Source organism: Ascaphus truei, chromosome 3 (genome assembly GCF_040206685.1).
Source record: "Ascaphus truei isolate aAscTru1 chromosome 3, aAscTru1.hap1, whole genome shotgun sequence".
NCBI classification, from domain to species: Eukaryota; Metazoa; Chordata; class Amphibia; order Anura; family Ascaphidae; genus Ascaphus; species Ascaphus truei.
In genome coordinates, this window is record NC_134485.1 from 252,523,766 (window position 1) to 252,595,854 (window position 72,089).

Sequence of the window (72,089 nt, forward strand, 5' to 3'; positions counted from 1 at the left end):
ATCCTTCCTGCCATTGAATTGTCTTAACTAAATTCAGAACGGCAGTGGTGTCTTTAATGTACGATGGCAGTATTTTCACATATTTTTGCAGAAAAAAATCCACATACTGCGACAAATTCGACGTTAATGATCCAATTCCGGAGATTATAGGTCTACCCGGTGGATCGATAGAGGTCTTGTGTATCTTGGGAGGGTGATAATACACCGGTATAGTAGGGAATAAAACATTCAAAAATTGATATTCAGATTTAGATAGTACTGTGGATGCAACAGCCTCATCAAGCCCTGTAGCTCAGAGACAAAACTTTTCATCGGATCCTGACTGAGTTTGCTATAGTTAACTGGATCGTTCAGAATGCGCATGGCCTCCTTTTCATAGCTCTCACGGTTTTGGATAACGACTCCTCCACCTTTATCCGCCTGCCTTATGATTAGATCTTTCCTGTCCTGAAGTTCTTTTAACGCTAGATGTTCTTGATAGCTAAGGTTATGTGGTATATCGGACGGTTTAAAATTCTTAACCAGTGATGTGAATTCATTATTCACTACATTAAAAAACGAATCAATAAAACTCCCTTTACTTTACTTTGGGCCGGATAAAACCTTGATGGTGGTTTAAAATCACTATGTTGGCATAAAGTCAAAGTTGGGTCTATATCAATGGGATCTGTATTAACAGTTGTATTACTTGGATCAATTCCTGTCTCTTTTTTCAGGAAATGCCTTTTGAGTGTCAGGTTTCTAGTAAACTTGTGCAGATCAGAAAACAACTGAAAACCATTGGGACCGCTCGATTGGGAAAATTTAAGCCCTTTACTAAGAACCAGCTTTTGACACAGAGTGAGATCAATATTAGATAAATTAAAAATACCCTTAAAAGATTCGTTGTCCTGCTGTCCCCGCCGAGTCGTAACATGTCCCTAACATGTCATGCTGTTAACCTTTTTTATTGATGTACGTGCAACACTCACCCCCACCCTATAAATAGTTTTTTAAATATACTACACTATGGTTTTTTTGCGCTGTCCTTTCTCTGTTTCCATATTCACATTTTTGCCTGAATTATTCAACACAATGAGAATGTTCCTAAGAACAATTTTATTTCATTAACGTAACTTATTAATAATGATCATGATCCTTTATAACAACTGTCAACATACGAACATAAATGAAGTATACATTTAGATACGCACACATTTCATCAACATAGTGTATGTGTGTGTGTGTTTCTTTTTTTGTGTGATGCATGTATTTCTACCTGAAATAATATTAAGCTACATAATAATGTATTTTTTCTCATCGGCGTCACTTAGCTATGTATGTGTTTAACGTTTAATAATAACACTAAACTATAGTTAATCGTGTGAATGAAATGTACACACAAATGTTCATGGTTTCATGATCTGTACATAACATTCATTAGCTCATGCATGTTAGGTTAGCACTACAACCTAGGTGATAATATAACATTGACACGACAAAAAAGTTTATATCACCTCCCTATTGTTATTGTGTACGTTCAGATACAATATCTACGAGTTGTTATGTAGCATTTACATTCTTTGACAAGTCACACGTGAGATTATAATATATAGTAGATTAATGTGTTTTCTGAGTGATAATGTTACTTGCATATATCACATGCCAATACATATAATGTTAGTAGAAATGCAAAAATGATCAATATAAGTTCTAACTTTAGTGCTTATCAACATCATTATGATAGTTAAGTGCATTGTAAATATTTGCACAATAGGATAAGATTATGTAGTGGTTCGTAATCTGCGCACAAATCATTGCAAGCATTGTTACATATTTATTATAATTGTTGTTCGCTAGGCGTCACAATCATCTAATATAACGATTGGCCCATCTGAAATCATACATTGGTCCCATGTATTCATCCTCGACATCTGTGAAATACAGCAAACACATAATGTTCAAAGATTGCACATTTATCTATGTTTCAGCATGACAACGCTTAACGCATCTCTATATGATTGTGGATCTTCACGCAGAAGTAACGTATATGTTTAAACTGCAAGGATCAAACTAAAGATACAGAACAATGTAATGTTTCAAATGCCGGTGTTCGCATTACTACTGATATGTTTGTTCTGGGGCCTGCATACATAATAATGTGCACGCACAACGTCTGTTGCGCGTGCACGTCACGAATGTGTGGACTAAGTCTTAGCGCATGCGCCAATCGATGTTTACGCTGTGCGTTCAATACATGTCCCTCCATGGCTGAACGTTACGCATATCATGGCTGAAAGTTATGATATGGAAGTGAAACAAATTCACTTCTACACACGTACATATGTAAACTTTCTAAACTGACGTGTGCCCACGGCCAAAGCGGACGATCAGCCAATGAGCGAAAAAAAGACGTGTGACGTCATGTTAAGGCACCATGAAATGCACGCAAACACCTCTCCCACTGAATGAACATTGGCCTCCAGCACTGTGCACGCACCACCCCACTGACGCGCGCGCATGACACACTGCACTGACCGTAACAATAAGCTACGGGCACAGCCAATACTGTTTCACGTCGGTTGGGGGGGGCTTGCATCGGTAACCTTTTTAAGGACGCCTTGGGACATGACCAGGTTCCCACGTCACATGTGGGCGACACATTGTTTTTATATGTTGAATGCTAAACAATGAGGTGTGTGTGTGTGTTACAGTTAGTGTAACATTTAGAAAAGATGGTTTAAAATTGATAATAATGAATGATTTAGGACTCCGTCACCAATGTGTACTCATGGTGACGTCATGTAGTCTATTGTTATAGGATATAATCTTTTTGAAAACGCTCCATGTAAGGCTGTCTGCAATGTTACGCTGTATCCACTCATTTGGCTAACAAATTGTGTATATTATGCAGATTATGTTATAATATTTGTGACATATATAATTTGAGTAAAGGCACAACAAAGTATCCGGACGTTCCTCCTTCTCCTTCCGTGCACCCCAAAACTGGAACAACCTACCAGAGACTCTCATATCCACCACCAGCTTAAGTTCTTTCAAATCTAAGGCTGTCTCACACTTTAATCTGGTCTGTAACTGTTTCATACGCTCATAATATATATTTTCTTTAACTGTGCATGCAATGTCTTGTATATAATGTATACCTTGTTCATTTATGTAACTGTATTTGTAACCATGTATTATTTTGTTTTACTCTGTGCCCAGGACATACTTGAAAACGAGAGGTAACTCTCAATGTATTACTTCCTGGTAAAATATTTTATAAATAAATAAATAAATAACAAAATTTGTATTTACCATTATTGTAGAAGTCAAAACTGATTTGCCTGCAACAAATCTCTCTAGGAAGGCACAACAGTATCATCCATGGTTGAAATGTCCCAGAGCTGCTCCAAGATATGACTGTCGCTGCCAAAATTGTGCACATGTATATAATCTACCGTAGATCCATGAAATAGTTCAATACATGCACTCCTGTTCAGTCTCCCAATGTTTGGTACACAGAATAAATGAAAACAGTAGTACTGTGTGTCAGTGACTCACCTCCGGAACGGGGCTAGAGTGTGGTAAGGGGGAAATGGAAACTCGGTGCAGCCGTGTCCCCTGCAAGGGAACTATAAGCGGTCTTAAGACACCCTGATCCTCCGCCACTGCCCTCACATAACCGGCGTCACACACAGCAACGAAACCCCACAGCGGGGGGGAGAGTACTCACAATCTTGACACGCCGGGTCCAGACTTCAGAGCTCCAAAGCTGACTCACCAGCTGACGTCAGGCTCCACTGATCCGGAAGTACTTTGATGCGTGCTCCAGCCAAGGTAAGATCAACAGAGAAAGGGTATTCAGGCGGTTCACTGCAGTCGCAGGGGCATAAAAATAGAAATCCTCACGCAATCAATAAAAAAGGTTGTTTATTGAGTGCATTGGCACAGAAAATACTCTGCTACATAGATACTCTGACGCGTTTCGTCCGCAGGCAGGGACTTTGTCAAAGAGTGTCTGGTAATGGCCCCAGTGATGCCTATATAGTGAGACACAAAATGCTATTGGGTAAGGTAAATTGCTTAATTCATTAACTCAGCAGGTGAATAATGAGCCAATTAGACCCTAGATACAAGACCTATATTAACCCCATAGCTGTACTCAATCATATAGGATCACTGAGGACCTCTAATGCAGTAGAACATCACATTTAAAAGACACAAAAAAAGTTAAAAACAAAATATCTATACTGCCGTCTCGATACATGAGTAAACAATATATAGAAGCAGTTACCAGTGATCATGTAGCAAACCTGCAACATACATATGATATAAACATAAAGACTAGAAAAATAACCAAACTAAAATACATACATGAATGTAAAAGTTAAATACATCACTATCAAGCCATATTGCAGAGCATATATTTGGATGTCTGATAATATATATATACCTATATAATAATAATAATTAAATAATATTTTTTGTGAAAATGTGCATCTATGTATAGACAAACAACAATGATCAAAATTCATAATAGATATAATAAAGTGCAACATTATATAACTAATATATTATAATATGTAGAAATGCTATAAAGCACATATAAATATATAGAAAAAATGAATAAAATTTAATTAAATAAGTATAAGTGTATAAACGAAACTATATACACCCCCGTAATAATAGTGCAATAACCATCTAGATCATTTTTCTACACCTCTCTCTTTCTCTCTCTCTTTCTCTCTCTCTCTGTCTCTCTCTCTCTCTCTCTTTCTCTTTCTCTCTCTCTTTCTCTCTCTCTTTCTCTCTCTCTTTCTCTCTCTCTTTCTCTCTCTCTTTCTCTCTCTCTTTCTCTCTCTCTTTCTCTCTCTCTTTCTCTCTCCTTTTCTCTCTCCTTTTCTCTCTCCTTTTCTCTCTCCTTTTCTCTCTCCTTTTCTCTCTCCTTTTCTCTCTCCCTTTCTCTCTCCTTTTCTCTCTCCTTTTCTCTCTCTTTTTCTCTCTCTTTTTCTCTCTCTTTTTCTCTCTCTTTCTCTCTCTCTTTTTCTCTCTCTTTTTCTCTCTCTTTCTCGCTCTCTTTCTCGCTCTCTTTCTCTCTCTCTTTCTCTCTTTCTCTCTCTCATTTTGCTCTCTACACACACACACACACACACACACACACAGTGTATGTAAGTGACTATATATATATATATATATATATATATATATATATATATATATATACACACACTGTATGTAACTGTGTGTATATATATATGTGTGTATATATATATGTGTATATATAATATATATATATATATATATATATATATATATATATATGTGTGTATACACTGCTAAATTGAAGGCCTTGATGTGTGCAAACAGGCCTTGTTGTAATTATATTCAAAGTTCATTAAAGTTTATAACATTACTGGGTCAGTATGCTTGAGGGCCTAATTGAGTCAGCTGTGTAGAAGTTGTATTTAACAGCAAACAATGCCTCTTTGCATCCATTAAGGCCTGTAACGTTGTTCTGAGTATATATATATATTATATATAGAGTGCAAAACTAAAGGCATTGATGGGTGTAAGCAGGCCTTGTTGTAATCATATACAAAGTTCAATACAGCTGACTGAATTAGGGGCTCACTCATACTGATACAATAATTGTAGCAAGTGTCCTAACATTTGTATATCATTAATACAAGGCCTGTTTGCAGACAACACTGGCAGAGATATATATATATATCTCTATATATCAGTAAATATATACACACACACACACAAAGATAGACAATGTGTGTGTGTGTGTGTGTGTGTATACATATATAGACGAGATACAGAGATAGACTACAGATATATTCATACACACTTACAGATCTGTTATTGTAACCACAAATCCTACATGATCACATGCCAACATGACGAAGTATGAATGAAGATTAAGGTAAGTAATGTCTTACAGAGTGAAGACACAAGAAAACATTACATTAAAATGTAGGCTGTTATATGGGTAATTACATTAATTTGTATATAAATAATATTAGCATGAAATGACAATCTAAATTACAATAATACACCTGAAACATCTAATACTGAACAACAGCTAAGTGAATGTCATCTTCCATTTACATGCAAAGTGTGTCATAATGGATTAACATTAATCAACTGATGATTAATAGATAATCATATGTTATCAAATATGCCTTCTTTCAGTCAGTGAGCATTTCTAAATATTCATGTGTACAAGGACATACTTGAATGTTATCAAGCATCTGTACATGATCATACATACACTATGCATGAAAGAGTCTGCAGTAAACAACACCACTACACAAAATAATTTACTGAATGTGCTTATTTATTTTTGTTTATCCTTTTGAGAGCGAGTCACAGGCCTGCTTGTTGGCTGTTGTGTTTGCCTTTTCCCTGTGCCAAGTACTCTCGCCTTTACTGTAGCATTTGTACTGGCCTGTGGCACTTCAGGGGCACTGGGTGTGGGCTGTGGCACTTCAGGGGCACTGAGTGTGGGCTGTGGCACTTCAGGGGCATTGAGTGTGGGCTGTGGCACTTCAGGGGCACTGAGTGTGGGCTGTGGCACTTCAGGGGCACTGAGTGTGGGCTGTGGCACTTCAGGGGCACTGGGAGTGGGCTGTGGCACTTCAGGGGCAGTGGGTGTGGGCTGTGGCAGTTGTGAAACACTTGAGACACATTGCAACAGTGGTGGTGGAGCACTTTCTTGTGTTTGTGTTTTAGTCTTCTTCCAAAAGCTGGTGATTAGTAATTGTTGACCAAACTTTCTTTTGCGTGTCTCATTTGTAGGTATCGGTTCAATATTTTGAACAGATGATGTAAGCGGTTGGATGTTGACAGGGACTGCACAGAACTTGCACCTACTGTACCGGTATCATCCTGAAGTGGGGAATGAAGAAGTGATGACTCTGGAGAAAAATTAGCAGCATGTAAAAATCCATCCCCTGATGGGTTAAAGTGGAATTGTTGTTCTCTTGCTGTACTCCTAAACTGATTGGCTTGGCTTACATTCAGAACTAGTGCTTGTAATGTCCTGTTTACATTTTGGATTTCTTTAGGAACTTGGATGATGACATTTTTTATGTGTGACATTTCTGATATTGACCTTTCATGCATCCTTTCATGCAGTGACATAATCCTTTCATGCATTGACATCATTTCTGAATGGCGACGATTTTCTTCACCCAAGATTCGTTCTTCAGAAGCTGCAATAGCTGAGAAGGTGTCACGAGCAGGAGGACTTGAATGCTGTGTTAATCCAGGTTTGTCAACATCTTTATGGTCACTTGAGTGAATTTGTCCTTGAGCGGCAACATTTGGTTCTACAAATAAATAAAGACTTTATGAACAGACATGGAAGTTTCACATTTTTTTTAGCCTATAATTATAGTTGTTCTCATAGTGGAACACATAACATGTTTCCATAATGTATTATTTGTGTCGAATTAAAAGATGATGCTTGAAGCAACAATGACGTTTCGACTCAGTGTGAAAGAAGAATGAATTAAAGTTTGTTGTAACATCACAACTCCTAGCTAATACTTGAAAACACACACAATACATGTTGTGTCATGAAACACTACATCTCCTGTGTCAATAACTGACCTGAAGTTCATTACATGTGAAAGGCATTTATTTTGCATGGCAAATGAAATGCTTCCAATGTACACATTATATGGCCTGCACCTCATACACTTCCCTTCCATTCTTGATGATGACATTGATGAGACAAGTGACGAGACGTCTTCTGTGTGACGTGCCACAGGTGACACAGGAGCTGCCGGACCAACTATATAGAAGAATAACATCAGAATTTCATTGTCATGTGTACATAATTAACATTAAGTATCTGTAGTGGGAGTACTTATGGCTAAATATCAGCATCCCGTTATGAAATCACAATTCTATGGTTAGGGCAATCTGTGTATTATCCATCTTAACACAAATGTACATGTGAAACTAATCGTCCAATTTCTTTTAAACACCAAACAACATACATACAATGTTAATACAGATATGTATAAAGGAATGTGTTATAAAATTAACTGGTCTGTTGTATATACACTGCATATGTTGGGTATTAATATAGCTATAATAATGTAGATCACTGCCATGAAAGCAAAATTGACTCTGCTTATAATTCAGCACCTAATTGTGGAAATGTTTATGAATGTTTTTAGAGATCTGTCAGAACATTTAAGAGAAGCAGGTGTAGCGCTCAATGTGGCTGACACACAGCAACACATGCAGTGTGTCGCTCACAGATGGTACTGGTGTGAGAAGGTTGTGTATCTATAACGTTACAATAATGTATAACTGAAAGAATGAGTAACGTACATTTTAATATATCGTGGAATGTGTTTGAAAGTAGTAAGATAATTACCATTTCAAATGAATGTGATGAACTTCTGTTCAACTTGTCAGCGTGTAACAACTGTAAGCCCTCCCCCAAAACTTGACACCACCATGACCCCTGAGCTGATTCTCCCACCTGTAAACCCTCCCACAAGACTTGACCCTACCATGACCCTGTGAGCTGGCTCTCTGCCTGACACCCCCCCTCTGTTCACCTCTATGCTGTGATTACATATTAATTGCAGCTGGTTTCACACACCGGTACATGAGCGAAATACAAATATGAAGTGAGCTACATATGAACACAATTAAATACCATATGGCACATGTTCCTATTTATGCTCACATTAGACTACATGAAGAGAAAAAAGAGCTTTCATATTACATAACGGAATGTGTTTGTGAAAATTATTCATGTTCACCTTTCAATTGACAATATTCCATGCAGGACTTTATTACGCAGTAAGGGCCTGTTTAGAGGTGTAACATAGATTATCACAAATGTATATATATTATATGTATATATGGATCGACACATACATGAAATAGTGAATTATGCTTTTGTGTGCACAGACACAGTATAACGAAGAACAAAGTGATGTTAAATATTACTGTGACAAAGGATGACTGCGGGTGTGCTTTGTGCTTATGCATGTTAAGCCATTGTTTGTAAAAATATTCGAACATACATTCAGCTTTCAACTATAGGGGAAAGATGTTGAATGCTTTGTAAAGTAGAAGGTTGCAGTGTGTGTTATTTGGAAGATCATTACACATAATCCCTTCATGCTTGTCAAGTGGTGTATGTTGACTCCTAATGATGTAAGCCACGATATCTGAGCCAATACATGTTTCCAAACACACATAGATATTATATATATATATATATATTTATATATATATATATTTTTTGACAACTATATATATATATATAGATATATATATATATATATATCGATATACATTGAGAGAGATATATATATATATATATATATATATATATATATATAGAGAGAGAGAGAGAGAGACATATATACAGATATATATGTAGGTATGCTTATATTTGGAACAAACAATAAGTTTCAGCGGAAAGATAGATAACAACTGTAACATACGACACACGTAGTACAGTACATTTGTCACCTGCTGGAAATTGAGATGAATAAATTCCGATATCTCTGTCCCCTGGCAAACCCTCCACGACGACAGGAAGAAATTTTTCACGAATCTGCTCCTCCAATGGAGTTAAGATTAGAGCTTGTGCTGGCGGCCCACCTCCAGTGGCAGAAGCATGCATCCATTGTGCTTGGATTTTTTTTTTTAAATTGGCCTTGATATTATCAAATCTCTTCCGACAATTCGTGCGGTCCCTGACATGATTCCCACACACAGACACAGACAATGTTATTTGCTCCCACATTTCTTTTCTTGAGGCTGAACTTGTCCGTCCTTGAAAGACATACAAAATATATGACCTTACTAATTAATAGAAAGACGAACATATTACAAAACTGCTACCTGTTCAAAGAGATACATAACATGCTGGTTTAGGTTGAATATGTGTACCACATGAGCATTTACGTGGAAACATACAAATTTAAGGAAGCTTGCATGAATATTCTATGAACATTGGCAAACTTTTTTAACTGATTGTTATGGTTGTTATAAAGCATGAAGGATTATGTTGTAACAATTAACTTTAATTGATAGATATTAGAGATTAATAGTTTGATATTAACACATGTCACATGAGATAGGATAAAATGTCTTTGAACAATCAATGCAAAGATTGACTTACCTACTAAATGCCCATACAGAGAGTCATAGTGCTCCAAAATCCCTGTGACAAGAACTCTGATTTCCTCATCATTGAAACGAGGATTACGTGGCCGCTCCACACGTTTCTTCCAACCACGTGCAGCCACAGAGCTTGGCTGCTGCTGACTGGACTCTCCTTCTTCCAATGGAAGAGACTCCAAAAGCGGCCCACCACCAACCACCCCACCACCAGACACCCCAGCACCACCAGCAACAGGCACCCCAGCAGCACCAGCAACAGACACCCCAGCAGCACCAGCAACAGAGCCACCACAAGCACTCGCACTCACAGCAACAACACTCGCACTCCCAGCAACACCACTTGCACTCACAGCAACATCACTCCCCTGAATCCTATGTTCACTCAGACACGTACTCACACGACTACCAGTACCACTCACACCAGCATCACTCCTCCCACGCCTTTCGGCCATACCTATAGCACTCACAAAGAACAGAAAAGAAATTTAAACACAATCGCACTGAACACTTACAAACAGAAAACAACACAATGATGTTAACAAAACAACACAGGAAAAACCTATCACAATACACAGCAACTCTCTCTGTCAATATGAAATATGCAAATCGCCCAGCTCTGTGTGTCTCTCTCTCTCTCCCAACAACACAGAGAATATATAAAAATACACGCTGCCTTTAAATGGGCCGCTCAATCAAAAACATGCTTGCTTCGGCAGATTCAGCAAGAAGTTACATTGGCGAATCTAACACCACCTCGCCATGCACGCCGATACACCTGTGTATGATTGGCAAATCATCGCCATAGTGGGAACAAATGTTTTCAGCTTGATTCGGAAGGGATTCGGCACTTATTGCATACTGCGAGGGAAAATCGGCAACATCATGTAGATAAGGAACAGTTGGTGAGAGCAATTTTTTGGCGCTTACTGCATGAGGCCCATAGTCTCCACTTGTGGATCAATACGCTGGCACTTTCTCTCTTTATTCACTTAGGTCACGACTTGGCTTGGCGGATGTCAATCTATGGCTCTCGATCCCTGCTTGGACACCGACCTTCCGGAATTCTCCAATCCCTGACCTTGGCTAACGACAACGACGACGGCACTTCTTTACCGGTACCGGCAAGTATTGCTAAAGCTAACACCACCTGGCCTGGCAACGCCTAAAAACACCACACTCCGGAGACGCTCCTTTTGCTGCGGGTGTGTGCTCATATACGTCCCACACTTCAGTATAAGGGACGGGTCTGGTCTGCGGGCAGCACCGGCGTAACATTATGTCGAGCCCACAAGATGCAGACCAGACTGACATGGCCTCTATGATGACGGCCATGTACAAGCCCTTAACGGATCAAGTGGCTCTCCTCTCCCAACAGGTACAGGACCTTTCTCTTCAGGCACCACCTGTGGCTGCACCGCCGGCGCAGTCACATCTGGTATCCACTTCGTCCCCAGGTCCGAAGATTCCGGCTCCGAAGCCCTACGCGGGGGATCCGCACGCCTGTCGTGGTTTTCTCTATCAATGCGAGATCCAGTTTGAGATGGCTCTGCAACAGTATTCCACTGGTCGTAAAAAGGTGGCTTACGTTTACAGCCTGCTCACAGGTAATGCACTGGCATGGGCCTCCCCGATCTGGGAACTGCGTCCCGATATTACACGTGATTACTCAGCCTTTAGACGAGATTTCCGACAGGTCTTCGATACCCCCGCATGCCAAGAGACTGCTTCTGACTCCCTGCTACAGCTTTCACAGGGACGTCGGCCTGTGGCCCAATACGCCTTGGAGTTCAGGACAATAGCAGCTGAGACGCGATGGGATCAGGAGGCTTTAGTCTCTGTCTTCTGGAGAGGCTTATCGGATTCGGTGAAGGACGAACTTGCTTCTCAACCCAGGCCAGGACTTCTGGAGGACCTTATCTCCCAAGCCATTCGTATGGATCAGCGACTTCAGGTACGCCGCGCTCAGCGCCAGCAACCCCGGTCTACGCCTTTCCGTGCTCCTTTTTCCAGATTCTCTACTACCTCGGGACCTGCCTCCTCCCCGCTGCTCGCTCTGGAAGCTCCGGAGCCGATGCAACTCAGAGTCCAGCGTCCTCTAGTACCCTTACGACAATAGCGCCCAACCAGAGAGTCGTGTTACGCTTGCGGATCTTCTGAGCATCTGACCCGTGACTGTCCACCATCTCTGGGAAATGACCAAACCCAGTGAGTACGAAGGGGCTGTCTCTAGGTGCTAAATCTTCTTGTCCCCTTTCCAGGAGGGAACTTCCAAAGAAATTGACCATTCCCGTTTCCCTCTCTGGTCCTACATTCCGCACCTCCACAGCAGCATTTATCAAATCCGACGCAGGAGGGAACTTCATGGACCAGACCTTCTCTGAACAGAATCAGAACCCACTCTCTAAAAAGAGGTGCCACGTTGCCTTGGTTGGGATTGATAATCGGACACTCACCCCAGCATATATCTCCTTGGAGACCGGACCCATCACCATTTCTTCTCACTCCCACAATGAAACCCTGGACTTTGACGTGATTCATGCTCCTGGTACACCGGTCACACTTGGCCTGCACCGATTGCAGAAGCACAATACGCACATCGATTGGGTTTCTCCTAATCCCATTATTTGGAGGTCAAGGTCAGAGGAATCTTCTTCGTCTACGGAACGTCCGCCTCATTTACTAGCTAACACATCCAATCCTAAAAGGTAATTACCCTCCCCTTACGCAGAATTTTTGGATGTTTTTAGCAAAACGCAATCTGAGCTCCTATCCCCTCATCGTTCATACGACTGTCCGATTGACCTGGTACCTGGATACACCTTGCCCAAATCTAAATCCTACCCTCTCTCGTTGCCCGAGATGGAAACCATGGATAAATATATTCGCGAGAACTTGAAGCGGGGCTTTATATGTCATTCCAACTCTCCCGCGGGGGCTGGATTCTTCTTCGTTAAGAAGAAGGATGGTACTCTCAGAACGTGTATTGATTACCGGGGCCTGAACCACATTACGGTGAATAATCGTTATCCACTCCCACTCATCTCCGTAATCTTCGATAGACTTCAAGGGGCCAACCTCTTTACCAAACTTGACCTTCGTGGGGCATATAATCTCATCCACATCCGGGAGGGCACAGAGTGGAAAACTGCCTTCAACACCCGTAGCAGACACTACGAATATCTTGTGATGCCCTTCGGTTTATGTAACGCACCAGCGGTCTTTCAGGACTTTATCAATGATATCTTTCGGGATGTACTTAACCGCTTTGTAATCGTCTATCTGGATGACATCCTTATTTTTTCAAAGAACTTACAGGACCATATCATCCATACAAAGTTTGTGCTCTGTCGCCTCCGAGAGAACCGGTTGTTTGCCAAAATGGAGAAATGCCTTTTTCACCAGTCTACCACTTCCTTTCTTGGGTACATTATCTCCAACAGGGGCTTGGCCATGGACCCAGAGAAACTTAAAGCCGTAGTGGATTGGCCGCAACCCGATTCCCTCAAATCTATTCAGCGATTTTTAGGATTCTCTAACTATTACCGGAAATTTATTTGCAATTTTTCCACCATCATCGCTCCTATCACCGCACTGACCCAAAAAGGTGCAGATCCTTCGTCTTGGTCTCCCGAGGCAGTCACAGCTTTCAAAGCATTGAAGCAAGCTTTCGTCTCTGCCCCCATCCTCCGACATCCGAACATTAATTTTCCATTCACCCTAGAGGTTGACGCTTCGGACTGTGGGGCTGGCGCGGTTCTATCTCAGAGATTTTCTCCCCAGTACAAACTTCACCCTTGCTGGTTCTTCTCTAAGAAGTTTTCTCCAGCGGAAAGAAACTACGATGTGGGCAATAGGGAACTTTTGGCTGTCAAATTGGCTCTTCAAGAATGGAGGCATATTCTGGAGGGGTCAAAAGAGCCATTCACGATTCTCACAGACCACAAAAACTTGTTATACATCGAGAATGCCCGCCGCTTAGGTCCCCGCCAAGCTCGCTGGTCGTTATTTTTCTCCAGGTTTAACTTTATTCTGTCATACATTCCCGGCACCAAAAACGTCAAGGCAGATGCCCTCTCTAGACAATACTCTTCTGAAGAGAGACCGGAAAAAAACACAGAGTCCATCCTTCCTAAACAAAGAATCATCGCAGTCGCTGCGTTCAAGAATCTTGAGAAAATCATCAAGTCCCAAAAACACCTTCCGACTGGTCTTGAGGTTCTGAAGGACACCTTGTACGTAGAGCCCAAGTTCATTCCTGAGATACTCGATTGGGGACATGCTTTCCGGATTCAAGAAAACTTTGGATCTCATCCATCGCAACTTCTGGTGGCCCAATATGACCAAATCCATTCTTGAATATACACGGGCCTGTCCGGTATGTGCACACAATAAAATTCCTCGTCAGAAACCCCATGGTCTACTTTGTACCTTTACCCATTCCGGAGCGCCCCTGGTCACATATATCCATGGACTTTATTGTTGAATTGCCTAGGTCGAATGGCATGAACACCATTCTAGTAGTGGTGGATTGGTTTTCCATGATGGCACATTTTATTCCTCTCAAAGGATTACCCTCCTCACCCACCCTAGCCGATATCTTCTCCAAAGAATTTTTCGGATCCATGGTATACCCACATCCTTCGTGTCGGATCGTGGCTCTCAATTTGTTTAAATTTTTTTGGAGGATCTTCACCAGAAGACTGGGCATTGCTTCCTCCTTTTCTTCGGGATATCACCCCCAATCTAATGGACAGACCGAGAGGGTTAACCAATCTCTCGAGAAGTATTTAAGGTGCTTTGTCTCTGATTAACAGGATGACTGGGCGGAATTACTTCCCTGGGCTGAGTATGCCTTTAATTCCTCCAGGAACGAGTCCACTCGTGAGACACCTTTCTTTATCAATTACGGATTCCACCCAGCTAGCCTACCTATTTCTAATATCTCCTCTGGAGTACCAGCCATGGACGAACACATCTCCCTCCTACAGGACTCTTGGTCTAGAATTCAATCGGCACTTCAAAAGGCCTCTCTGACGTCTAAAACCCAGGATGATCATCATCGCCGACCTGCACCCAACTACTAACCCGGGGACAAGATTTGGCTATCGACCAAGAATATCCATCTCAAGACCCCTTCCCCCAAATTGGCACCTAGGTTTCTGGGTCCTTTTCCTATCATGGAGCAGGTAAACCCGGTCTCCTTCCGACTTCAATTACCTCAAAGCATGAGAATCCCGAATGTCTTTTACACTTCGCTTCTCAAGCCATTCATCTCCAGTGCCCTCTTTCCAGACCACACTCTTAAACCAGACCCAGTGATTGTACAGGGCAACGAAGAGTACGAGGTTCAAGCTTTACTAGATTCCCATCTTTCGAGAGGTAAGGTCCACTTCTTGGTCCATTGGAAGGGTTTTGGACCCGAAGAAAGGTTGTGGGTACCTCTTAAAGACATTCACGCACAAACAGGCTATTTCCCCAGACCAAACTATCTCACCTGCCTGCCAATCAAGGGGACCTATCCTGGACAGCTCCATGCACTCCTCCAGGTCCACCCCTCCTCCAATTCACCAGCCTCACTATATTATGCTTGTCCTACCATTCCCACATCGCTCGATATAGTCTCCACTTGTGGATCACTACGCTGGCACTTTCTCTCTTTATTCACTCAGGTCACGACTTGGCGGACGTCAATCTCTGGCTCTCGATCCCTGCTTGGACCCCGACCTTCCGGAATTCTCCAATCCCTGACCTTGGCTAACGGCAACGACGACGGCACTTCTTTACCGGTACCAGCAAGTATTGCTAAAGCTAACACCACCTGGCCTGGCACCGCCTAAAAACACCACACTCCGGACATGCTCCTTTTGCTGCGGGTGCATGCTCATATACGTCCCACACCTCAGTATAAGGGACGGGTCTGGTCTGCGGGCAGCACCGGCGTAACAGAAGGGCAACAACAGAGTGTAGCTTTAACAATTCTATTTCTAATTCCCCATTAATATAGTTATTATTTCCTAATATCCATTCTGTAGCATTCCAAAAATTGAAATTCTATTAAATAACTGAATATTAGGGAGATTTATTCCACTTTTTTTTCTGGGAACAAATAACTTTTCTAAATGGATACTGTATTTTTTATTTCTCCATAAAAATGTTGTAACACTCTGTAACGGAGTTTCCCTGGCCCAATCTTATGTTGACCCCCTTCTGTGGAAACTGACCCCTATTATATGTAGTGTAGTGTGGTGCACCTGATGACTTACAGAATCCCTGAGTCTCCCTCAATGGTATGGGGGATGGCATCAGGACTGGCTTATGAGGTAGTGCTGAGTTATACTCACTCATGGTACAGCGCCTCCATCTCTTCCAGACCCCCAGCGTAGTAGGGAGGAGTCTCTGAAAGAGAACCTCTGTGCACACCTTCTTCCCAAATGACTCCACAATCAGGACAGAAGCGATCTTTATCTTTGGCATCCTTTATTAACATCAGCACTTGCAAACTGCCCATCATAGCGGCGGGTCTTTTAGCCGCTCATCTCAGGTTGCCAACCCAAAGGAAGTCCCTGAACACTACTCCTAGTGGAGTAAGTGGGGTAGCCTGCCCACACCTCTCCCCTAAGGGAGGGCCACAAAAGCTTCCAAAGCCTTGACAGTTTGCTGCGTCAGACCTGTCTCACTCAGGTGGGGTGAGACACTACTAAATACAGGAAATGCTGTGCACTAAATAGCTCCAATAGGCACCACCCTGTGCCACTGTAATTAGACACAGAGCCTGTTGACACTACCTTCACCAGATACTACACAGCACAGGAGTGTGAGGGCAAACCCCATGATTACTCCTGGCAAACCTGCTCTTAACAGGGATTATTGCACAGGAGGAGAAATACATATAACCCCAAAACTACACAGGGCTACAACTCTTATGTTGACATCCTTACTTGAGATTAATAATAGGAGCATTTTCATTGACATACTAGTTTTGGTAAAATAATTCATTTTATCCCTGCACATCTTCCTAACAATTAAATATTCATATTTGTCCATGTCTCCAGAAGTTTAACAATGTTCTTGAATATTGGTGGATAATTTTCAATTTTGGCCAATAAATATATTCCAATGTATTTAATATCATTTATTTTTGACACCTTAAACTTACTATGAGTAGGTAATTTATTTTCTATATTAACATTAATCTGTTTTAATTGTAATAACTCTGATTTTTCAAAATTAGTCTCGTACTTTGAAAATGAGCTATAATTTTCTATAATGCTGCAGATTTCTGGAATGGTTCTCCCATGGCTAGTTCCAAATAGAAGCATGTCAACTGCAAAAAGGGCAAGTTTTACCTCTCTGTCCATAGGTTTTTCCCTGAAATTTGTTTTAATTTCTTAACTTTATGGCCAAAGGTTCTAGTACTAGGGCGACTAGCAGCGGTTACAATGGGCACCCATATCTAGTGCCTTTTTCCACTGTAAAAAAGTCAGCAATAAATCCATGCCCCAATATTCTGGTCTATGGGTTAGTATAAATTGTTTTGATTGCATCCTGAACGTTCCCTGTAATACCAAATCTACTCAGTACTTCAAATAAGTGGCCCCAATTAACCAGGTCGAAAAAGCCTTTTCGGAGATCTGTTTTGTTAACAGACATACACAGTGAATTTCTAATTGCTCATGTATGCCATTTTATGTTAACGCATACACATAACGCATGTGCATTGACACGTTTAACACACATACGTGCTACAGCTTTGTAATGTGACATTAAACCTATGTTAATAAGCGGAGTATGGCTATTGTTTTACAGATAATTAGCTATTTGGATGCAGCATTAAGTCAGGGATCATAACGTCCACTCCTGTTTTAGGTAACGTCACATTCTGTTCCCTGATTTAATTGAACTTAGTGAATCTATTCCTTATAGTTCTTTTGCCATTATCGCTAAACTCCGCCCCTTGCATTAAATTGCATATATCATTTCATAAAAGGTAGGAATTTATGGAAATGAGAAAATAATTGGACGTGCACTTGTAAATGACAGAATGTAGCTTATAATTGAAAAACAGCATATAAAGAACACTGAACAAACTTTAATCTATTACATATTAGAGAAATGTTACATTATATTTTGAGAGAACAAAAACTAAATTCACCAAAATATTGTTTTAATAAGCTTGTAAAATGTCTCTTGAAATGCAATATCCTTATATTAATTGGATCTCTAATGTAATGAGAAAATTATTTAAGAACTGTTTGCTCTGCACCTCGAAATACTGTACCTACAGCAGAATTATGTTTGGCAACATCATATGCTTTGAAGTTAGTTGAGTGGCAATAAAAATTAGACATTCACTTAATAGCAGTGACTTTTGCAGTAAGCTGGCACGCTATGAAGGGGTCAAACTCAGCAACGTCCGCAGATCTGTACCCAAGTCATGTGCTACACATGGAAGTAATTTCCACATTTTTCCTGGTTTTCATAAATGTTCTTTTTTTTTCTTTCCTCAAGTCTTCACCAGCTTTTATGTCACATTTAGGGAGGCAACAGTAACCATATAGGAGTAAAGCAAGTCTGTTGCCCAAGGGCACATTCAACAAAGGGATCCTTCAAACATGTCCCTGTAAGAGGAAGCAAAATATGTACTCTATTTTATCAACTGCGTAAAAAAATGTCTCCATGAAAATTGTTCATGTAAAGTATGTATCCTTTTGGTGTACTACACTTAAAAAGATGATTTAGTTGGAAATTTTATACAATTATTACAAAGAGGCTATTACCAGTAGAATAGCAGATTGATGTTAAGGTCACCGAGGATTTTGATTTTGCACTAGAACAAATTAATCTCACAAAAGAGGGAAATTAATCTCACTCACAAAAAAAAAAGGAAGAGAAGATTGAAAAATAAACACAGTGACTTCAATTAAACAGTAAAATATTTGGGAATAGCCAGACAAACAGAGCTTAGAGGAATTGCAAGTTTCAGAGATGCAGGCTAATTACTTAATCACTTTCATTTGCAAATCTTATTATTGGAAAATAAATTACTGTAGTGATTAAATTAAAGATATTTATCTGCTAATAACCCTGATTAACTGCTGATGCTAATCTGTCATCTTGAAAGCCAATATTAACTGCATCAATCTAGCAGAACAATAAACAGTTTTATATGAAAGAAAACTTTTGTGCATTTAAATTCCAGATGTGAGATGGGAATGTGGAATGTGTTAGATTCTGAAACCAGTTTCTTGGATCAAAATTGTTGACTTTCTTAAATTGAGTTGTTTTGTCCCATTAACCTGTTGTCATGCACAAAGCTGTACTCACTTAATGAACAAGTGCTGTTTTATACTGTGAAAGCAATTTAGCGAGTACTTGTAGAGTAGATAAATAAACCACATAATTAATTTACAGCCAGAAATCGATTAGGGCTTCAGGAGGAAGATAGGTCAGAGAAAGTTTTTGGAAGGTTCTATTCAGGTTTGAAAAATAAGAAATACTGTGCCTGTTGGAATGTAAAAGAATAATAGCTCTTTAACGTATACTCTACAGTAGCTGGGAGATGTTATTAGTTTTTACTTAAGATAAATAAACTGTTTATGCATGATCAGTTCTTCTTACATAAGGAAAAACTAATGAAGTAAGACTGGTATTTTCATTTTTCTCATTTGCAAGGAAACATTGGAGCTACCAATGACTAGCATGCCATTTAAAGGAAATCTGCTCTGACACGAGAAATAACTACAGTAATGCTATCAGATTTCATACATAGCCATGTTCTGTGGATTTTCTGACAATTAGTCACTGACTATAAATAAAGTGAGGCTTCAAGCGTTTCCAATTCTAAATCTCTCTATGCCCAAACTATTCTTTATATAAGTTACTCATGGTCCAGTAGAATGAATAGAACTGATATCTGAACAAATTCTCTATACACTCGCATACATCATTTAATTAGGTATTGATTGAGTGAAAACATTAAACACGTTGCAATACTTTTTTAAGACTGATCTGATCATCACATATTTGATATTAGAAAAAAGTCTAAAAAAGTAAACAGGAATAAGTATGCCCTGTATACAATATTAGAGATCTAAACATACTAAGGGCCTCATGCAGTAAGCGTTGATAAGGGAAATATGGCCATTTTATAGCCAAAATTGGGTTTGAGATTCAGTAAGCGCCGATAAGTGCTTCATATCGCCAGGTTTCGGAGCCGATAATTTGGTTATGGCCAGTCGGCTGCCGATAAGCCTGTTTTCGACACTGATCGCCACTTTTTTAAATCGGCTGGATTCAACAAAAAAAAACAGCTTATCGGGGCTGATCGGCACTACGAAATTGAGATGTTATGGCCGATTTCTCCCGCCAACTAAAGTTGGCATTTTGGACGGGAGAACGATCGCTAAGGCTGCCGGAACGGCACTTAGAAAAAAAAAATCTTCTGTACATCAATGGAAGTCAATGGAGCGGGGACGTATAACAGTATAGTACTGTTTACGTTTCATTGCTCACAATACAAGGGGGATTTGCATTACAGTGTGGGGGCATTCCCTGCATTGTGTCACAGCTGATGTGTCTTATTTGCATAACATTCGACTTTTACATGTTTTCAGCATTTGCGGGTCACATTACTCATCATGTGATGATGTGGCAAGGGAAAATACTATACTACACTCTTAAAGGAGAACCTCACATCATATCACACATTTTACTCAACTCAGCGACAATTATTTACATGATGTCACACATGTCACACATACACCGTATATTCATGTTCCTTTACATTACACAATGCTTGTAATGTGTCACGCATCTTTAAACCTTCATGTACATCTGTCTTCTCATGTTTACATCTACGTTTGGGTCCTCCCTATTTTCATGACGTCACTTCTTGGACGCTCAATCACATTGCATGTTTACATTGTAACCGTTGCATTACAAGCACTTCAACCTAACTTATACACACATGTACAGTAATTCAGCATTGGGACACCTTGTAAACTCATTCTATAGCAACTATCCTCCTTACACAAATGCATGCATATGCACACGACTATTCATTGTTGCCAACATGTCACAATAACATGGATAATTACACATGTTACACAAAACTTTTCCCACGTCAATCTCAGCCTTTTTGTCTCATTACATGACTGACTCTTGCGTTCACAAGTGTTACATGCATTGCACATGCAACTATTTATTTGCAAGCAATCTTTGTACAAAGCTTCACGTCACATCATTGCCAAATATCATCATTCCCTGCAGAATACACACAACAAATACTTAGAACAACAAGTGCACACAGCTTGCCACAGAAGTACTTTATTATGTTAATGTAACACCTTGCATTTTACTATGTCACCTGACATCATCACATACCTATTTAAAGGACGCACATTACCTGCTCATTCACAGCTACTCATTTCAAAATGTTGCGAATGTTTAGGAGACGCAGGAACATTCTTTTCTATGACATGCTTGCTGATCAAGAGAATGATATAGGGCAAGGTAGGGACACACCGAGGGACAGTGACAGTGACGCGGATACGACAGGGACAGGGAGAGGGACAGGCCGAGGGACAGGTAGAGGGACAGGAGATCAGAGGAGAAGACAGAGGAGACAACTTGTGCCTCGTCCGCGTCTGTACAGGGAGAGAACCCTGTTAGATGGGATGAGTGAGGAGGAGATTGTAAGTCGCTATCGTTTGAGTTCAGCAGCAATCTTAGCTCTTTATCAGGAGATAAGGGGAGATTTAGATTTTTTCACAGCCAGAGGTCGTGCAGTCCCTGGGCTTGTTAAAATGCTGTGCTCATTACATTATCTTGCTTCCGCGTCATACCAGACAACTGTGGGCATAGTGGGCGGGGTCTCGCAATCTACATTCTCGCGGGCCTTGACCCAGTTTCTCTATGCACTCAATAGACGCGCTAGGAATTATATTCATTTTCCTACAGAGGCGACAGAGTGGCTGGAAGTCAGGACTGGCTTTTATAATATAGCAGGGATACCATGTGTGCTGGGTGCAATCGATTGCACACATGTTGCTTTGATTGCACCTAGTCAGAGTGAGCATGTGTACCGCAATCGGAAGCACTACCATTCACTCAATGTACAGGTGGTATGTGATGCCACGATGAGGATAATGCATGTGGTACCCAAGTTCCCTGGTTCCAGTCACGATTCCTCTATCCTGAGGAACTCTTCAGTCTTCCATGCGTTCGAAGAGGGTCATTTTGAACCTGGTTGGCTGCTGGGTGAGTACACATTTACATGTTCTAACACAAAACACATTTTGATTTAGGAATGTTGGCATTGTACAATTTGATCACTAATGTCAGCTTATGTGTGCTCCATTCATTATAGGTGACTCAGGATACGGAATTAGGCCGTGGCTCTTGACTCCGGTGCTAAACCCTCAAACTGAAGCAGAGGACAGGTACAATGCAGCCCATATATCTACAAGATCTGTTATAGAGAGGACATTTGGCCTACTCAAGACCAGGTTTAGGTGTCTGGACAGAACTGGTGGGGCTCTTCTATACAAGCCTCAAAAAGTGTCTGATATTATCCTTGCCTGTTGCATTTTGCACAATGTTGCACTCAGGCACAATGTACAGTCAGACCTAGCTGAGGCTTTGGTAGACGAGCATCCCACCCATGTAGCTGCTGAAAATGAACAAACAGCCAGTGGTGGCCAGACACGACAGAATCTCATCAATTCATTTTTTTCTTGTAAGTACAAACTCATATGTTCCTAGTACTACTTTTATAGTTTAATTATGTTATATTAACAATAATGTTTCTTTATATAACCTTCTGTTAGGACACAGATGAATATGGGTTGCACACCTTTCTTTTCTCTGCTGTGTGCACAAAGGGATGTGGCACCGGTATGTTATTGTTGCACAGGTTATATAATCCCTCTTCAATTGTACTTTAGTTGTGTGTATGTGAATACAACTTGGGTAACAAAGCAATAATATTTTAGCATTGTGTTATTCCTTATGCTAAGACAAAACACATATTATGCCCATAATCATTCATGCTTCTAGTATGCTTACATACAATGTTATTGGTGCAGTGTAACATGTACATCCAGATGATGTGTACACCAGGCTGATTTACATTTTGAATGTCATTAAATATACATGGTGTTGCACATTTAACACCAAATACACACTTTGATGTGTTCTTTACGGTACTGAAGATGGCATGTCAATGTTTGCAATTTATATATTGTTCCTTTGCATTATAGGTATATTTGCAGTATGACTGATCATGGTATGTATATTTGCTGACAACTCTCATAAGATGTGGCTACCTCAATCTTCCTATAATTATTGGAACTAAAAACGCAACATATTGGTTTAAACACAAATGTTACATATATGTACTTTCTGTATCATGTATATGCATTTAGCTACTCTTGAGGTTTCATGTGCATTGTATTACAAAATGATTACTCACATTTCATCACATTTTATGTATGTTTCCTTATAATTTCCATTAATGTAATATAGAGGTGTTTGGAGAAAAGGGGATAACTGTACTTATTTGTTTACTTACGGGAGCACATTCATCACTAGCATAGACACACTTTTTAAGACAACTGTTTGTGTGTGTATCAATTGGTGTAGGATCCATGTACTGCTGCGGCACAGTTTATTCGAGCATTTGCCCGTTCTGTGCCGCAGCAGTAGCCTGGCGCGCGCCCGAGTGTGACGGGCGCACGCCGAAGCAGCGGAAGAGCGCCCTCCGATCGGGGCGCTCTCCCTACCGCTGCCGGGTCCGCCGGGTCCCCCGGAACCCCCTGCCGCTGTCCCGCGATCGCGGGACACCAGGGCTCCCTCGGGGAGCCCCTGGACACGCGTGCAGTGGGCGCACGCTCCCGATGATGCGTGACCGCGCGTCTATGACGCGCGGCACGCCGAGGGGCGGCCACTAGCAAGCCGGGAGATTTCCCGGCTTGCGGTACCGACCACACTTCAATAAAGTGTGTCGGTAGTGTATAACACCGACAAATGATAACACCAGCTTTATTATGGTAGCTTATATCATCATATTGACTATACTATGTATTTCTAAACGATTAATAAACACAGTAAACTATAGTTAGTTAGGTTAATGAAATATACACAGAAACGTACTTCATAACATGATGGTGATGTCATATTCAGAACATCATGCATTGGAGGGGACCATAACATCTGGCCAGTAACATTATTTGCTACAGTCCCAAACCATTTTATCTACATACCCATGTAACAAGAGATTTTAAAAATAAATGGCTACTTGGTTGTAAGTGTCCTTTACATTGGGAGAAGGAGTGGCTCACTGAGTAAAGACACACACTGGCACTGATAGTTTGAAGCAGGGGAGTCTGGTTCAATTCCCGGTGTGGGCTCCTTGTGACCTTGGCCAAGTCACTTTATCTCCCTGTGCCTCATGCGGCAAAAAAACATTTGTACGTTCCACGGGCCAGGGACCTCAGGCTGAAACATGTGTCTGTAAATCGCTGCGTACAACTAGCAGCCCTATACATGAACATGCTCATATTATTATTATTATTGTTACATAGTTTCGACAGTCATACGTTCCATTACATATTAGAATACACAAATGTGTTAGCAGAGTGGGAATGGTTGTTATATATAAAACACACCATGTCATAAAATGTTAGTAGTCATTAAAGAACACTCAATAAAAATTCATGAGACACTCTTTTGCAACATCATTATGTTAATTAAGTGCTTATGCAATATAGGCATAAGGGTATCACATTTTTAATTGTTTGTTAATAAGCGCTGCAAGCAATATAAAATTAGTTCCATATGTAGTATAGTAGTCGGTGGCTCCTCCTCACAATCATCTCATATAAAGGTAGACTCTTCTGAAATCATACATTGATCCGATTGTATCTTCCCCGACATCTCTGAAATACAGCAAACACATGATGGTCAAAGATGGCACCTTACTAGATATGCATCCGTGACAACGCGTTACGCAGCTCTATATGATTGTGTAGATACACACGTCAGTCACTTATATGTTAGAAGTAAAACTGTTCATCAGTATGTAATGTTTCTTTAAATTTGTAGCAGGCATAACTATGTATAAGAAGTGAACGTTGCCTGTATACTGAAAGATGTGCGCGCACATCTTTGTGTGCGCACGCACTTCACGCTTGGCTCCACTAACTGTTAGCGCATGCGCAAAACAAAGCGTACGTTGTGCGTTCAATACATGTTGAAAATACCAGTAAACATAACATCTTTATTTCAAATACAATGAAAACGAAACTACATTCGTTCTAAACGAGTACATCTGTATTCTTTTTAAACAGACGTGTTTGAACAGAAAGCACGGCCGATAACACAATGCGCAAATGCAATACGTGTGACGTCATGTTAAGCCAGCGTGAAACGCACGCTAACACTCCTCCCACTCAATTAACATTCGGCTAACGCCCAGGGTACGCCTACAAACACTGAGCCGCACGCATCACACACTGCAGTTACCGTTACTATAACAAAACATGACAGCCAATAGGCTTTGAGGCGCGCACGTCGCTTGGGGGCGGGACTTACATCAGTAATCCTTTTTAAGGACGCCTTGGCCCATGACAAGGGTCCCACGTCATACGTGGTGGACCCGGTTTTCAATGTTGTAGATGTTGCATGATAACAAAACAGGTATGTGTTAGAGTAATGGAAAAATGTTGCTAATATGTTTAAAGGGATAGGAAAGTACGTATATTTATTCCGTCAGCAATGTGTACTACTCTTTCAGGTTCTACTATATTGTATTAGGAAACAATTTGTTTGTGATCGCTACATGTTATGCAGTCTGCAATGTTACGCTGTATCCACGCATTGAAAGTGAAAATGGTGGTTACAAAAAAAAAAAAAAATTAAACGCAGAGTCAACGCATAACGATTGTTATATTTACCATTCTTCTAGAATTAACTCTTCGCCTGGCTGCAACTGGTCGCTCCAGAAATGCAAGGCATTTTCATCCACGCTTAACCCAACCGCTGAATCCAGTATGACACATATCTCCTCCAGGATGCGCTCATAGGAATCGCCACTGCTTTCTTCAAATAATTGGTCGGGAGGTAGGTTCATTTCTTCGGGTTCCCATTCCAATGCATTTTCAGCTGAAAGGCTTGGTACATAATCATAGTACTTTTGTTCTTGTACAATGTGGGTTTCAGGAATGGAGGCTGCAGATATTGCAGCACGTATCGATTCAAACGGATCAGTAGTAGCGGATACATTGCTATTGCCATTAGGAATAAATATGCCTTTCACGACAATATAAGTGCCGTCTTTCAGGAGAGAAATTGTTTTTCCGGGGCAATCTTCCAGAAACCATAGGTGTGTTGTAGCTTATCCTGGTCACGTTCAAAAAAGTCATTACTTGATAAAGTGAATCTTATTGAGGAATTAAAATTCCGTGCATGCTTACGGTCTTGGTAATAAGGATATTTTGCTCGAATGAAATCATCGATTTGGCGTGTGCTTGCTTTCTGTCCGCGACTGTTCAAGATGGCTTCACAGATCATGTACTTATACCCTAAAAGGGGATTAATATTGTTAACGAATTCATCAGCCATGTCTGAGTAGCACAAAAGCTGTGTGCAGGTCTGTGTTATTTGCTCATCAAAATGAATGTGCTGAATGGCTAACAAACTCCTGTTTTTCCTTGTCAAGGTCAACAAAACTAACTACTTTGACTCCTTATTTCAAACGCCAATTGGATTTGTTTGTCTAATTGGGTTAACAGTTGTGGTTCGTGATATGGGACTGTGGGAGAAACATTTCTCCTTCTTTTATCTCGTTTGTGAAAAACATCCCTAGACTTTGAATGCGTTCACATAGTGTTTTTTTGAAAACTAACAAAGACCACTGTGTGAAAATATTTCTTAGCCAGGCATATCAGTAAAAACACACACCTGCAAAAAGAAATGTTTTTTCCCCGCTTACATTTCTGTGTGTATGTGAAAGTCTGGTTAACTCCCTGTCTGCATGAGTTTAAATACGTGTGTATATATATATATATATATATAAATATATCTCTCTTATAAAAATATATATATATTTATATATTATATTTTATTTTTTTTAATATTGCAGGAGTACACACAACATTGATGGCATTAAGTATACCTTGTATGAAACCTATTTAAATGGTGAGAAACATGATTGAATTAAGTAATAAACATTTGTTTAAGCACAATACTGTTAGAGTCTCATACTTAGGATATTTCTCAAACATTAGGCCTGTATTATTAAAATAGTGTTTTCACAAGGAAGCATGAAGTGTATTAGTTTGTAAAATACATGTATACCAGTTTATATAGTACTATATAGTACTATATATATATAGTACTATATATATATATATACACACACACACACACACACACACACACACACACACACACACACACACACACACACACACACACACACACACACACACACACACACACACACACACACACACACACACACACACACACACACACTCAGTGTGTGTGTGTATATATATTATTATACATTCTGAGATGTTATTGAAACGAACACACAAATGATTAAAGGACAAAATTACAATGGCCAAGCAAGGCAAAGGTAAGTAATAATTTACACATAATCCTGCTGTACACGTACAAGAAAGATGTTTGCACTTACTTAGGTGTTTTTATAATTGCATGTGACTAATATGCATATGCAATTCTTACATCAATTAACACACCCAAATGCAATGTTTTGCTGCAAAGTCAATGGCAGCTTCTCTAAACTTAGCAACTGACTCCTGGTGGACCATTACTGAACAGACGATTAAAACATAAATATTTATAACACAATTAATTATGAGTGTTAACATTTCCAAAACTTCACGTGTACAAGAACATAGTTGAAAGTTTGGAAACAACACAGTCTTCAGCATACATACAATAGTAATTAGATAATCTGAAGTCAACAAAACAAGGCCAAAGACATATTTTCTGAATTATAACATTTATTTTTTTTGTTCCTTTTGCGAGCGAGTAACAGGCCTGCTTGTTGTCTCTTGAATTTTCCTTTTTCTTTTGCCACCAACTTTAGGCACAACAGAGCCACTTTGAGTGGCCTCTGGCACTTCACGGGCAGGGCTTGTGGCCAGTGACTCACGGGCAGGGCTTGTGGCCAGTGACTCACCTACAGGGCTTGTGGCCAGTGACTCACCTACAGGGCTTGTGGCCAGTGACTCACCTACAGGGCTTGTGGCCAGTGACTCACCTACAGGGCTTGTGGCCAGTGACTCACCTACAGGGCTTGTGGCCAGTGACTCACCTACAGGGCTTGTGGGCAGCGATTCACCTACAGGGCTTTTGGGCAGCGATTCACCTACAGGGCTTTTGGGCAGCGATTCACCTACAGGGCTTTTGGGCAGTGACTCACCTACAGGGCTTGTGGGTACTGACTGTTCACGGACAGGGCTTATGGCAAGTGACTCACCGACAGAGCTTGTGCCCACTGACACATGTGAGCAAGTTGGTAGACACTGCACAAGTGATGGTCGGTCTGTTTCATGTGAGTCTTTTTTTGTTTTTGACCAAAAACTGGTCAGTAGTAACTGCTTGTGTTTTCTTTTTGTGGCCTCCTTTGTAGGTGTCAGCTGCTGAATTTGTACAGATGGCAGCGGTAGGATGTCGTCAGGAACCTGCACAGCAATGTCTGCTACTTGACCGGTAACATTTGGGCCTGGTGAATGAATATCAGATGAATGTGGTGAAAACTGACCTGCATGAACAGATCCTGGCTGTGAGGTGTTGAATTGTGGTACATTAGTCATTCTCCAGTAATTAGCTTGTGTTTGCTGAACAACTAATGCTTCGAATGAGGTGTTGATTTTTTGCAACTGTTTAGGCACTTCAATGAAGACTCTGTGGAGATGTGCCAATTGTGATACTGTTTCTTCCTGCAGTCCAATCATCCTTTCCAGCACTGTCATCATGTCTGAATGGCGACGATTTTCTGCGTCCACTATTTTTCCCTCTGAAGCTACAATTGCATCGTATGTGGAAGTTGATGGACGATTTGGCGGTACAACAGTTTCTATTGGCACCTCTTCATGGTCACATGATTGTATTTCAGTCTCTTCTGCGGCGTCATCCTCATCATACTCATCATCCTCATCACCATGATGTTCTAAAAAGAAATGTACACATTATTAAATGGCATGTTAATGTATGCTGTGTTACTATGTAATTGTACTGTGTCCTAAGTAACACCTAACATGTTAGCATACGTTTTATAACCTCACATTAAAAACTACCTTGACTTACGAATAATGTTTGGACTCAGTATGAAATATGAATGAATGAAAAGTTGCTCTAAACTCAGAAGTCCTACATGATAGTTCACATCACTAACACAATACATGTTGCCTTACACTTAATTTGCACTGACACTAAGTAATCCTATTTAAAGAAGATGTGCAAAACAAATAATGAACATGACAACATAACATATAGAAGAGCACATATTATATGGCCAGCAAATGATACACTCACCTTCTAGTTGTGTTGAGCTGGCTGACCCAGGTGAAGACACTTGTTCCATCTCAGGTGACACATGTCCTCCAGGGGCAACTATATATAACAATAACATAAGTTTTACATTTACATGTGTAAATATTGAACAAACACTTATTGTATGTTCTGTATTTATGATTAACTAACAACATCAGTTCCTTAACCGAAAATGTGTGTGAAAGTGAACATAAATAGTTGTAATAACACTGTACATGCCTGTGTACTTAGAAGTTTTGAGTTCCCTAACATACAACATACTATGTTTCTGCAGTAATGCGTGAGGATAAATAGATTAAATTAGTACATAAAAATCATATGTTGTGTAGTGATATCAGTATCATAATGTACATAACTATCATGAGATGACCATTCACAATGGTTATCATGAAGGTGGTCATATTGCAAAAAGTGTTGTTTTTGGTAGAGGATATGTGTGGTACATTAATCGAAGATGTGGCACACCTGAATGTGGCTGTGACTCAACAAGACAACACATGCAGTGTGTGATAATGTGTCTTTCATAGTAGTTCAACTATAGATATGAGTGAACTAATGTGTGACGTACGCTTTGATAAGTAATGAGTTGTTGGGGCATTTAGTAGCTAGAGTTAAGCTTTCAAATGAGTGTGATTAACTTCAGTTGTGCTATTCAGGTTGTAAGAAAGGTATTCCCTTCCCCAAAAAGCCTAATCAGCCACACCTTTCAATTACTTGAAACAGGTGAAAATGGTGTGAACTAAGTTGACCGTGAAATGAGGCTGTAATTAGTGTGTGTGCTGAACCCCACCCCCTCTGTTGAAGTGTACAGTATGCTGTGATGAGATATTAATTGCAGCTGCTTTAACACAATGGTAGATGAGCTAAGTAGTCATCTGCAGTGTTTAAGTTATGAAAACAATGACATAACATATGATACGTGTGCCTCATTATGCTGTCTGTATATGACATAAAGCAAAAATGGACCTTTTCATAAGCAACTATAGATGTGTTAGTGCCAGTGATGTTTGTAGGCCGTTACATGCAATTTCTTTGATGCATGCTTAAAATAGGCAGTAATGTCATGTTTGTCGGAGTAAAATCAATAAAATACACAATAATATGATACATATTTCTGTTCTGTACCTGTAGCTACTAATAATTTCTCATGAACATGTGTTACACATGTGTACTACCCTGTTGTTCCCCATCTTCGCCCACCATCAATTGCTTCCACTGCAGCTATGCATTTTGGGAATTCACATGTAAATGAGCACGCAATGGCACGTGCTATATTAGTTACTGCTTTTAGTAGGACTACTACATATATGTCTATTTTGAGATATATATATACAGAATCAGACATATACATATATAGATGCAGGTATGCTTATATTGTGAAGACAGTATAAAAAGCAGTGTAAATATGCAAAATAACTGTAAGCAACGACACGCCTAGTACAGTAATATTTATCACCTGCTGGAAATTGTGACGGATAAATTCCAATGTCACGGTCACCAGCCAAGCCTTCCACGACGACGGTAAGTAATTTTGGCCGAAGCAGCTCCTCCAATGGAGTCAATATGAGACGTTGTGGTGTGGGCCCACCTCCAGTGCCAGTAGCATGCACGCGTTGGTCTTGTATTTTCTTTTTCAATTTGGACCTAATATCATCAAATCTTTTCCGACAATGATACTTGTCCCTGACACTATTCCCACAGGCATTGACACCAATGACTATTGTGTCCCACATTTCTTTTTTGCTTGCAGCACTTGTCCGCCCTTGAAAAACATATAAAAGATATGAGGTAAATTAATAATAATATAAGCACCAGTTTCCTACACTGCTAGCTGTTCCAAGAGATAGCAAACATGCTGTTTTATGTGTAATATGTGAAGCACATGAGCATTCACTACTAAACCTATACATGTAAGCAAGGTTGCATTCATATTGTATGCAGTTCTGGCAAATTGACCGCCTGTGTTTATTTGTCCTTGTAAGGCATGATAAAAAGCTGTGTTTCCACACTAATGAACATAGAAAGATATTGTGTACCCATATTTGCATATGAACAAAACTCAGATGACCTAGGATCACATGTATTTGAATAATAAATGTAAAGGTACACTTACCTACTAAATGTCCATAGAGACTGTCATAGTGCTCCAGAATGCCAGTGACAAGAGCCCTATTTTCCTGGTCATTGAAGCGAGGATTACGTGGCTTCTCCACACGTTTCTTCCGAGCAGGTTTAGGGTCAGAGCTTGGCTGGTGCTGACTGGACTCTCCTTCTTCCAATGGAAGAGCCTCCAAAAGCTGGCCACCAGCAAGCACGCCACCACCAGACACCCCATCAGCAACTGCGCCACCAGCAGCACTCCCAGCACCAGCACTCCCACTCCTAGCACCAGCACTCACACTCCTAGCACCAGCACTCACACTCCTAGCACCAGCACTCCCAGCACCAGCACTCCCACTCACAGCAACAGCACTCCCACTCCCAACAACAGCACTCCCACTCCCAGCACTCCCACTCCCAGCACCAGCACTCCCACTCCCAGCAACACCACTCGGTGCACCAGCAACATCACTCCCCTGAACAGAACGTTCACTCCGACGCGTACTCGCACGAGTAGCACTCCCACTCCCACCAGCATCACTCTTCCCACGCTTTGCGGGCATACTTCCAGCACTCACAAAAAACAGACAAGAAATGTACAGGCAATCACACGACCCACTTCCACATATAAAACAAGACAAAGATGTAAACAAAACAACAAAGGACAAAGCTCACCCAATACACAACAAGTCTCTCAGTCAATATGCAAATCTTCAATCGTCCAGCTCTGTGCATCTCTCTCTCTCTCACTCCCAACAACACAGAGAATGATTAGCAGTACACGTTGCCTTTAAATATGGCGCGCAATCAAAAACATGCTTGTTTCGCCTGATTCAGCAAGATTTGTGATTGTGCAACCTAACAGCACCCCGCCACGCACGCCGATACACCTGTGTGTGATCGGCTCATCATCGTGAGAGTGGGCGGATTTGTTTTCGGCTTGATTTTGAATGTATTCGGCACTTACTGCATACGGAGAGGGAAAAACGCCAATAACATGACTAATCGATAAGCTTGCCGATTTCACATAATCGTCGCTTACTGCATGAGGCCCTAAGTCCAGAGCAATAAAAATAAGAATGATAACATTTTTTTGGACCTTAATAGCATAGCATTTTTATTCATATATTTTTCTTTCAAAAAAATTCCAAATGGGTAATTAAGGGATTTAATGATTCACCCTTTTATGGCCTTCATCTGGAAAAAAAACAAGAAGTTGAGAAAAATCTAGAAACAGGTGGTTATGACATTTGACAGGTTTCATATCTCTGTTCTCAATGGTCAATAACAACAAAAGACTTCGTACAGTAAAAAGCCACCATCATTAAGCAGATGAACAATTAATTTGATTGAAGAAAGTATACATTGGGTGTATATAGAGTATAGCTAAAACAATTCTGTAGGTTTAATGTGTTGTGGTTGTTTTCAGTGAAACTCACACAATTAACTAGTAGTTTAAAGTTATAGTAGCATTGATTCTGGAGAAATTTAGTTTTTTGGTAGGTTGTGATACCTTTTAGGAGACAACATTACAGTTATTTATAATGTAGATAAAACTAAAGTGAATAGAACTTTCAAAAACTCACAGGGTTCTTCTTCATACACTGGCGACACACTTTATTCGAGCTCGGCTAGTCCCACGAATTCGGGTATACCCGGGTGTATTGAGGTTTGTGACTGTTTTCTGCCCGAGTGCATTGGGTTATTTTCCAGGCAGGGATTGAAGCATTTTATTCCCGCTGGCTGCAATACTGCACAGTATATATATATATATATACTGCATTACAATTCATGAATTTATGCCATCTGGTAGACACGCGAAGCATTGCAGCCTATTAAATCCTAATCATTATAATTTAACAGATCAGCCGCCCGTCAGCCAGGCATGAACCCAGGCTGGGAAGGCAAACGCAACGGGGCTTGTCAGAGGTGAGGAGCGGCGCATTCCAGGTATCTGCCAGGTACATACTGGGTATTTGCTCGAATAAAGTGTGTCGGTGCAGTATGTACTGCCTTTGATGAATAAACCAGTAAGCTTTTGAAAGCTTGGGCACTACAGTACTGTATGTACTATAGCCTACAGATATAGGGGCCCATGTAGAAAGGTCCGATAACTCAGTTATTGGCAGCTTTTCGTCAAAAAAGCCTACTACTATTCTGTAAGCTCTGATATTTTGACAATATTAGAAAGTTTTGTCCAAAAAAAATTCCGGAAAAAAAAACAAACACCAAACGCTCGGCGATAAGCCACTTATCGCCACTTATCGGCAGTTTCTCAAACTCACACAAGTAGCCCTGATCAGTTTATTGAGCTTGATCGGCGCTCTAGAATTGAGATTTCTTCTCCGAATCGCCTCGCAGAAAAAGTTGGCAAGAAGGTGGGGAGAAGATGCCACGAGAAGCGGCGAGACGGCACAGAAAATAAAATGCATTTTTCCTGCATTGGATTGATGCCAGGAGACTACGGAGCTGATGATTTCTATTGATGTCCCCGTGGGCATCTGTGGGTCCTCGGATGGTCCCTGTGTGTCCCCCCTGGCCTGTGGAAAAAATTCCTGTATTTAAAAAAACAAAAACATGGCCTACATTTCAATAAATACACCTCCACCTCCCCACCAAACACATACAGTGCAGTAATGTGCGAAATAATTATTATCCATAATATGACGTCACATTAAAAAAAGGGCACAGTGTTTTCACAGCCAATCAGATGGCATGTGAACCATTTGCCGCCCAAATGTGACATTACAGGCGATATTTAAGACCATGACGTCTCATTTGAGCTTGTGAGGCTCAGGGAGCCACGCCGCCATCAGCGTGCTCCCCCCTCACTTCTATCCCCATTGGATCCTTCGCGCCATTCGCTCCCACCACCAGTCAACCACCGCATTGCTGGTGCGCACTCGTGCCCAAGCTAACTCTAGGTAATCTCTTCCTGCGCTGACTTCAGGTGCGTGCGGAGTGCACGCGGGCGTGCACAGACGCGCGTTCTGTCCTAGCAGACTGCCTCTCCACACTCAGAGGCTGCCGTGCATCTGCAATCTGTCCTTCAACAGCCCTCGCTCTGCACACACCTCCACGTGGCAGGAGGTTCATTGGACGCTCAGCCCTATTTATGCTATGCTGTCCCACTGGCAAATTGGCTGAGCATAGATCCAGTATCGTTGTTTCACCTCGTCTTGCCTTGTCTCACTGTATCTTGCTTTGTGTACCGACCTGGCTTTGCCCTTGGACTCCGCACCTCTGGCTTATTGACCCCAGCTTACCTCTGACCTTCTGCATCTCTCCAACCATGACCTCGGCACACAGACTACGATTATTCTACAATCTCCAATCCCGACCTTGGCTAATAGTACCTTCTACGATCCGGACTTCTCCTACTCTTACCTCGGCAAGTATTTCGACAACCCTGACCTCTCCAACCCCGACCCAGCAATCTCGACCAACCCACTCTCCAGACGTGCCCACGTGGCTGGCATTTCTACCAATTCCCACCTCAGTTCCGGGATCCCGCCTTGTTTGTGGTGAGCACAGCATTACAGAGCTCAAGAAGCCGTCGGGTCAACATCGTGGATTTAACATGGGGTTTATGGATGAAGATAAAGACAGAAGATAAAGAAAACAAGAAATAATCACAGATGAAGAAAAAAGAAGATGATGGAAGATTACATAAAGAAGAATTTTGTTACCTGCCCTGGATCTTCACAGTGGATGACGTTGGATTGTGTTTCGTGACGTCATGGTTTGAGAGCTTGCTGATTCGCCAGGATTTTGAGGGCCAGCGTTTCTAAAGGTAAGTTAAATATTGAATGTATGTACTTTTATTTTTACAGTTTTTTGTTTTTTATATTTTTCATTGCCCATTGACTGCTAATGTATTAATCTATGCCTGTTTATGGTACAGATGAATACAGTGGTAGCCAATGCATTTTTTGGAAAATGCATTTCTTCTATTATTTTCTATTTCTTTTTATTGTTTAGATAAATTGATTTGAATTATCATGGCTTGTTTTGTTCTTTTTACAGATTGGTTAGTGATTGTTTTTAATATTGTATTGTGGTGGCTCCTGTTTTTAATTAATGTGTTGCCTAGTGGTTGTATGAATTAATTGTTGTGTTGATTACTGCTTTTAGGTATTAAATGTATTTTTTGGCTAGTGGTATGATTTATGTAATTGATTGCATAGTGGTTTTAATTATTTTATTGAATGCCTAGTGGTTTTATTTCTTTAATTGATTGGCTTGTGGTTTTATTTAGTTAATTGCTTGGTTGGCTAGTGCTTTTAATTTTTGTTTCTGGGTGTTTAGGTGCTTGCTGTATCTGTTTTATTTTTGTGTATTTTTGACATTCATGCATTTGTATTAGTGTGGCCATTGACTGCTATAGTAGCTTTTCATGCCCATATTATTTATTTATTTATAAAATATTTTACCAGGAAGTAATACATTGAGAGTTACCTCTCGTTTTCAAGTATGTCCTGGGCACAGAGTTAGGACAAATAATACATGGTTACAAATACAGTTACATAAATGAAAAGGGTATACATTATATACAAGGTATTGCATGCACAGTTAAAGAAAATATATATTATGGGCGATCGAAAAAGTTACAGACCAGATTAAAATGTGAGACAGCCTTAGATTTGAAAAAACTTAAACTGGTGGTGGATGTGAGAGTCTCTGGTAGGTTGTTCCAGTTTTGGGGTGCACGGTAAGAGAAGGAGGAACGGCCTGATACTTTGTTGAGCCTTGGGACCATGAACAGTCTTTTGGAGTCTGATCTCAGGTGATAAGTGCTGCCTGTGGTAGGGGTGAGGAGCTTGTTCAGGTAGCTGGGTAGCTTGCCCATAAAGAATTTAAAGGCAAGACAGGAAAGGTGAACTTTGCGCCTAGACTCTAGTGATGACCAATCTAGTTCTTTGAGCATTTCGCAGTGATGTGTGTTGTAGTTGCATTGGAGAACAAAAGGACAAATTGAATTGTAGAGGGTATCAAGTTTGCTAAGGTGGGTTTGAGGTGCCGTGCCATATACTATGTCTTCATAGTCAATAATTGACATAAGCATCTGCTGTGCGATACGCTTTCTGACCAGGAGACTTAGGGAGGATTTGTTCCTGTAAAGTACCCCTAGTTTGGCATAGGTCTTGGTTGTCAGGGTATCAATGTGCATTCCGAATGTTAAGTGGGAGTCAAACCATAAGCCCAGGTATTTAAAACTAGTGACAGGGGTTAGGGTGGTGTTAGCGTTGATTCTAATCTGGAGCTCAGTCGCTGGAAGCTTTAAAAATTTAGTCTTGGTCCCAAATACCATTGTTACAGTCTTGTCAGTGTTTAAAAACAGTTTGTTTTGGGAAATCCAGTTTTCGAGTCTCAAAAAGTCAGACTGAAGTATGTGTTGAAGGTCAGAGAGGCTATGGCTGTGTGCATATAGGATTGTGTCATCTGCATACATGTGTATTGAGGCTTCCTTACAAGCTGTGGGAAGATCATTAATGAACACTGAGAAGAGTAGGGGCCCCAGAACAGAGCCTTGCGGGACACCACAGGTGATATCCAGGGGGTTGGAGTTAGAGCCTGAGATGGACACATGTTGGGATCTTCCTGATAGGTAGGACTGAAACCAGTTTAAAGCATGCTTCCCTATTCCAGAGCTCTGGAGTTTGCTAAGCAGGATAGCATGATCAACTGTATCAAAAGCCTTTGCAAAATCTAGGAATACTGCACTAGTGAGTTGTCACCGTTCCATTCTACACTGGATTTCATTGCAAACTTTTAGCAGGGTAGTTACGGTGGAGTCTTTGGGACTAAAGCCAGAATGGAATTGGCTAGGGAAATTTGTTTTGGTATAGTAATCGCTTAATTAGGAGTGGACACATTTTTCCATGACTTTGGATAGAATTGGGAGAAGTGAGATTGGTCTGTAGTTTGAGACAGTGTTTTTGTCCCCAATTTTGAAGATTGGGACAACTCTGGCAGTTTTCCAGGTCTTAGGGATATGGCCTGAAGACAGGATAGAGTTGACTATGGAAGCAATTGGTTTGGCGATGGCTGGGGCACCAAGTCGTAGGAACCTAGATTGTAGTAAGTCAGGTCCACATTGACTGCTTAGTTTTAGTTTGAGGAGCGCTTGTGTAATCTCCTCTTCAGATACTGGGCCAAATTGAAAATTGTGGGCAGTGTTGGGAGGGGGTGGGGCTATGTGGGCACTCCCAGGATGAGATTCAGGTTGATGGTTTGGGCTGCGTTTTGCTAATAAGTTAGTGGCACACCCCACAAAGTAATCATTGAATGCTTTTGCAATGTCAGTGGGGTTTGTCAGAGTAATATCCCCCTTAGTGATATTACTTGGTTGTTAATGGTTAGGAGGCTGGAATATATTGTTGATAACCTTCCAGAAGTTAGCTGGGTTTGATGTATTTTGGTGGAGATTGTCAGAGTCATATTGTGCTTTTGCGTGCCTTGTTTGCCTTGTGCACATGTTCCGCAGGCATCTGTAGTGATTGAGTTCCTTGTTAGTGCCAGTTACTTTGTAGCTTTTCCACAAGGTATCCCTGAACTGGTAGAGTGCAATGAGGTCAGATGTAACCCATGGAAGATGGGCTCCCCTTACCCTTATTTTGCGCAGTGGAGCATGGGTATCGCAGAGTTTTAAGAACTTGGATTGGAAATAGTCGAGCGCAGAATCAGGGTCGGGAATTAAATCGATTCTGTGCCATGGGCAGTTGGTAAGGTCATCCAGAAACTGTTGTGGGTTAAAGTTTTTAAATGTTCTAGTGAGGAGAACTTTAGGGCTTGAATGGGGCGTTTTAATTTTCCTTACACAGTACACTATTGCATGGTCACTGAAAATATCAGGAAGGATGACAGAGGATTGTATTCTGCTGGGGTTTGAGGAGAGAATCCAGTCAAGCAAGGAATGGTTATGCGATTTCAGGTTTGTCCGTGTGGGTTGGGAAATGAGTTGTGATAGGTTAAGTGACTTGAGTTGTATCTGGATTTTATGGTTTTTAGGGTCAAGCCAGTTGAAGTTGAAATCAGAGAGGAAATGGAGCCAAGAAACTGGGTGATATCAGCCAGGGATTGTAGAGGGGCTTAGGGGGGCGGTAGATGCCAGCGAGCAAGATGGGCTTAGAAAAGGGGAGGCAGATTTTGCCAACTAGAATTTCAAAAGAGAGTGGGCTTGGGGGATAATTTAACAGTGTAAATTGTAATGTGTCTGCAATATAAAATAACACCCCTCCTCCTCTCTTGGACCTATCTCTCCTTAAAATGGAGTATCCCTGAATGGCGATATTTGCATCAGGGGTTTTATGGGTTAGCCATGTTTCTGTAAGAACGATGGCTTTGGGTTTATGCATAAGGCACCATGCCCTTAGTTCGTCCAGTTTGGGCATCAGGCTCCGGATATTTATATGGGCGACAGATAGCCCTTTTTGGAATTTAAAGGTGGAATTCTCAGGGGCATGGGACAGATTTGAAATGGGAGGACCTGGGTTAGGTTCAATATCACCTGCTAAAGAGAGTAATAGTATGAGCAGAAATTTGGGTAGTTGTTTGCAAGTTGTAAATTTGTGGTGTTTGCCATTAGAGTGAGCAGTGGTTGGTGTGCTGGTTTTTAGGGTTCTCCACCAACATTCCGTAGATAGTGAAAGGCTTTTGAGTATTATATGGGTATGATGTACTACTATGCCACTCAGTGGGTACAGGGTGGGTATAGTGGATCTGGGGTGAGTAGTTAGGCCTCCCGGGTGGGTTGTGAGGGAGGGTGGGTTAACCCCTTAATTACTAAAGCGGTTATTAACTGCTAAAATGATTAACGAGCTAGGGGCCATTAGATTGTATTTTTGTATGTATTGTTGCTGGCATCAGAGGATATGGCCATGCAGTATGCTGATGAGGATGCCCTTCATGTTTCCAGGGATAAGTGGAATGTTTTTTATTTACTTTATTTATGCTGGCTGGCTAATGTTTTGTTTTATAATGGGCAAATAATCTGCTATCCATATCTGTATAATAGTTATTTTGCACATTATTTTGCACATGTATGTGATTGGTGGGGGGTGGGGGGTGTATTTATTGAAATGTAGGCCATGGTTTTGTTTTTTTAAATACAGAAATGGTTCCACAGGCAAGTGGGGACCCACAGGGACCACCCACGGACGACCACAGGGACCACCCAAGGATCCCTGGATGCCCACGGGGACAACCTGAGGACCACCAGACAGCTGCATGGACCACCTGGGGACCCGCAGACACCCATGGGAACCCTCCGAGGGCCCCCAGAAACCCATGTGAATGACCCAGGGACCCCCAAACACCCACAGGAACACCCATGGACCACGTTGGGGCCCACAGACACCCAAGGGGACCACGTGGGGACCCACAGAGCCAAGCGGAGACCACCCAAGGGCCCCCAGACACCCGTGGGAATACCCCGGGATGTCCTGTGGGGCCTGCGGACACCCGTAGAGACCCCTGCCGGCCTGTGGTATTAATCCTGTATGTAAAAAAAAAATAATTGTTTTATGTGGGGGCACAGGGGTTTGGTTGGGTATTGGTTTTTACTAGATATTTTAATTGATATTTTATTACTAGTGTAGATGAGCAGGGGGTCTCCAGAGTAGAACCTTGTTGATTTCAAGTCCGGGGACCCCTGCTTCTTGAGATACAGGCCCTGTTATGGGGTGCCGGTATCTCCTATGCATGTAAATGTCTTGCGTCATATGAACGAGACATTTCAATGCATAGGAGATACCAGCACCCCATAACGGGGCCTGTATCAAAGGAAGCAGGGAGTCCCTGGACCTGAAATAAACGCAGTTCTGCTCCGGAGACTCCCTGTTCATCTACACTAGTAATACATTTTACATTTAAATATTTTTATTTTGGGTGAGATTTGTGCAGAGAGAGGCGGCTCTCTCTCTCTGCAGCAGAATAAACTTGCTGGGTGAGCACTTTTCAGAGGGCAGATCATCTCGGCGCCAGCAACTCGCCATTTTTGCAAATGTTGTTTAAACTGGTATTCGGGGCTTTCTGCATACCGTGATAGCAACGCTGTAAAAAATGGCGATTTAAATTTGCTGGCGATTTTTTTTATGTTAACAATTGAATGAAAATGTCACAAAGTCACAAAGTCACCCACAGAAAGTACATTTGTGGTGCACACCACATTAATATATATTAATATTTTATACAGTGTTGATATACTGTGAAAAAGCATACACTGGCGACACACTTTATTCGAGCTCGGCTAGTCCCACGAATTCGGGTATACCCGGGTGTATTGAGGTTTGTGACTGTTTTCTGCTCGAGTGCATTGAGGTATTTTCCAAGCAGGGATTGAAGCATTTTATTCCCGCTGGCTGCAATACTGCACAGTATATTTATATATACTTCATTACAATTCATGAATTTATGCCATCTGGTAGACACGCGAAGCATTGCAGCCTATTAAATCCTAATCATTATCATTTAACAGATTAGCCGCCCGTCAGCCAGGCATGAACCCAGGCTGGGAAGGCAAACGCAACGGGGCTTGTCAGAGGTGAGGAGCGGCGCATTCCAGGTATCTGCCAGGTACATACTGGGTATTTGCTCGAATAAAGTGTGTCGGTGCAGTAAGTGACAAAAAGTGACAAAAAATTAAATTAAATTTATAATTAAAAATCCCACGTGGTGCTAACTGATTGGTCACAGTCACGATTTTTTTATGATTGCTTATAGCATAGACCCCTTAGTCTGTCTGTATGTTCAGTTTTCTTTAACTAAAGTCTGGACATCAATTGTTTTGTTTTGGAGATGTAATCAATATACAACTCGTTTAGTTGTAGACAACTGGATAGAGCTCTCTGTGTTGTTATTAACACCTGAAATAAACAGGGATATGCAAGACAGATTTCATATTTTTTTGTTTGAAATTCTAGCACCTGTCCGCCAGATGGCACAGTGGATGTGTTAAGCTAGTTAGACTATGTAGAGTGCTGTAAATCTCAAACAAGTGCCAGACTGATCCAGCAATATACTGCAATTCATTACAATTCCTCATTTTGTTATGGCCTTGACCATTCCAGACGTTATCAAAATGTGGTTGTTTTAATATTTTGTTACAAAAAGTAAATGTTCAATTTTTTCGACTTATACTTTGTGTTCACTCACTCCTGACTGTTTTGTAAGCTGAGAAAGAGTGCAATGTCAGTTGCTTTGGAGAAACCAAAGCCTAGCTTAATTTTGCTCATATATTCAGCAATACATGATGCAGCAGATAAGAAAGCCACTGTATCAGAAATATATGGCTATCTCATTGCCAATTATGAATACTTTAGGGATTCAGCTGACTCTAGTAAATGGAAGAAGTCAGTGCGCTTTACTTTGTAAATGAATGATTGCTTCATTTACATCCCCCCAATCCGTGTATCAGAGGAGGTTTTTATGTATTGAACCCATCCTTTGCGAATATGTTTGATCATGGCAACTTCAAAAGGAGAAGGAGAAGAAATGGGACCAACAGATTGACTCATACTTCCCAATCTCGCAAATGTACACCATCTGAAAATCATCGTGAACAGAAGCCCCAACCTGATTATACCTTGACAGATCCATCTGGTAACCTGTCCTACATGACTACTATCTACAGCAGTCGAACCTTGATTTTACCTCTAATGCTCAGTATGGATACCTATCCAAATATGATCCTGCTGAATATCGTCTGCATCAGCAAGGTTGGCAAGGTTGGAAATGTTGGCAAGAATTCTACAAAGGTAAATATAATATAAAATATTTTATTAACTTTTGTGCCCTATGACACAAATAGCACGTAATACTGATAATTGATTGATATGATAAAGATCCCGTGCCCCCAAGTTTGCGTACCCATGGTGTATAGTAAATGTATTTTTTAAGCATCCTGTTGTTGTTTGTTTCAGGAATCGATAGCATGCTAAATCAACATCCACAGCACACAACCATCAGCTGATGAGGATGATAGTGTAAGATGTCGAAAAAACAATATATTACTGTCCCTTTTATGACTTTTCTATGCTTTTACACACTTTTTCTAAATATTCAAATTAACGCTTGTTTTGGCACAGTGCTTATTAGTACACTGTATCTGGTAGATACTGTGCATGAAATATCACGTTTAGTAAAAATTCACACTGAAAAGTTTCCTGCTTTTGTCCCCTCACATAAGTGCACTTTGAGTTGGTGTTTAAATACCTGTACTGCAGTCTGTGTGTACTGTACACACATATATATATATATATATATATATATATATATATATATATATATATATATATATATATATATATGTTTGTTTATTGCTTTGTCTGTGCTCCACCTTTTTTTTATGTTACGGTTAATAGATCAAGCCGTGCAGTGAGTGCACAGTATCTCCTACCGTGATACCTATAGTACGCTGCTGCCAGAATCACTCTACTCTTTCCTAAATCTGTCTCCGCATCTCCCCTCCTGAAATCCCTCTCCTGGCTTCCGATCAAATCCCATATCTCACACTCAATTCTCCTCCTCACTTTTAAAGCTTTACATTCTTCTGCCCCTCCTTACATCTCAGCGCTAATTTCTCGCTATGCACCATCCCGACTCTTGCGTTCTTCTCAAGGATGTCTTCTTTCTACCCGCTTTGTATCTAAAGCTCTCTCCCGCCTTAAAGCTTTCTCACTTTCTGCCCCACACCTCTGGAATGCCCTTCCCCTCAATACCCGACTAGCATATGAATAGCTCTTGAATGCCCTTTCCACTCAATACCCGACTAGCATATGAATAGCACTGTGGATATTCTGAAAACATGATACATAAAGCTTGGCCCCCTGCAGACGCACTTACCAGAACTCCCTCCTACTGTCTCTGTACATTCTCCCTACCTACCAATTAGATTGTAAGCTCCTCGGAGCAGGTACTCCTCTTCCTTAATATTACTTTTATGTCTGAAGCACTTATTCCCATGATCTGTTATTTTTATTATTTGTTATTTATATGATATGTATCACTACTGTGAAGCGCTATGTACATTTATGGCGCTATATAAATAAAGACATACAATACAATACAAAGTACTGTATTGCCTCTGCAGACTCTGTAGCTGTATATAGTGTTAAATGACAGCCCCAAACCCCTAACCCCCATCGCCAGCCAGCCATACTGATAAGAAATCACTGGCACTCCAATAGAAATTCAATAATGAATAGGCATGTCCCATATAAATAATAAAAGTATACATTACCGCATAGCAGCAAAAAGGAGATAGCACTCAGGTGAATTAAAATGAATGTATTAAATACAGCATATAGCTTCTTACTTCACTAACTTTCAGGAACCATTAACACTTCTAGCCATAAATCACATCCACACCAGGGGAGGGACAACCACAGATAACATTCCTTTGCTTGCTTCATTCATTGTAACATCGCTGAAAGAAGAGATCGGTGTATCTCCAAAGCTCGCACAAATAAAAGCATTTCGTTAGCCACAGAACGGTTTCATCTATTTATTTTTTGATTATATATATATATATATATATATATATATATATATATATATATATATAGTTGAAAAAGATTTCACAGGCACTCCAATATAGTATCCTGAATGCGCTGGTGCATATCCCATAAAGATAACAAAAACATACATTACCGGAAACTGGCAAAATGGAGACAGCACTCAGGCAGGTAAATTCATTAAGTGTATTAAAACACAAAGCACAGAAGTCCAACGTTTAGATCCCTGCAGTCTGCACCCCCCTGAGGAAGAACCCCCTGTGGGATCGAAACGTTGGACATCTGTGCTTTGTGTTTTAATACACTTACTGAATTTACCTCCTTTTTGCCAGTTTCTGGTAATGTATGTTTATATGTGTGTGTGTGTGTGTGTGTGTGTGTGTGCGTGCGTGCGTGCGTGCGTGCGTGCGTGCGTGCAGTACCATATACTTTAGTTGTTTGTTAAATGCATTGTCTGTGCTCCAACTTTTAGTATGTTTATACAAATATATATATATATATATATATATATATATATATGTAAAAAGAAAAGAGAAAAAGCGCCCGATCCTTGTGTAAAATCAGATTGACATTTTAATAAACCATGGACAAGACAATTGCACACTTACAATTAGTCTGATTAAAATAAGCGTTTTATGGGACCTGCCCATGCACCAAACGAAGACTTCACCGTCACCTCCGCTCTGTAATCTCACGATCAGTTCGAGACCCAGCAGTTGAGAACGCCGTTTTCTCCAAGGTGTTTCTATAACAGACATCCGTCAGGAGCTTCTCAGCAGCGTGCGTCCGCCATTACTCCCATACATGCGGTGCTGGATACCGGAAGGATGTTCCTTGTATTTCCTTGGTCTCTCTCTGGTGCCGAAGGCAGGTCAGCCACCGTAGTTTCAATGCAAACCGTCCCTACGCGTTTCTTCCGCCTTTGCGGATTTCATCAGGGGATGGACACCAAAGGGGCTATCTGGTGTTAAATAGTCCCTCACGTAAATGAGCGTAATATGACTCACAGGTGTGTTTAGTACTATAGGTGTCATTAAATCAAATTGATATCCGGTGCAATATAATTTGAGAGCTCTAATACCTTTAAACTCAACAGAATTTAAAACGTTAATATATTTTATAACAGCAAACGAGGATACTGCTGCTGATGGAATAATTAGCCAAGTTAATTGCAAATTACATAGTAACATGAACAGGATATGAACATGAATTAGAACTTGTACTTAAATTAAAAAAATTATAAAGAATATATACAAAGTATAATCAGATTAAATATTAAATGAATGATGATGAAAATAATATTCAAAATATACCACTTTTTACCTATGCCAAACTTCCTTTAGACATAAACAATTTCATTAATACATATTATATACATACCCTACATGTAACTAATGATACATGTACTATGGCCGTTACATAGATGACATCATCCTAATATGGGATGGTGATCAGGAACTCCTGGAACACAAATTACAGGCATTCAACAACAATGACATGGATCTGAAGTTTACATACAATGTTAACAAGAACATGATTGTGTTTCTGGACTTAGAACTGGAGGCTCATTTGAATGGAGAAATTGTCACCAAAACACACTTCAAGACAGTGGCCACCAATAGCTATCTACACAATAATAGCAACCATTTCAAAAGATGGTTGGCCAATATCCCCAGGGGCCAATTTCTCAGAATTAGAAGGAATTGTTCTTCACGTTCTGATTTTTTGGCCCAGGGGGAAATATTGGTTGAAAGATTTCTGGCTAAGGGGTATGACAAACATATCATATATGAGACATTTCGGCAGGTAGGTCTCCTGGAGCGTAAATCTTTATTGTCCAAATCAAACAAGGTTGGAAGGACCAATGGTGATTTTGGGGCTAATTCTGTCAAGTCACCACTTTTCATTACAACATTCAATAATTCAGTGAAAGGCATTTCAACAATTCTCAACAAACACTGGAGTATATTGTTAAGGGACCCAATAATTGGAAATAAATTACCAACCAAAGTCCCTATTATATACAAAAAAGCCAGAAATTTAAAAACCATTCTGGCACCCAGTCGCCTTAAACAGATTAGGGATCCTTCTCTGTCAAAACCGACAAAAAATGGCAACTTTGTTTGTGGTAGAACTAGATGTTTAACATGCAAACATATGTGCAAAACCAACCAAATTACATCCTTTTTTAATAAATCTGTACACACACTTAAGAGCCATATGGATTGTCTATCCTCATTCGTGATCTATGTCATTACATGTAAATGTGGACTCCAATACGTGGGAAGAACCACGAGGACTCTAAGCACAAGATTTCTAGAACATAGAAGAAATATTCTGCATGGTATTACCACTCACAACTTATCTAGACATTTCTTGGAAATACACAACAAGGATCCATCATCACTGACTGTCATGTGCTTAGAACATATCCCTCTAGCAATATTAAGTGGCGATAGGGTCAAAAAACTAAACCTAAGGGAGACCTTCTGGATTTACATGTTGGAGACATTGAGTCCAGGGGGTCTCAACGACTGTATTGACGTAAGCACTATAGTGTAATTTATATTCCACTTGCATTGACTGGATTTTAGAGGTCTGGGCTGAGCATGTATAGCATGCTCCCTCTGAATCCTAGTTGGTGTAACTGTGGGACCTTTGGTCAGCACTGCATCACAAACACAAAATAATTATTTTTGACACAAAACACATTCCTTTATTATTCATAATAAGTCACTATGTAATAATCACGTTTAGAATATAAGTTCAATCATTAATATATATACCACATTTACATGACACATTATAAAACACTTAATTTATATTTATTCAAATACTTGTTAGTTCATTTCACTCGGATTGCTGCCTTTTGGCTTGCTAGTAATTCTTCTTTTTTCCCTTAAGCAATATAGATCTTCGCTTAATTCCTCTATTACTCAATATAATAGTCAAATACAGACGTTTATAGATATATATTCATTCCTTATATAGGTACTGTACTTAGTATTAGTATCAATATTGGTTGTCACACGGATATATTTATACAACATGTTTTGGGTGGTCATAATCCAGGTCCCCCATTTCCCTTATGCTATAATCATTCTTGCCCCCAATATATCCATAGGGATCCTTTTATCCATTATTTTATTATTTTTTCTCTATAAGGATATAGACAAAATTAATCAGGAACATTTGCAGTTTGATCATTCAGGACTTCAAAGACCCAAAATTTGGGTTACATTTGATATACAAAACTACAGCCATATAGATACTTTTGGCTAGACTCTTGCTATCATTAATCACTGTTTCATCTCTTCTTTCCAGTTCACATATAGAGAGATACATAAAATGATTCTCTCTTTTTCAAGCTTAAGTATGAATTTATTCATTTTTTAGTAATTACTATACAATGCACAATTTATAGTTTTCTAGATGTTAGTATGGTATTTAGATTTATTTTACATATATGTAAAGATATTATAATGTATCATTAGTTACATGTAGGGTATGTATATAATATGTATTAATGAAATTGTTTATGTCTAAAGGAAGTTTGGCATAGGTAAAAAGTGGTATATTTTGAATATTATTTTCATCATCATTCATTTAATATTTAATCTGATTATACTTTGTATATATTCTTTATAATTTTTTTAATTTAAGTACAAGTTCTAATTCATGTTCATATCCTGTTCATGTTACTATGTAATTTGCATTTAACTTGGCTAATTATTCCATCAGCAGCAGTATCCTCGTTTGCTGTAATAAAATATATTAACGTTTTAAATTCTGTTGAGTTTAAAGGTATTAGAGCTCTCAAATTATATTGCACCGGATATCAATTTGATTTAATGACACCTATAGTACTAAACACACCTGTGAGTCATATTACGCTCATTTACGTGAGGGACTATTTAACACCAGATAGCCCCTTTGGTGTCCATCCCCTGATGAAATCCGCAAAGGCGGAAGAAACGCGTAGGGACGGTTTGCATTGAAACTACGGTGGCTGACCTGCCTTCGGCACCAGAGAGAGACCAAGGAAATACAAGCAACATCCTTCCGGTATCCAGCACCGCATGTATGGGAGTAATGGCGGACGCACGCTGCTGAGAAGCTCCTGACGGATGTCTGTTATAGAAACACCTTGGAGAAAACGGCGTTCTCAACTGCTGGGTCTCGAACTGATCGTGAGATTACAGAGCGGAGGTGACGGTGAAGTCTTCGTTTGGTGCATGGGCAGGTCCCATAAAACGCTTATTTTAATCAGACTAATTGTAAGTGTGCAATTGTCTTGTCCATGGTTTATTAAAATGTCAATCTGATTTTACACAAGGATCGGGCGCTTTTTCTCTTTTCTTTTTTCTAATAGGTACTATGGGAACTTGGTGAACCCAAGAAGAAGCAGCCTGGACCTTTGTTTTATTTACTCATGGACTTCATTTGGACTTAAGTATCAATTTTTATAGTTCTATTTTTGTATTTTTATGCTATTTTTTATGTTCAACAGATTATTTTTATCTTTCATATATTTTTGCACATTTTTTCTATCATTTTTTGTTTGATGTATGTTTTTTTTTTATATATATCAATTATCAATTAGCAAATTAGGCACTAGTTGGTTCATGCAAACATCATAATCACTATTGATATTTGGTGCAACATTTTGGCACACGTCACCGGAGTGGCAGCAATTTGGGTGTATTTGAAAAAGAGGCGCTGTCTTTATAACTGTCCCATATATATATGTAAATACAACTGTATGCTCATCTGCATGTCTTAGGCAGATCTGCAACCCCGCCTTTCACCATTATCACCCAGCACACAGCACTCCCACTGCAGCAAGGGATTCTGGGAAATGACATGCAAATGAGCACACAGTGCCACTTTTTGCTTCAAAAAACATTTTTAACATGGTTCCCTATAGGCTTAAGCTTGCTGCATGGTCACAGCTTTGAGCACAGCCAAGGTTAAGGTGCATAGCCAGAAAACCCACCCACAGACAGCTTTTTTTTTTTTTTTTTTCTTGTAGTCCGGGTGGTGAAAAAGTGATTCCACCTCAAAAACCGTGCTCGTTGTCAAGTGAGACCAGGTGCGCTCCACATGTGACAAAGTCTTCTCCGGAGAGTAGGCCAGTCCGTACCAAGAAACAGTCCTCTCCAGCCGAAGCCTTGGATTCCTGTTGTTACATTGACGTCGTCATCCGAGGAATCCGACGTCCATCCTGTTCCCTCCTAGTGCAGCAGACGCCGCAGGAGGGTCCAAGTCTTTAGGGTGTTCGGCTGACGCCTACTAACCCACCGTGATCTTCTCCCGAGGGATTGGCGATCACTAGCCAGCACTACAGTCTTTGCTCTCCGAAGGAAGGGGTGACGTTAACCCAACACCAAACAAAACAAATTCATGGTGCGAGTGCTCCGGTGCTCTGTGCAATGCAGTGCAGGAGGTGCTCAAACATACAACACAAAAAAGGTGTGCACGAGTGCACGCCTGGCCCTTTGCAAGGCCAGGCGGTGACAAAAATAATTGGCTTGTCCCCTCAGCGGAAGGCAATAAGGGGGGCCAAAGTGCGGGAAAAATAGGGGACGGTGCAAAACAATCTGTGCAGATCAAGTGCTCGTAAGTGGAGGCCGCCGCCCAAACAGCCATCCACAGTGCAGCAAGTGATGCTCCCCAGGTGTTCCAAGCCTGGGGTGCAAGATTAAAAAGCCCGGGCTACTTTGCATCCGCCGTCTCAGCCCATGACCAGACCAAGTGATGCAACTAGGGCTATCCTTCACAGGACAGACCCTACACTTGATCTTAGCCAAAAGGCCGAGAAGCGACCTTAATGGGTCTCATCAGTGTGGGGTTGATTAACTGGCGATGCAAAGAAGCTAAAGGATGAGGGTTACCATACTGAGTTAAGTTATGGTGAGTAAAAAAAGTGACAAAAACCCTCCACAGCAAAGCAAATATGCCAATGTAAATACAACTGTATGCTCATCTGCATGTCTTAGGCAGGTCTGCAACCCCGCCTTTCACCATTATCACCCAGCACACAGCACTTCCACTGCAGCAAGGGATTCTGGGAAATGACATGCAAATGAGCACAGAGTGCCACTTTTTGCTTCAAAAACCATTTTTAACATGGTTCCCTATAGGCGTAAGCTTGTTGCATGGTCACAGCTCTGAGCACAGCCAAGGTTAAGGTGCATAGCCAGAAAACCCACCCACAGACAGCTTTTTTTATTTTTTTTAAGTTTTATTAACGATTCACTTAATTACAACCAGTAATAAACAGAAAATATCACTATACAATCCTTACATTGCCAAAAAAAACACAAAACAGCACAATACCTAAGCATGAATTACTTCCCAAGTCCTACACTAAGCTTTTCGTACATTCTCCAAAACATATATTAACTTTTCAGAAGGGGAAAAAAAACATAACTTTACGAAAAAACCCTATAACCAAACCATCATACAAAGATAAGAACCATATACTTCAAGATTCTTTCATTTAAAAAACAAAAACCCTTTCTCTAATCTCAAGTGATGCGATCATCTGTTTTAATTTTTCCTCCATAACTTCCAATCCTCTCTTATTTTCCTCTAGCTGGATCCCAGACCTCACATTTTTTTCATACCCGTCCCTTGCCTCTTTCACGTCCAAATATCTCCGCCCAAATCCCCTCGCAAGTCGATTGTGCAAATCCTCTACCTTTGTAAGCCCTACTTCATCCTTTCCCTGGGTGCTCCTCCCCTTACTATCTCCCACAGAATTTTCCTCTTTTGCCTGTACAATCCCTTTTTTGCCTGCCTTTTCTTCACTTTCGTTCCCACTTACTCCACTTACACTTCTCAGTATTTTAGTTCCCTCCACGCTTATCTGTTTTTTTTGTGGGGACGAGCTATTGTTCTCGCTACTCTCCTTCTCCCTCACCTCTCCCCTAGCCTCTTTTATTTTAACCCACTGCACATGCTCCTTTTTTAGTTCTTCATTTTGCTCTTTTGTCAGCTGTTTTCTTTGGTACATCATTTTTTCTAATCTTTCTATTATCTGTTCCTCACTACTCCCCCCATGCTGCTTCCGAAAAATACCAACCCAAAATAGAACATCTCCCACTGCGTCCTCAAAATGTTCCATTTTCTCTTTTAGGCTTACTTTCCCTGATACTTTTCCAACTTTACCCTCTACACCTTTCTCTCTAGACTCAACTTTACTCTGGCTATCCTTATCTTCCTTTGTTTCTATCCTTTGCAGATTTTTACACTTTTGAGCTTTTGAGCTTTTTTCCCTCCTATTTCCTTCCCTCACCATCTGTGCATCTTGAAACTCCATACTTTCCGCCAGCTAGGTTCCACCACACTCAATGACCGTATTTCCCCCTCCCCCGCATCTTTCTGATGGACTGCTCCCGTCTCCCCCCTCCCCCCACCTCCGGTTTCTGGGCCAAGGAGTCCAGGAAGAGATCTTCCTCTTTTTTCTCCAAGATATCGCTTGTAGAACCCGCCAAAGTTTCTTCAATTTCTTCTCCTGAAGTTTCTCCTTGTAGAAACTCTGGGGTTTCCTCCACTTCTGAGATCCCCCCCTCCTGTAAGTCCATCCTTCCCTCTTCCGTCTGTCCCTTCCCAAAGATCAGTCCAACAAACTATGCGGTATCTCCAGGCTCACTACCCCTTGCCGCTTGGGCGTAAGATTTTCTTTTTGTGCACTGCCGTGCAAAATGTCCACGTTCCCCACACAAGTCGCACTTTTTTGGGACTCGACAAGCCATTGCTGTGTGTCCTTCTTCTCCGCAATTGCGGCATACAGTCCCAACTTTGTCACACTCCTCCTTGGTATGTCCATATTTGTGACAATTCCTGCAATAAACCGGCTGGCCAGGGTAGTTTAAGAAGCCCCTTTCCCCACCAATGGCAAAACTTGCAGGAGGTTGCATTACTCCTCCTCCTCGTTCTGGGTCAAGCTTAAAACGCACCCAAAAACGCCGTTTTCAGTTAAAAAAGCCATAAGCGTTTCTTAACATTTCTCCTCCCTTTACCAGAGAACAATATCTCCTCAGGAAACACACTATGTCTTCCTTCTGTACAAAAGGGTTATACATATGTACAATAAGCGGCTTGTCCTCCAGCATAAAGCTCGGGGCCACGCTGATTCCCAACAGCCTTGGATCCTCTTTCCTCTCACGGCACATTTCATAGATGTTCCAGCAATCTGCATCTGTATTCAGGGTCAGGTCATAAATGCCCTGCCTCGGGAAGTCTTGGAGGCAGTACACCTTCATCTCGTCCAGCTCCAGCATCTTTCCAAGGACTTTCTCCACCACATGTTGCAGTCTCACGCGGTCTCTCTCGGCTTCCTCGACCAGGAACTGGACTGTATTCCTCATCCCACCGAAAGCCATCGTCCACCTTGAATAAGCTCAGGTGCGGCACCCTAATTGCAGCAGGTGGGTTAAGCCCTTTCAGGCGATCTCACCAGGCAAATGCGCCGGCCCCTCACTTCCGCATCTGCTCGCTCAGAACCGCTAGCTCAGGATCACTCCTCTTAGCTCGAGATGGCGTGCCCCCCAAAAGCAGCAGGAGTCTTTAGTCCCCGAAGGGACGATGACTCAAGGCCAAGGGGACACAGTCTCCGCTACACAGCTTTTTTTTTTTTTTTTTTAAGTTTTATTAACAATTCATATTAATTACAACCAGTAATAAACAGAAAACATAACTATACATTCCTTACATTGCTAAAAAGAAAATAAACATTTCAATACCTAAGTATGAATTTCTTCCAAGTCCTACATTAAGCTTTTCGTACTTTCTCCAAACCATATATATCTACTTACTTCTTTTGTCCCATCACCTTCACTAGCAACTCTTCTAACAGCTTAGTGATATTATACGTATGACATTTTTTTCCTAAATCTCTTACTTCCTCTTTAGTCACGTCTGCCATCCTAAACTGTGATCTCAACCATTCCACTTTTGAGACATCTGACGCTACATAAACTGCCTCCATATTTATTTTATTTATCACCTTTTTAACATGCTGCTCTCTTTCATATCTTCTATGCCGGATATCTGCCTCACTTTCTCCTTTTTTTTGGCCTGTGCTTTCCCTCCCCCTATTTCTCCTTCACTCTCACTTCTACTAGTCCCTCCTACTTTACGCTTTGGTGTTTCCCTGTTTTCTTTTAACTCCTCCTTTTTTTACCTCCACAAGGTCCTGTTTTCACCTCACCCTCCCTCTTTTCTGTATCTATCTCAACCACTTTCTGCTTGGGTACCTCAATTGTATTTTTTCCCCCTTCCAGATTACTTTTCTGGGTCTTTTTTTCCCCTGGCTTCATGTCCATCCCCTCTTCCTGTTCACCCTGAGAAGTTGCCTCCTCCCCCTTTATTCCTTTGACCTCTACCTCTCTCTCCCTTTTTTCTGTAACTATCTCAACCACTTTCCGTTTGGGTACCTCCTCTGTTTCTTTCGCTTCCCTATCCAACTCCTTATTTCACTCTTTTCCTTTACTCACGGTCTGTTCCTCTTCCCCACTCCCGTCAATACTGGCCGCATCCAGCGCACAAACCTTTGCCTTCACCCCCATATCTTGCCGTTGCTCACTCTTCCCCTCCCCTTCACCTGTACAAACAATCTCACTTTGTAAACTGCGCTTTTGCACCCCTTTCTTGGGTCCGGTCGTATCCATTTTTTTCACTTCCACCTCCCCCTCTATTGGGCCACTTTCTATCTTTTCTTCTCTCCTTAAATCCTCCTCATGCATTGCTGTTATAGCAGGATCAAGCCCTCCCTCTTGGGAACTCTCTATCTCACTAAATCCCTGACCCTCAGCTGTCTCTTCCTCTTCTTCTAGCACAGTGTCCCCTTTTGCTGCCTTGGCATATTGAATACCCCCACTAGTCTCAGCTCTCATGCTCATTCCGATACCTGTAGAATCTCCTTTTTTTTGTTTCCTCTTCCCCGCTCTCTCCCACAGAGAGAGTTCCTCCCTCACTTTCACTTCTACTCGTTCCTCCCAAATTCCGTTTGGGCATCCCTATTGTCTTCACCTCTACTATCTCCCTACTTGGGCGTCTCTCCTCCTCTTTTCTCACCCTTCCTCCTTCACTTTCTGAAGAGGGGATCATTCCCCAATCACTCCCACTGCTCCTAGCTATTGATGGTGCTCCTCCCAGTGCTTGTGTTTCAACACTAGGATACCCCTCGAAATCACTGCACTCTTCCTCTTTTCTATCTGGTATGATACTTTCCGGGGTCTCTTCCACCACTGTTACCTCTATAGGACTCACCAGAGTCACCTCTATAGGGCTCACCAGATCTTGTACCTCCTCCTCACTAACATCCTCCACTTGTCCTAAGAAATCCAATTCCCCCTCACTTGGGACTGCTCTACCCTCCTTTATCTCTACCCACTGTATATGCTCTTTTCTCATTCCCTCAAATTCTTCTTTGGTGCTATTTTTATTTTGAAACATTAGTTTGTCTAACCTCTGTATTATTTGCTGATCCGAACTCCCTCCATGTTGCTTCCTAAAAATTCCCATCCAAAACTCTACCTCCCCCACCTCCTTCTGAAACTCCTCCATTTTCTCTTTTAAAGTACTCCCACCTACCTTCCCTACCTTCTCTACCTTCTCCCTAGGCCCCATTATATCCTCTTCCCCTTGTCCATCCTTCACCTTTCTGCTGTCTACTTCCTGTTTACGCTTTTGGGGTTTTTTTCCCCCGTTATGACCTCCATCCTCTCCTCCTGACTATCTTGGATTATTTCACTCTTATCCTTCACCTCCATCCTTTCTGCCCAACTCTGCTGTGATACCTCTTGTGACCCTGCTCTTGAAAAATGAATCAGGCCCTCCCCCACAGCCTCCAAACCCCCTCCCCCCTCCCAATAATGCCCTGTGCAAAAAAGTCCAAAAAGCAGTCTTCCTCTCTCTTTTGGGCTTCGGTTGGCTGCCCAGCCCATGAGGTGTCCATCTCTTCAACTTGGGATGCACTCCTCCCAACTGCTCCACCCCCAGTCGCCTGTGCATAACTTCTTTTCCTTGGACAATGCTGAAACAAATGGCCTCTTTCCCCACATAAATCACATTTCTTAGGGATTGTACAGTGCGCAGCTGTGTGACCCTCTTCCTCACAATTACAGCACACCGCACCCTTTTTTCCACATCCCTCCTTTGTGTGGCCATATTCAAAACAGTTCCTGCAATAAAGCGGCTGTCCCGAATAAAAGAGAAAACCCGTATTGCCACCAATGCTGAAACTCGACGGAGGGTGCAGCACTCCTCCAACAGCAGATTCATCCGCTTTAAAACTGTAAGGAATCCACTACTGGCTTTGACTTTTGCCTTGCAGACCTGTGCAGTTGCAGGCTTCCTCTGGCAATCTATGGCACAGGTGCTGCCTCTCATTGCAGCTTCTGCCCTGTGCTACTTCATTGGAGGAATTCTCACACACCCTCCTCCTGTGATTGGATCTCCGCCCTTTATATTCTAGGCGTTGGCTCTGAACCAGCGCCGAGCATAACTATTCCTACCTCTATGTTACTGTCTCTGCCACAAACCACCCCAGGCCTCTCTCCTAGCGTTCTTACCTTCCAAGTTCCTGAGTATCCAGAGGCCTGGTCCTGGACGTCTGTGCTGAAGCGTTGTTGCCAGCACTGGCCTGCTGCTATCTCCTTGCAGTGGCCTAACCTGGACGTCTGTGCTGAAGCGTTGATGCCAGCACTGGTAACTGCTGCATTCCCTCCTAGCAGTAGCTACCCTTCCTGTCCTGTGGCCTGCCGCTATTCTCCTGTAGTGGCCTATCCTGGACGTCTGTGCTGAAGCGTTGATGCCAGCACTGGTACTGCTGCATTCCCTCCTAGCAGTGGCTACCCTTCCTTTCCTGCGGCCTGCTGCTATCTCCTTGCAGTGGCCTGCCCTGGACGTCTGTGCTGAAGCGTTGATGCCAGCACTGGCCTGCTGCTATTCTCCTGCAGTGGCCTACCCGGGACGTCTGTGCTGAAGCGTGTTGCCAGCACCGGTACCTGCTGCATTCCCTCCTAGCAGTGGCTACCCTTCCTTTCCTGCGGCTTGCTGCGATCCTCTTGCAGTGACCTGCCTTGGACTTCTGCGCTGAAGCGTTGGTTCTTCCCGACGCTGCCCTGCGGTGAACTTCGGCCAGCCTGCTGTCTCCTCCTGCTGAGATCGGCGTCATGGGCCGAGGCCGCTCCTCGCGCAGAAGCCACCCCCGCGCTCACGCTCCTAAGCTGAAGCGGGGAAATCCTGATTACCTGTTGCCGAACTCCTGCTTCCATAACGACGATGCTGCCTTCTCCAATCCTGACCCTGCGATGTACGACTACGAACTGCGCACTCCGGATCAGTCTGCGTGGACTCAGGTCGGTGATTATATAACCCCACCTCAGCCCCGCGGTCCGGTCCCGGTTTGTGGCGAGCATCGGCGTAACAGTATGCTCGGCCCGTTAAAACCGTACCGCGCCGTGGCGGGGGATGGCAATTTTCCAACTGAAGTTATGTCCCGTCCTGCGTATCAGTCCCACTATGAAGGCCAGTATTTGTGTGAAGTACTACCCCTGATTGATGAACTGTGGACTTATGAAGTTTTAACCCCTTTGCAAAGACAATGCCGTTGTGATCTCTTTATTAAGGCTTACTGTATCCTGAACTTAAAACAGTCTCTAGCCGAATGTATTCGCTCCCCTGATTCCCCTTTAACCTGGGATAATGTGAACCCTATGGAACTGGCCGACGCCCAAGAGGCAATCTATGCCCTGGCCTCATCACTGGACATTCATCTAGTAGAACAGAGCGCCCTCCTCATGTTGGCCCAGTCTCAAGATACACTCCATGTACTTTCCTCAACACTAGACACTCACATAATAGAACAGGATCCCCTCCTTGCCAGCTATGCTGCTGCTTGGCAGATTCTCTGTGCTGCCAGTCCTGTTACTAAACCTGTGGGGTTACCTCTCTCTCCTAAGAATGGTCAAACCATTTCTCTGTCGCTGCCCGCTAAGGAAGAAGCTGCCACGCTCCCTAATCCTGAGTTAACCTCCCTAAGTTCTGTCCCTGAGGTTATTTCGGTCTTAACCCCTGCTAGTCAGGCTTATGCGTTTCCCACTGTAAATCCCTGCAGTACCCAGGTCAGTGTGTCTTCCCTAGCACCAGAGAATGAATCCTGTTTGCCCTCTTTTCCTAAACCAAAAATTCTAAGCTCTGTTTCTGAGGTTTTTTCTGTATTAACCCCTGCTAGTCTGCTCTGTGAGGTTCCTACTGCTAACCCTAGTATTCCGCAGTCTAATGATAGGTCCCTAGGGCAAGAGGCAGAACCCCCTATGACCCCACTCTCGGAGACTAGCTTCTATTTCTCTGATTCTCAGGTACAGAGTAATTTAACCCTTGGGGTTTTTCCTATGTTAACCCCTGCAGGTCAGCCCTGTGAACCTTCCTTGGTAGATCCCTTTAGTTCGTCAGTCAGGGACACCTCCTTAGCCTCAGAGGATCAACCCCTTTTGTCCTCTGACTCGGCTAAAATTCTCGGGGTTATGCCCCCTGAACTTTCGGCAATAATACTGGCTCCAGTAAAAAGTACTCTGGAGCCGTTTGTTTCTCTAAACCTGTTCGCAGAATCCCTACTCCTAGGTATTTCACTCACCCCGTCTGTCACTCAGAGAGCTGAGACCCCTGCTTCTGAGCATAGACCCCTTTTCGTGGAATCTGTTGTCGTTTCTGATGTCCCAGACACTCTTTCCCAAATACCCACTTCAGAGACCAGCACAGGCGTGGTTGCCCCACTTGCACTGTCTGAGTTCTCCTTTTCTCAAATCCTAGGGTTTAAAGCGAACAGTACATATTATGCTGCTTTCCAAATGACCCCTACTGAGATCAGCGTATCTGCTGTTGCTCCCTCAGTACCATTAAAGTTAGGGCCCTTCTTTTTGAAGGATCAGGCGTTCAAGTTTGAGACTCCCTTTATCCCTGACTTTGTAAATCTGCAGTCCCTTCTCACTGTAGTTAAAAGTTCTCCAGCAGCCGCTGAGTTAAGCTTTGCCGCTGCCAAATCTTCTGTTATAGAAGCAACCTTGCCTAGCTTACTTCTGTCTGTTCTATCTGTGATGCCTATCACCTTTACTAAAATTTCTGTTTTGCAAGGTATTTCTCCTATTAAATCTGTGATACCTGCAATTCCTTTAATCAGTTCCAAAAGCCCTGTCACTAAGTCTCCCATGGAGTCTGATGCCCTCACTAAGGATTCTCAGGGACCCAATTCTGTAACAAGCAAGATGTCCCTTGTGTCTGTTGGAGAGTTTACCCCAGTTTCTCTCACGGATCATGCCACAGCCTCCGGGATGATCAAAAATGGCTTTAAGTCTGGGATGCCCATTCCTGCAATAATACTGTTTCACGCTGATTCGCCCACAGTATTCGGGGTATCCACTACTGACTGTATGTCTACTACCACGAACTCAGGGGTATCGCATTTGGAACTTTCCCTTTTTTCAGAAGATACCGTCTTTAAAATGGACTTATATTTCTCTGTGTCTTCCACAATACTTGGGGTACTTGCTATTGACTGTCCTGTCCCAAGACTAGGGTTACCTCTCAAAAAGGTGCCTGGAGCTACCGATGTTAAAAACCCTATGTTTAAAACAGTAACAATTTGCATTGCTTCTCCCACAGTATCATGTGAGACCTGGGTACCTGGGACCTCCACTCCGAAGCCAAGCTCTAGTTCTCTGTCTTCTTTCTCTGTGTTGGAGGCACCCAGCTTTAACCCCAAGACTTTTTTCCCTAAGGTCGATGCACCGCTTAACCGCCTGCCTTGTTTTTTGGATAAAATCTGTTTTCTCACCTTTCAAACAGACTCCATACTCGCAGGTCTCTGTGCAGTGCCCAAAGTGCCCGTTCTGTATGGCAATTGGCCTCTCCCTAAGACGAAGACACCCTTACTGGACCTCGTCGCTTTACCTGAAGCGTCCGTTCCTGTTCTCTATGGGTCCACTATGGGTATAGACATGCTTATTATGTCCTTCGCCAAGGCCACAATTTCGGATTTGATTCTCTCTAAAGATCACAAACCAAAGGAAGCGGATCCTTCTTCAACTGCCAGTACCATGAGTTGCATACACACTGCTACAGACTCTCGCAAATTGCTTGGGATAGCAACCCTGCTTGGTATCAAAAGTACCGCTGCAATAGTGTGTAGTGAACCCTCCCGCCCCATTCCCTTGCTAACAACCACCCGGAATTCCTTGGAAGCTAAAGACTCTCGCAACTTCCTCCGTGCTGATTTCACCAAAGACATTGCCTTCTCTGAAGGTCCCTCTGCCATTTTTGTCCAACAATCTGTGTCCTGTGTCCCATACTCTTGGACTATTACTATGCACCGGACACCTGGCTACTGTCCTTCCGATGTTCCCATTCCGGAGTCCTCAGGTCCCATTGTCCATGTACCAAGAACTGCAGTACCACCGCTGTCTTTCATGGCCCTAGCCAATGTACATCTGGATTGTGGACCTAATTCTCGCCGGAGACACTTCAGGAACAACTCAATGTCTCCCAGACCTATGAATGGTCCTGTTCACCCAGGCTTCTCACCCAGTGGTGGGGGTACTGTAAGGAATCCCAACAAACTATGGGCTTTCAACGCCACCTCTCGCCTAAGGAGGTTTAGGAACAATTCCATGTCCCCCAAATCTGTGATGGATCTTGTTCGTCCGGAGGTCTCACCTGAAGGGGGGGGTACTGTAAGGAATCCACTACTGGCTTTGACTTTTGCCTTGCAGACCTGTGCAGTTGCAGGCTTCCTCTGGCAATCTATGGCACAGGTGCTGCCTCTCATTGCAGCTTCTGCCCTGTGCTACTTCATTGGAGGAATTCTCACACACCCTCCTCCTGTGATTGGATCTCCGCCCTTTATATTCTAGGCGTTGGCTCTGAACCAGCGCCGAGCATAACTATTCCTACCTCTATGTTACTGTCTCTGCCACAAACCACCCCAGGCCTCTCTCCTAGCGTTCTTACCTTCCAAGTTCCTGAGTATCCAGAGGCCTGGTCCTGGACGTCTGTGCTGAAGCGTTGTTGCCAGCACTGGCCTGCTGCTATCTCCTTGCAGTGGCCTACCCTGGACGTCTGTGCTGAAGCGTTGATGCCAGCACTGGTAACTGCTGCATTCCCTCCTAGCAGTAGCTACCCTTCCTGTCCTGTGGCCTGCCGCTATTCTCCTGTAGTGGCCTATCCTGGACGTCTGTGCTGAAGCGTTGATGCCAGCACTGGTACTGCTGCATTCCCTCCTAGCAGTGGCTACCCTTCCTTTCCTGCGGCCTGCTGCTATCTCCTTGCAGTGGCCTGCCCTGGACGTCTGTGCTGAAGCGTTGATGCCAGCACTGGCCTGCTGCTATTCTCCTGCAGTGGCCTACCCGGGACGTCTGTGCTGAAGCGTGTTGCCAGCACCGGTACCTGCTGCATTCCCTCCTAGCAGTGGCTACCCTTCCTTTCCTGCGGCTTGCTGCGATCCTCTTGCAGTGACCTGCCTTGGACTTCTGCGCTGAAGCGTTGGTTCTTCCCGACGCTGCCCTGCGGTGAACTTCGGCCAGCCTGCTGTCTCCTCCTGCTGAGATCGGCGTCATGGGCCGAGGCCGCTCCTCGCGCAGAAGCCACCCCCGCGCTCACGCTCCTAAGCTGTAGCGGGGAAATCCTGATTACCTGTTGCCGAACTCCTGCTTCCATAACGACGATGCTGCCTTCTCCAATCCTGACCCTGCGATGTACGACTACGAACTGCGCACTCCGGATCAGTCTGCGTGGACTCAGGTCGGTGATTATATAACCCCACCTCAGCCCCGCGGTCCGGTCCCGGTTTGTGGCGAGCATCGGCGTAACAAAAACGCACCCAAAAGCGCCTTTTTGCGTTGAACATATTGTAAGGGTTTCTCATTTCCACCCCTCCTCTCACCATAGTGCAGTATCTCTTCAGAAAGAGAAAAATGTCTTCCTTCTGTATGTACGGATTGTACATATGTACTACCACCGCCCTTTCCTCCATGATGTAGCTGGCACAATGCTGATTCCACGCATGCTTGGATCTCCTGCAGCATCTTTACATTTCTGAAGGACGTTCAGGCAGTCATACTCTTCACAAAGGGTCAAGTCGAAAATTCCCTGCCTTGGGAAGTCCTGTAGACAGAAGATTTTTGCCGCCTCCAAACCAACGATCTCTCTCAGCACCTTCTCCATGAAGAAGGTCAACCCCACTCGGTCTCTCTCCTCCTCCACGACTTGGAATCGCAGCGTATTCCTAAGGCTCGCTCCCGCAGCCATCGTTGTCGTCCTCACCTTCCCGAAGAGCTTAAGTGTTTCACCCCGAAAGCAGCATGTGACTTAAGCCCTGGGGCGATGTCACAAGGCAAAGGTGCCGGCCCCTCACTTTCGCTCGCTCTTGATCGCCTCCCGTCGCTCGAGATGGCGTGCCCCCCCAAAAGCAGCAGGAGTCTTTAGTCCCCGAAGGGTCTGTTAGAGCAAATAACAGTAGAAATGAACAAGAACCAGTAACAATGCAACCGTTACTCTGGGGGAGTCTTCACCCAGTTAATTCTGCGTGCGTGAATATGGGAACCGAGGGACTATGTTTTGGATCATTATCCTGAAATAATCGATGAACAGATGGGAACTGAGCCTGAATATTGTCAGCTATGGAGTCTATAATCTCTTCTTGAAATTTATTTTTATCCATGATTCCTGTACAGAAAAAGAGATATAATGTTATACAGCACATTCTTACGGCACATAAAATGTAATTACCAAAAATGATAAACTGAGAATTATCGTCAAATATTATTATGGACCCTGGTCCAAGTCTAGAGATAGCACCCACACATGGACCTTGAGTGGGTACTTGGGATGTGGCTTCAGTGATAGACATTTTTTTTTTGAAAAAGGCAAAATTGGCAAATCTTTCTAGAGCAACTGACGTCTCATCAGAAAATATTACATTGTCAAAAGTTTCCCCAATATCGATCCAAGCTTGTGCTTGTTGTACTCTCTTAATCTTGTTGGGCTCCCTTATCATTGGTTACACTCTGTAATGACAAGATAGAATTGCACAGATACTGTTAACTTGCACGTTTGCATACTGTATTGAACAACAACACTTTTGCATTATACAATATTGCAGCAAAATACTTTACTTGACACGTCTGTACTTCCAGCCCAATTCCCGTCTCATTCTCTTGATGCTGGACTCGGACATTGTCAGGTTATGATCCTGCTGCAGAACTTCTTTAACTGCAGCAGCACAATGTTCATCCTTTGAACTGCTGATCTCATCCACAAGCCGCTTTGCCACCCTAAATAGTAACAAAATGTGAACGACTACAAGTGTGCGTACATATTTGTTACATGACTCAAGTTAAATATGACAATGGATAAACATTTTTTTATTTCTACCTAATTGTCCCAAAAATAGTTACAAGAAACAAGGGAGAAGGGGAAGAGGGAGGGGGATGAGGGAGAAAGGAGGAAGAGGGATTGAGTGAGAAAGGAGGGAGAGGGGATATAGAGAAAGGAGGAAACAGAAACAATAAATAATATTCTCATTCAATAATACAGAGTTAGGCGGTCTGTACAGTACAGTACTTACTCTGTTCTGACAGCTATGAGTGGCATCGAGGCCCAAGCTATTTAACCAAGCTTGGATATGGCTTATTTGTTGTCTTTTTAGGTACATCTGCTGTATTCTCATGCTCATCTCCTTTGAAATAACTGTTCTGGGCATTGCTGCTTTTGAAAAGAATTTAAGCGAAGCACAGTGAACGTACAATAAAGTATCTTGCCGCGCTCAGCAGCACTGCTTTTTGACACTAATATATATGCTGTGAAGTGGCTGCAGGCTTATAACCTTTTGGCCAAAGGGTTTAAATAAATGACACTTACTCATGATCAGATAAGCACTGAAGTATTGTATTATATGTTGTGTCATTTTGTATGTTGCGGTTGGCCTTTCTGTTTTTGTTTGTATCTTGCCACGCTCAGTAGCACTGCTTTTTTCACTAATATATATGCTGTATGTATGATGTGAGGGTGGGTTTCAGGGTTCTGGAGCTTGATGGGTTACGCATCATGGTTTAAAGCTCCCCATGGTTTAAAGCTCGCCCTGCCCCACTTTTCATTAGCAGTTTTTATCATGATCCTGTGAATCACAGACCCAGTATGGTCTTTCTCCCTCCAGGAGAAAAGAGATGTACATGAGAATTATGCCAGGTAGTGTTAGGACCTGCAGATTGGTCATGCTGTGAAATGGCTGCAGGCTATAACCTTTTGGCCAAAGGGTTTAACTAAATGACCCTTTCTTTCATGAGCAGATAAGCACTGAAGTATTGTACTATATGTTGTGTAATTTTGTATTTTGCGCTGGCCTTTCTGCTTTTGTGCGTACAGTAAAGTATGCACAGCATTTGTCATGTAATGTTAATGTTTACACCCTCTTTTAATACCTGTACCATCGAGTCGGGGATACAGTACAGTACATAAAATGTCAACCAAAATGGATCTCCTCCATAATGGCTGATCTGTCTCTGAAACAACTGCTTTCTGTCCAGATACTGTATTGTGCTTAATCTTATGACATGGATCAGTCCCAATTCTACACAACAAGCGGCTAACTGCTGCTGTCCCTGAGAATAGAAAAATAAATCCAGCAGCTGTCTGTGTGCCAAAAGAAAAGATGGCCAGAAAGCCTACAATGCCTAAAGAAAAAGCACTAAAAGTTCCCAAAGCAAAACATCCTGGACTGGGCTTTTGCAGGAAGAAAATGAGAACCGTCATAAATAAGGACATTGAATGGGTTCAAGCGAATGTTGCCGAACCAGACGACCCTCGGTCAACTCAAGCTGAAGATGAACAGAAGTCCCCAGCACTACCTATGAACAGCCAGACATCCGCCTGACAACAGAGGCCGAACCAGATGTCCCCTGCCGCACTGATTCACAACCAGATGGCCCTCTGACAACAGAACATGAACAAGACGTCGCCTGCCACACCGATGCACAACCAGACAGACCTCTGACAACAGAAGCTGAACCAGACAGACCTCTGACAACAGAAGCCGAACCAGACATCCCTTGCCCCACAGATGCACAACCAGACAGCCCTCTGACAACAGAAGCCAAACCAGACGTCCCCTGACACACAGATGCACAACTAGTCAGCCCTCTGACACCTGAAGCAGAACAAGACCTCCTCTGATCCACGACTTCCCCCTCCGATCACCCAGCCTCTTAGAATGACTTTAGAAGAATTTGCAACACAACACAGCAATACAGGGAAAGAATAGAGGCAAAGTTGGATCAACTTTTGAAGAGAAAAAAAATAATAGAACCCAGCATTGTCATTGTCAATGTTGCCCATGCCCCTCTCTTGAAGAGAATGGAGGTGATAGAGAGGGGCATGGGCAACATTGACAATGACATTGCTGGGCTCTATTATTTTGTTTCTGTCCCTCTTCCAATATGACCGATGCAGGAACAGGAGAGTGACCTGGAGGAACGCTATCCACCACCTGCACTTTCTTCTTCACCGGAATTGGCCTACAAGCCGCCAAGACAATGCACACCACCGGAGGACAGCATCCTACCAGACATTCTACCCTCACCCACTCACAGAAGCACACCTCTTCCACCAACACCCACTGCACCCAGAGATGTACAGGTGCAAATGCAAACCCCACAGACCATCTATCCTCGCCCAGTGAAATAAGGACACCTGCTGCACGACCTGCAGCACCCAGGAGAGTACCGCTTCAAATGGAACTCGATCCAGGCACAATCCCAGACATAACGCTAACAGACCTCCTACAGAGCATACGGGAAAAATACTTTTCCATAAGCGCTGGAAAAGTGACCATACTAGCCCTTCTCATTACGAAACACCATGTCAGTTATGAGCTGTATCTTCAGTGGTTTAAGGTGGTTTATTATGATGGCAAATGGGACAAGAAGCACTGCCTTCGAATTTGTGCCAAAATATTATGGACGAAATAAAAAGGCATTTCATTATGACCCGGTTCTTTTCTGAGCTGTGAAAGACAACATAAATGCCTTTTTAAGGCATAAAAGACATCTTCCCTGAAACACCCACGGCTATGGGGACAAACACTGGTTTCATAAATTTCACAATAATCAACTAAAAATGTACTGGGATTATTTTACATATACTAAAAAATACGATTTGTTTTATAAAGTGGTCACTGGTTTCATTGTTTTAAGACGTTTTTACTCTTTAGCAGTAAATTTAATACACTTACAGTAGTACTGTACATAAAGTACTAAGGTTTTCTAGCCCTTGTCAGCATGTAACATGCAGTACAGTGAGTGTCATTCTATCTAGCTCATGTAATCATGTAACATGCAGTACACATTAAGCCTAGCCCTTGTCAGCATCTACCATGCAGTATATTGAGTGTCACTCAACCTAGCCCTTGTCAGCATGTAACATTCAGTACACATTCAGTCTAGCTCTTGTCAGCATGTACCATGCAGTTGTGAGGATCCGCCATCTGCGCCCCTCGCGGCGCGTGCTCCACTCACCTAGACCAATGATCGGGTGTGTAAGAGGGGACTTATCCCTGTTCAGGTAATGTGCCTCTAATCCAGCAGTGTGGTGGTTAACTGCTCTTAGTCAATTAACAAAACACCACCTGCCTGCCTCATTAGATGGCTTAGAAAGCCTGTCTTTTGAAACAGGAAGTGGGGACTCTTTAGCTGACACCTGAGCTGAACTTGGAGACACACTTGTCTTGAGCTCTGCCAAAAAGATAGCAGAGCTGCTTTCAAGACACAGGGAAAACTTCTAAACCTGTATGCTGACCAACCCTGGAGACAAGGGAGCTGAAGCAGGGACAGTGAAGATTTTTTTCCTCCAAACCACAAGGAACAGATAAGACTTTCATTCTTAAAAGACTGCTTATATCTGCTTATTGCATGCTATGTGTTTGGGGTGGGGAGAATTGCTTAACTAACGGAGATGTGAATTAATTGCATAGGAGTTCACTAGAAATACTCCCAGGTGGATAGAAGCTTTGTTCCCCCCCCTGTGTTTGGATACTTTCCTGATAAAAAGGCACAATAAAGCCTTATTATAATTTCACATTATAAACGACTCCAAGTGTGTTCCTCTGTGAACGTCCGTCTACATTTGGTGTCCGAGGTGGGACAAGAGGTGTCTTTGTAATTAAAAAGGACCGGAGTTTTTATGTGAAAATTTTTGTTATGCTTTTTTGCCTACAAACAGTCTAAACAACTTGAAAAAAAAAAAAAAACCTCTCATGCAGCAGAGGCAGAGTTAAAGGTGTACACACCACTGAAACTTACACCACTGAAACTTACACTGCATTGAAACTTACAAAACCACAGATGGACTGTTTGCCCAATCCCAAGAGGAGAGAGACTGCTGAAGCAGCTAAAACTTTATTTGCCTATCACAAAGCGTAATATGGTCATTGAAATAGGGGTTTTGCCTTCCAGTAATAGTCAGGGTTCAAGAAGTGAGTCAGCCCTTAAAGGGATAGGTGTTTGTTGTTTTCAAACAGTTTCACTGAAGCAGTGAATACAGATGGTGACCCACGAGTGGTACTGATTTTGCAAATAAAGGTTGCCACACCGCATAGGGCTACCAGCTGTGAATGGAGTATATGCAGAAAAGTGTGAAAATTGATACAAAGACTGTGCTGAAGCAGGGGTATTTTTAGCAAACAAATGCTGAGTGTAAAATTGCCCTATAAAGGAAAAAGGTATTTCAAAGCCAATTGCTGAATGTTGAGTCACCCTGCCAGGAATTAAAGAAATAGTCCACTGCAAAGAATGTTTTTCTGCAAGTAAAAATCTGCCTATATACTGTACTGTATATCTTGGGAGAAAACAGATACCCAAAGATGAGACTGAAAATTACTGAACTCAGGCAGAAAACCAAATTCTGTTGCTGAAGCGCAGCGGAGCTGCACCTAGCAAATAAATGGTGTATAGCAAATAGACTTTTTTTACCTAGCAACTGCACAATCTTGTATACCTGAGAAAAGAAAATGCATGCACAGTACTGATGATATTGAAAAAAAAAATTACCCAAGAAAGAAAAGTCTACAGCGATGCCTGTGAGAGCTACGACCTCTACAAGCAAAATATGCCCACCTGTAGGACTAACACAATTGGGAGTTCTAGCAAATACAGTGGCAACAGCTCCAATAGCGCCTCCTGAGGTCAGGAAGAAAATTACACCCTATAGCCTCAAAATGGAGGACAAGATGCAGCGTTCCTGTAATGAACCCTAACCCACTGAAGAGTGGCCCTTCCAGTCCAATAAAGAGGAAGACATCTCTAACGGGGAACCCGAACCGAGTCACACCCACAAAACACCCCAAGAATGGTGGGGGTGCCTTATCTCGGCACGAACAGAAAAGACCGCTCCCTTTGACGACGAATATGATCAGCAGGAGACAGAGCGGGAGCAGTGGATCACCGAATATTTCCGTCAGCTATTACAGTTGCAAGAAAAGCCGGGTGGATCCAGTGACGCTGCTAAAATTTCAAATGAAGATGGAGACCCCAGTATCCCTGAAGGGACGGTGTCATCCAAATCAAAAAGGAAGAAAAAGAAAAGCGGTTATTCACTTACCGTGGAAGTAACAGACACGTCCGCAGATCCTGTGGAGAAAAAGGGGGACTGAGATGCCCTGCAGCTAGAGAAAATGGAGAATTCATCCCGTGTATAACCGAATATCCAGAGGGCCCAAGGCAGAAGTCGTGTACCCCAAAGAAGTGTCTGTCCGGTGCCAACAGTGAGGATCCCTCAACCAGTCATCCCAGGGAAGTGGAGCCGGAACCAGTGAGCGACGATCCCTTGACCAGCCACGAAGACGCCCTGAAAAGTGCCAGGCATGACTGTGATTTACTCCGTGAACAATTGAATCAAAAGAAAGATGGTTACGCGGAGCTACTGAAAAATAACGTGAAGCTACAGGAATATGTGCTCGCAATGTACTCTACAGCCAGGACAGAATTGGACGATCTCAAGACTGAGCTAGATACTGCAAAGGCTACTATTTCCGCCATGGATGAAAAGCAGAGCCAATCTGATAAAATGGTGGCTACGCTAAAGCGGAAGTATGAGGAGGCACTGAAGCAGATGACAGTCTTCCAGCAAGAGGTTCACACTCTTCGCATAGAGCTGAATGCCTCACAACAGGAGGTCAACATTGTCCGGATAGAAGTGGACGTATCTCAGAAAGAGGTTAAGACACTCCGCAGAGCACTTGATGCCTCACATCATGAGACCAACAGCTGCCGCACAGACCTGGAAGTTTCCAGAAAGGAACTACACAGTCTCACTGAGGAACTGGAAATTGCTAAAGAAACTAGTGGTAATCTTGATACAGATCTCAAAGTCTCTCAGAAGGAGCTTCAGACCCTCAACCTAGAGAAGGAAGTCTCATGCCAGGAGAGTGTCATTCTCAAAGCAGATGTGCGTAAATGGAAGGAGGACTGCAAAGAAGCCCTGTAGAATACAGAGACTGAAAAAAGAGAAAATTCAAGATTAAAAACAGAAAACTTAAAACTGAAAGAAGAAAATTTTCAGTTGACAGAAGAAGTCAAGGAAAGGTTTGAAGCAGAGCACCGACTGCAGAACCAACTGCAAGGTCTGCGTACACACCTCCAGTATGCTGAGGAGAAGCAGCAAACACTGCAGGAAGAAAAGCTCCAGGCTGCTAAATAAATTCAAGCGCTGCAGGAACGTCTTAGGACCCAGTATGTCCCCGCAAAGCAGCATGAGAAACTGAAGGCTACCCTGAGCATCACCAAAGCAATGCTAAAAGCCAAGCTTAGAACCCAGATGACGAGGCACAAAAGGGAGCACAAGAAGGTCCAGAAACTGAAACAAGTAACTGTGACCCAAGCAAAGAAGTTCATAGTGCTTCACAATGCAATCAAAATGTGGAGGCAAGCTCAGAGAAAGCAAAGCATGCAGATAAATTCCCTGAGAAGAGACTTGCAAGACGCACTCAAAAAACAGGGATCTCTCGCGGATGAGATTATAATCCAACAAGGACAAGTATTGACCCTGACTAAGCGTTAGTATCCCACAGCCTCAAAAACCCATGAAGACAAGGGTACAGTGAGAGCTGGGAATACCGCTCATCTAAAAGACAAGGTTGCAAAATTTGAACCACCTAAACAAGCACTAGCAAAACCTTCAGCCACCCAGCAGGCAACAAAAGAAGGTACACATGCTGAATTAAAACCAGAAGAATCCTTAGCTGATGAAGCTGAAAAGATGGGACATTCTCTGAAAGTGGGTGGGGAATTGCAACTTAATCTAAAAGGGGCTGTTTTTAAACGCTCTGCAACTGCTGCCATGCAGTATGCCTACAATGGGACGAGCACCCAACGCAAGGGAAATCTCATGACCGCGCACACAGAAAAGAGACTATACTTGGAGAAAGTCCTCCTCGAGCGACTGAGGGGTGCTGATCTCAAACACCTTCAGGAGGAGACACGAATAAACTGGAGAAAGGCCTCCAATCACAACAGGACTGAGGGTTCTCTTCCTCCATCCACTCTCATTCAAGTCACAGAGATATCTAGAATGAGAGTGGAAGGATGGGCTTTGGCCGTGGCAAGCCCGAGCTTCCACAAACAGGGGAGGTATGTAACAGGGGACTTATCCCTGTTCAGGTAATGTGCCTCTAATCCAGCAGTGTGGTGGTTAACTGCTCTTAGTCAATTAACAAAACACCACCTGCCTGCCTGATTAGATGGCTTAGAAGCCTGTCTTTTGAAACAGGAAGTGGGGACTCTTTAGCTGACACCTGAGCTGAACTTGGAGACACACTTGTCTTAAGCTCTGCCAAAAAGATAGCAGAGCTGCTTTCAAGACACAGGGAAAACTTCTAAACCTGTATGCTGACCAACCCTGGAGACAAGGGAGCTGAAGCAGGGACAGTGAAGATTTTTTCCTCCAAACCACAAGGAACAGATAAGACTTTCATTCTTAAAAGACTGCTTATATCTGCTTAATGCATGCTATGTGATTGGGGTGGGGAGAATTGCTTAACTAACGGAGATGTGAATTAATTGCATAGGAGTTCACTAGAAATACTCCCAGGTGGATAGAAGCTTTGTTCCCCCCCTGTGTTTGGATACTTTCCTGATAAAAAGGAAAAGGCACAATAAAGCCTTATTATAATTTCACATTATAAACGACTCCAAGTGTGTACCTCTGTGAACGTCCGTCTACAGGGTGCCATGCATCTTTGCCTCCTGCAGCGCATCTCACGGACCAGCGGATGTCAGAGTTCCTTCTAGAGGCGCGCGCGGACCGTACTCGGCACTAAATGCCATTCCTGCTGGTCCCGCCTCCAGGCTTCACTCACGCAGTGACGTCAACATCGCACAGCATGCACATGCTATGCTATGCATGGCAACCGTGCACGCTCACAGAAGCTTCCTCACTCCTCTGTGTAATGGGACACACCTATGCTGTTTCCAGCAGCCAACCATAGTCCATCTTACTCATGAGTATGCATCCTCCTCTATATATGCTCAGCCTGCCCTCTGGCTCATTGGCTGAGCATAACCTTGTGTATGTGCACTGTGTTCACTACAGTCCTGCCTGCTGTCTGTGCCTTGTCTGTCTTGTCTTGTCCAGAGTTCCTGACCTTGCATGCTTTTGTATTCCTGACCCCGGCTTACCCACAATGATCCGCACCTCTCCAATCCCGACCTTGGCTAAGTACCTGCAACAATCCATACCTCTCCAATCCAGATCTCGGCAAGTATCACTGATCATCCTGACCTCTCCTACCCGACCCGGCTACCTTGACCTATCTACACTCCAGACGCGCCCACACGGCTGTGGGTTGGTGTTTATCTAATCCCCATCTTGGCCTCGCGGTCACGCCTGGTTTGTGGTGAGCACACTGTTATATCAGTACAGTGAGTTTCACTCAGCCTAGCCCTCGTCCTCATGTAACATGCAGTACAGTTTTTCCTACAACAAGACGGGAGGGGACACAATAACTAACGATCACGATTCTGGCTGGTATTGCATAAAATTTGACATATCGAATTTCTGCCCGCCTTCAGGTCTCACTTTACCCAGGTTAAATCGTGGATAATTTACGTAGATTTCTTGGGAAATCTCACGTAAGGGACAGGCTTGAGTCAGGTAAATCCCAGATACAAACAGACTACATCTGTATGTACAAAGTGTCACAAATGGCACTTTTGGTCAAAATTGAGTGCTCCTAAGTACATTTCCTCAATGTGTACCTTTGGCATAAAAAATAGTTAATGATATGTGTGATGGTAGGTGTAGATTGGGCTGTCTCTAAATAAAGGTTAAGCCCGCCATTACCCTACTGTACCTGTCAATAATATGATATATTTATATACTGTATGCATGTACTGTACAGATTATGGTACCTGTCCTGTATCTGTGGCCACATTGGACTGGTATTATATTCTGTAGCTGGTTCAGCACTTCAGGAACCATGAGTTAACTGTATGTTGAATGTTTAAATGTATGATCCTTTGTGAGAAGAATGGGTATACAAGCATCTAGCCTCAACACAAAGGAGATCCTGGGTAAAATAAGGTGAGTGGCTTGAGATATTGTCGAGCGAGGCCAGGCTGTGGACTCAGGTGTGGGGAAAGTGGCTCCTCACGGGGGGACCATTGTTCTTCCCAGAGAGAAGAAAAA

At 42.4% G+C, this 72,089-nt stretch overlaps 1 long non-coding RNA gene across 2 annotated transcripts; it reads left to right on the plus strand.

Annotated features, from left to right (window-relative positions):
• Window positions 1-22,596: 22,596 nt before the first annotated feature.
• Window positions 22,597-29,767, plus strand: LOC142489587 (uncharacterized). 2 transcript variants are annotated; one of them, XR_012799894.1, is made up of 5 exons: window positions 22,597-22,888; window positions 22,980-23,046; window positions 23,412-23,437; window positions 26,117-26,271; window positions 28,814-29,767. It is a non-coding gene; the product is annotated as an uncharacterized LOC142489587 (long non-coding RNA). The 2 variants fall into 2 exon arrangements; XR_012799895.1 differs by lacking the exon at window positions 28,814-29,767 and adding an exon at window positions 27,293-27,379.
• Window positions 29,768-72,089: the final 42,322 nt, after the last annotated feature.